The 72,089-nt window shown below is 36.2% G+C and overlaps 1 protein-coding gene and 1 pseudogene across 2 annotated transcripts in view; both read right to left on the reverse strand.

The window, feature by feature from the left end:
- Positions 1 to 25,552: 25,552 nt before the first annotated feature.
- On the reverse strand, positions 25,553 to 28,289 carry LOC143600498 (auxin-responsive protein IAA31-like). Its single transcript, XM_077078173.1, has 4 exons — positions 28,019 to 28,289; positions 26,813 to 27,015; positions 25,992 to 26,064; positions 25,553 to 25,879 (listed from the first exon to the last, which is right to left on the reverse strand). The coding sequence occupies exons 1-4, from the start codon at positions 28,222 to 28,224 to the stop codon at positions 25,828 to 25,830; spliced, it is 534 nt and encodes a 177-aa protein (XP_076934288.1). The 5' UTR covers positions 28,225 to 28,289; the 3' UTR covers positions 25,553 to 25,827.
- A 40,008-nt stretch (positions 28,290 to 68,297) lies between these two features.
- LOC143600499 (uncharacterized) overlaps positions 68,298 to 72,089 on the reverse strand; it is an 8,222-nt pseudogene continuing 4,430 nt past the window's right edge. Inside the window, exons 8-15 of the transcript XR_013147480.1 lie at positions 72,022 to 72,081; positions 71,245 to 71,343; positions 71,108 to 71,159; positions 70,316 to 70,440; positions 70,117 to 70,232; positions 69,821 to 69,970; positions 68,881 to 68,985; positions 68,298 to 68,785 (exon numbers count right to left, since the gene is read on the reverse strand). The product of XR_013147480.1 is annotated as an uncharacterized LOC143600499 (transcript). The remainder of the gene's footprint in view (positions 68,786 to 68,880; positions 68,986 to 69,820; positions 69,971 to 70,116; positions 70,233 to 70,315; positions 70,441 to 71,107; positions 71,160 to 71,244; positions 71,344 to 72,021; positions 72,082 to 72,089) is intronic.

Consider the following 72,089-nt stretch of genomic DNA (forward strand, 5'->3'; position numbering starts at 1 on the left):
ACTATGTGTTCTTGACTAGTTTGTGGTTGATTTGTAATAAAACCATAGGAATAATATTATTAGTCAAACGAATAAAAGTGTGCTGCTAACCTAGAAAGTTATAAGGTGATAGGTTATTGTTAGATCTTTGTTGGATAAGATTACTAGATTTAGTTCTTCGTAAGGAGTTCGTCTAGGTTTGATCAATTAACGTTGTCTAGTGAGTCAACTGAGTTTATTAAATTACCTTTGATTTCCGCGCTGTAAGGTAAGATTTCACTATAAAGGTACTCTTTCATAAATTAATTAGATAACCGTAAGGAAGTTTAATACATATAATTGGTGTGTCTTAAAACTTGTTAGAAACTCATAGGTGTCTTCTTGAAGGAGGGGTCCTGTTCGGGTTTTCTTTTAAGTGTCTATTATACGATCCCAGTTCCATAACTATTAATTTCCAACTATGTATAACTGAAACTTTGGGGATTCTAGCCTAGGTGGTTCATCATCATTTGAATTAGTCAAACTTGTTTGTCTTGTGTTTCATTAATTATCTTTTATTAATTAGTTTATTTTATTAGTTTAATATAATATAGTTAACCCCCCCCCCCTTTAATAATAATAAATAAATAGTCGTGTTAGTTAGTCGAGTCTAATTAATTAATTAATTAATATACGTAATTTAAAGAGTCTCGTGGGTTCGATATCCGGACTTACTTAGCTATACTAGAGTCGATCAGTTCACTTATCGGTCAGTAGTTTAGTCGAGTTTAAAGAGTCTAGAGTATTACTTAGTGTCTAGATTAGCGTAATTTAGTTAATAATTATTTGACTACTTTTAGCACATCAATAACTCATGACTGAGTATAACAGTCCAGATGTTTTAAAAAAAAATCAAACATTTTTCATTACATTACAGTGGTTAAGTTTTTGTAGACTTACGGGATGATTACTATTGGTATTGTAGGCTTTTGTATACATTACTTATTTATATCGTTACTTATTGGACAAAGAGTTAGCCAATTAGTAATATGACCACAGTAAAAAATACGGTCGAGTGACAAGTATCTTTGGTAATTTGTAAGCAGGCAAATGTAAGAACATCTGAATGTTGTACTGCAAAAATGTGTCATTTTCAAATGAATATACTCACCAGTATTCCGCGCTGATCAAATGTTTTTAAACATGTTCCAAGTAATTTATTGTGAAGAAATAGAAACAAGTGTTACAATGTCACTCCAACTTAAATAAGTGGCTTGTCACAAGAATAAATAAATATATTATTTTTGTAAATTATGGTTTATCCCTATAAAACTTATGTTTGTAAAAATATAGGTTTTATCCCCTGTTTATGAAATAAGGATCACGGTGTTATAAACTATGATGAATTTTCCTAATTATGGTCATGATGAAATTTCCCGCTGCAAAGTAATTTATTAAACATTGGTAGAGCTGCTCGTATTTGCGGCCCTCGTCTAGGGTAAGGGTCAGGGTTGTGACAAACCATCTCCGACATATCCACCCCTCGAAACATTAACGCTTCTTTGGTATGGATTCTATCAAGCTCCACCCTATTAACCTTAAAAGGCACCTAATTATTCAAAAATATTGATCATGTTTTTTAGAGTTTTAAATAGGGATAGAAGATAGATTGATAAACTAACTAGGACATATTTAACCAAAGTAACACGAACTACGAACGACAACATTTTAGCTTTCCAATTAGAGAGCGAATACCAAATGCCACAACCAGAACATAATATCAAATTAGCTAAATTGGTACAGGTATCGGTACGTGTCACACCCCGACCAAAGGCGGCGGAACATGTCGGGGTGCAACGATTGCTCATAAGCGCGTGACACTATTTAAAGCGACAATATTTATCAAACTCATTTCATTTCACAACATCGAAAATGTCACATAACCAAATATTCATAAGTCAAATACAACAAAATATAACAAAATATAGCAAAACAAATATTGTTCATTTTTGCTAATATCCTAACGGTATTTGTGACGTTTTCTTCACCGAACTCCAAAATCAACCTAGATGCAAACCTGTAACATTTCATAAAATAAAGTTTATCAACACAAAGGTTGGTGAGCAATTCATAAGTTTGAATAATAGACATATAGTATGAAAAGCCACAAAACTAGTATACAAGACCATAAATAATAGCTATAAACTTGGATAAATAGTTATGCTAACAAGTTAGCGACACCCAACTATAAGGGGTTGCCAAATAGTTTAGGATTTTATAGTTATCGTTAATTGCATTATGTTAACGACACCTTGCCATGAGGGGTTGCCAAATGGTCTAGGATTTATAGTTTCACCATCCAAAAGCGATAAACACATAGGCAAATAAGCATAGAACACCAAATCGAGCAATTATTCAAGTAAAGTATACAACAACGTTTGTGGTTTAAGACCCAAGTATAAAATATTTAGTTTAGATAAAATGAAATGTCACCCCCAAAATAAAAGATAGAAAATGGGGTATGAAGTTACTCACATTCAAGTAATAAACTTGAAAGTTTGATTATTTGGAGATTTGCCGGAAGACGAGTTAAAGTATGAAGCCTAAAATAAAAGAAGTCTTGGATTTAGAAAGGTTGCCTTGGAGATTTTTAAATAAAATAATTGTTGCAAAAAGGTAAACAATTTAAAGTTCAAGGTTTAAGATGTAACTATTTAAGAATTTATAATAATAACACTTTAAAAATGTGAGTTTGCTCAAAACCGGGTTAAAGTATCTAACCTTAATATTTACTTAACCAATGTTAAGTAATAAGGTGGGAAAAATGCTAAAATGCAAGTTCCATTGGGACAAAGAAACTAAAACGGGTTTTTAACGAGTGTTCGGGTTGTCGGTTCGGGTCTTGACAAATGGTCAAACCCAAAGTCAACTTTCCAAAATATTAATTGTCATGAGATAACTCATTTAAAATACAATAACACTTAACCAAGTATGTAGATCTATTGTTTATAACTAACAACGCACGTTAAGCGGGTGTTCGGTTTTGTCGGTCCAAACTATGTTATGAGATCAAGTTGGATCCAACAATTCCAAGTACTTAATATAATAATTAAATCAGTTTGTAAACTATTTTTAAAGAAATATACAAGTCTTGATAGCTAAAAACACACTTGTGTGTCTTAAGCGAGTAAAAGTCGGATTGGTTCGGTTTCCATCTCACAACAAGTTCATAGATGGATTCTACATACCCATATACCATATATCTTGTATAAAAATGTACAAATGAAAATATTTAAGTTCTACAAATAAAAAGGTCAACAACAAGTATTTTTAACAAAAGTTAGGTTTGGTTCGGTTTCCATCTCACAATGAGTTCATAGACGGATTCCACATACCCAAGACTTGTAAATGTGACTAACAAACTAAAATGAGCAGAAGTTAGGCATAAATTATATGTATAATAAGTTATGTGTGTGTATATATATAGAAAGAACACGAAGTCCTCAATGAAGCATTGCCTTATGACATTCGAAACTTAACCAACCGGAGTCGGTGAAGTAACAAATAAAGGAAACAAGGGGTGTGTATTATATATATGTTGTACCACCATATTCAAGAGTTAGTAATGTTAGATGAACAAGTTAGAATTAAAGATAAAACTCAATTTGACTTTTAAAAGTCAAACCTTCAAGAACATAAAGAAAATAACCTTAAAATCTTTGAATTTGAGAGAGAATTTGGAGTTGTAGCAGACATCAATGGATGGAAAGGGTGGTATATATATAGGGTAAGTTGAAATGGTCAATCATAGATGGTCTTGCATGAAAATTGGGTGTTTTGGTCACATGTTTACATAAAAATAACCAAAAAAACGTGCAGCTGCAGCTACTGCCTTCGCGCTACGCTACCGCCCCGTCGCGCCCCGCGAAGGGGTTATTTTCCAGATTTTTAAAAATGGCAGTTTTGTTCCCTGAAGTTCGTTTTAAGTGATTTTTAAGCGTTTTAAAGACCGAAATGAATGTTTTCAAGACCCAACAAGTGTAAAACAATATTGTAACATAAAATCCATCATTTTTAATATATCAAAGGTTTTGGTTTACAAAACGGGTCGGTTTACATCAATAAAGTTTACAAAACAACTACGAATCGAGGCCCGAAATTGACGAATGTCACAGTACGGTACCAGCATTCAGTAAACCATAATGCCACAACCATAACATAATACCAAATTAGCTATATTGGTACAGGTTACTGGTACGATACCTACGGGTTGGACCTATTTTTAGCCATTAACTTGATCAAATTGATACCTCATGTATATATATATACAGGATACAAACTCTTCTCACATTTCTCATTTTTATGATCCTTAGGATAACTCAACTATAAGATGGAACAAATAAAAGGGTTTGAATCAAATATAAATTAAATTAACATGCTAATTGTGAGAATCAAGTAGAGTAATTATATATACAAGTAGAGTGTATAATAATTATACACTCTACTTGTATATATAATTACTCTACTTGATTCTCACAATTAGCATGTTAATTTCATTTGTACGTTAACTTTCCCCCAAATAAAATAAGTAGATTTCCGTTGATATCAATAAGATGTTCAATAAGAAGATAGCAAATACCTTCTAGAAGAAATTATATACAAACACGTTAAACGCTAAATTATCTAACTATACTAATAAAAGAAAGGGAAAATTACCAAAATAGTCCAAAACAAGAGAGAGAAATTGAAAATAATCCAAAACTGTTCAAAATTCCAATTTTAGTCCATCAAAATTCATCTTCGTCCATACATTTGGAATCGTGCCGACAGATTTCGATAACCAGTGAAATAATGACACGTGTAATGGTGACGGCATTTTTAATTGAAATCTGTCTGTGCCGTTATTTTTAATCCAAATTCATCTCGTCAAAAACCATGGTTTTCCACTTACATGTGTTTGGCCCGTGATTTTTCTAAAGTCATCGAATTTCGCATTTTATTGAAATTCATCTCCCCAAATGCATTTCAGGTGAATTTAATCTCCTAAGATGAATTTCAAAAAAGCATGAAAAATCGATAATTTTCCAGTCAATTTAATCTCCTCAGATGATTTTCAAAAAAGTTTGAAAAAACCGATAATTTTCCAGTGAAATTCATCCCCCCCCCACCCACCTTCTTCTTCTTCTTTTCCCCAGCTCTTTCATATATCTTCACAACCTCCATCCTCCATCCTTTTTTGTTGAAACCGTTTTTGGGATCACGAGGTCAATGTCACATGTTAGAGCCGACAAGAAAGCATATCTTCATGGATGAACCTGAGGTGGTGTCTTCCGAGGTTGATATTAAACCACAAGAAATAAACAATGACGATGTTGACAAAGTTATTCAACACGATCTTGAGCCCGAGAAAAATGAAGACAAAGCAGACAAAGTTAACATACATAATTATCGGTTTTTTTAAAACTTTTTGAAAATCATCTGAGGAGACTAAATTCAATGGAAAATTATCGGTTTTTTCATACTTTTTGAAATTCATCTAGGGAGATTAAATTCAACTGAAATGCATCTAGGGAGATGAATTTCAATAAAACGCGAATATCATCTTTATTTGAAAACTCATGAACCAAACAAATTTAAGTGGAAAACCATAGTTTTTGAGGAGATGATTTTGGATTAAAAAATAACGAGGAAGACATATTTCAACTAAAATTTGTCGTCAATTTTACACATGTCATTAACGCATTGGTTACCGAAATCCGTCGACACGATTCCAAATGTATTAGCGGATATGAATTTGATGGCTTAAAATTGGAATTTTGAAAAGTTTTGGACTATTTCCAATTTCTCTCTCTTGTTTTGGACTATTTTGAGAAATTTCACTAAAAGAAAATAATGAGGATGATGTCACAATCTCACATTCATTCTGGGCATAATCTCTCTTCTCATTTATCATACTTTTCCATGGGGTATGGAGCAAAACCATTTTGACATATGGGTTAATTTCCTTTCTAATTCTCTATTCTCTCATCTTATCTTATTCATCATATATATCCAAAGGTCATAGGTCAAAATAATTTTGACAAATAGGTTATAATTTCCTTTTTTGAATTATCTAATTTCTCATATTATTTTTCCTACCTATCCATGGGTCATGAATCAAAACAATTTAGACAAATGAGTTATAATTTCCATTTTAACTCTCCAATCTCTCGTATCGATCATCATAACTATCCATGGATAATGAATGATCCCAATTTTGACAAATGTTGTATATTTTATTTTATTTTTACCTTTAAATTTATTCATTTCTTTAAAATAATAGACCTTATTTATTTTTATTGTTTGAAAAATCATGTTTAAAATAATAGACCTTATTTATATTAAAAAGCTAGTATTAAATAATTAAACTTGCTTTGATACTTAGTTATGTATTGATGGGACATTTTAACTTTGACGAACTCGTTTATAATTAAGTGTTCTGAGTGTCAACCAATTTAGAAAAAAAAAGGTAATATCCATCGCAAACTTGAATAAATTATTTTTCAAACAAACGAACAAAAGTGTTCCTATACGAAACAAATTAACAAATCATTTGTTTTTCAATCTCAAAAGCCTTTGAAATATGAAAGGTTGGTTGAAATAAGATGTTTATATATCCTTTATTAAAATCAAATATACAAGTACAAATTTCAATTATATATGTAATTTATATCACATAAATATAACTCACACATATGTAGGTAAATGATTATAATTCGAAAAAGACATATAAACAAATTAGTTTGATTGGTTTTTATGTAAGATACACATTTGTATTTAAGAAGTTTAAAATTTTTTATATATAAACCAAATAAAAAAGTTAAACAATTTAGGTTTGCTCATTTAATTCCCGTAATAATTTAAATTTATGTAATGAAATTATATGTTTTTTTTCCAAAGTTTAAAACCTATAAAAATCCAAGTAGTTTAAAAATAATTGTTTAACTAAAAAAATATGTCATTTTAGAACCTAAATATATTACATGTAATCTTTGTATCATCCCAAAAAAGCATCACATAAGACCGTTCGGGTTTATATCTGTGATATGATTAACATGTTTGTGTAATTTAACGCACAACCTTCTAACAATTCTGTTTAACAACATTAACAATAGGTACTATATCATTTGAGTTAGGGGCTGTTTGTTTATATCTAAATTGAACCATTTAGATGTAAATATCTGATTCATTCAGACTTCAGACTGTTTGGTTCCAAACAGAAAAACATCTGAATGGTTAAAATTAGGTCTGAATTATTCAGACTTGTTGTTGCTGCTGAATCAGACAGATAGGTTCATTCAGATCTGACTCATTCAGATCTGAATGAACCAAACAGCCCCTTATTTAGATGTGTCACGAAGATTTTATATAGCTTTTATAGAAGCCTATATACTTTTAGTATATACTCTTTATATAACGTATTTAATTATCTAATTGTTATTAATATTATTCTAGTGATAAAAACTGGTCAAATTATTCTCACACACGGCTTTTCCAACTATAATCGAATTCGTAAATAAAAACCATCAAAAAGTATTATATTTTACGTTTTTTCTTCTTTCCAATTCGCCTTTTTACCTTTTTTTCTTCTTTTCTCTTTTTGGCTTGTAGATAGAAAGAGACTTCCACTATTTAATGTTGCAAACCAAAAGTCTATATCAACGAACTGTAGGAAATATTGAATCACAATGCATGTCTAAGTCAATAATATTTATAATTTGTAATCTCATTTCTAGATCAGATAAAAGTGATTTATTCTAATAAAGAAATTAGAATATACACACACTGTATAAGATTAGGATTAGGATAACGTGAGAACCAATTACGAAATTAAGAACCAATATGGACCAATTATTTTCTATCGTACTTTTTTTAATGTGCCTATTTAGAAGAAAGTTATGATTCTGAACATGTTTCTGTTAATGTAAATGTATGTATATATGTATTTATTGTTGAAAATTAAATACTCCCTGCGTCTCATCATAAATGTCCATTTTTCCATTTTGGTTGTCTCAATTTAAATGTCATTTCTATACATATAAATTCAATTTCCAATTGTGCCCTTACTATTACGTATACTAGATGTTTCATTTTACAAAAATGGTTTTTAGCTATAATAGCTTAAAGAACATTATTGTTATTTTACAGCTCATAAAATAAAATGATCAAACATTTCTTAGTTTGTGTGTTTTGGGTTCCATGACACTTAAAATGGGACGGATGGAGTATTATATATGGTCGTCTCCGAGAATTTATTAAAATTTTGAGGCTCAGTTTAGGTAAAAAAAATGTCTCTAAAATCATGTTTTTATTTATGTGATGAAGAATAGACAATGTTACCAATTAAGTTGCATTTCTAAAACTCAATACCGACCAAAGAAACATAATAACAGTAGTAGTAGTAGTAGTAATAATAATAATAATAATAATAATAATAATAATAATAAACAAGTTATTAAAATGACTCATATAAAACATAAATATTTTTTTTCAAATAAAAATGCTAAACATGGGAATTAAAGTCATGTTTTTGTTATATAACCTAGCACTTTTTCCATTGCACCAAAGACTCTTTTTGTATGATTATATCTTAAAACGAAATCATTATATATATATATAACAATTATGGCCATCTCGAGAGAGTGGACATGAGTTTGTCGCACTCCTTCACTATTCCTATGGGCCAACCCTGGTATTATACATATGTAAGATAACACATATGTATGTAAAAGTTAAGAAATTATGTGATTGGAAATCATATTTGGATTTCTTTTGTAAATCTCACGATCACTTGACCAGGTTGGCGTTGAAAGCGGTTTTAGTTCAAAAGTAAGAAATCGCCTAATGTTGGGGATGAGAGTGACCCGATTTAGTTTAATTTTATCTATATATATATATTTATTTTTTTCATGTTATTTATTTATTTTAATTAATAAAATATTATTTTAATTTGAAAACAGTATAGTTAATTTGATTTTCTTAGAAAAAATAAAAATTTAAATTGGTGAAAGATGGACCGAGGTGAAAAGATGAACATTTTTGCGCTTAGGTTGGGATGAGATGATGGAAATCTGAAGTGTCGTTTGTGTGAAGGTGAGAATGTGTGAAAGATGAATTGGGATGAGATGATCACTCCCACTACACTAAGAAAAGCGTAATACATGAGTAATATCAGGCCTCTCATACCAACAAATATATCTCAAGTAGGTGTAATAGAACGATGTAGGAATCTTCTTGGGTGTTATACTATGACCGGCTCTAGTTGTACCCCCAGAATTAGAATTTGTAAATATCTAATATTCAAAATCAATACATGAGTTATTGACAAAGTGTAGGTGGCCTAGAAAAAAAATGGAACAACCATATTAACTGTTTAAAAATATACATACGTGTATGTTAAACTAGTTAGTAGTTAATAGTTATCATTTACTAAAAATCTTCCATAAGTTAAAATAAAAAATAAAAAATTAGTAACATTTTTGACTCTTAAATGTTTTAATAATATTTGAAACTACTTCAATACCCGAGTAAGTCTTTCTGAGAAGGGATTTCAACCGTCCATAATAGTTTTGACATTCTAGAACATTACTATTTTGACTCATATATAACACGCAAAGGCAAAACATAAATGTAAATGTCAAATTTGACTGTTCCTATAAAAAAGTTACACCAATTTTTTATTTGTATGTTTGTAATATACTTATATTTTGTTAGTTAAATTGTTTTACAAAACCCGATAATTTTAGTTAATGGGAATGTGGTACTGCTCTAGTTAAAGAAAAGTAGTTTTTTTAAATGTTTGATGTGCTTTTAATTGCAACAATGTAACGACATTTGTTACATCTGTGCGTAAGTATTATAATATTGTGTTTAATTTTTCAATTTTGATTCTCTTTTACAATGATTATCGACGCATTTGTGATTCAAATGCTACGTTCAGCTTTTCTGGTATGATTTACTCTTGCAATAAGTGTTTGCTACGCAATCACAATCTCCATGGTACCATTTTTCTAACTCATTATGATGACACGTCCAATGCTAGACATGTAAAAAAAATCTCACTAGGACAATAGAACTTGAATTGAATTGTACGTTAAATAGTGATTTGAGTTTCATGAATGAAGAAATTTTAAAACAAAATTGGACAAAGTTGAATGAGTCAAAAGGTCAAAGATACGTGATACCAAATAAATCAGTAACTTTAGACATATTTGTTACATAAGATTATATTAAAATATAAGCACCACAAAAGTCTATAAAATGAGACTCACATGTAAAAGTTTTTTTTTTAGTTTTTGATATTTTTTTTTCTTGTTTGAAAACTGTTCTAGATTTGACATGGCATATGCATATCCGTTATTTCATTTTCTTTAACTTTAATGACAATCTAATTTAGTCCTAATAATTATGCTATATCAATGTCTATCACGAGACACTAATCCACTATCTCCAACAAATGGTCACCTTAATTCTATCAACAAGTGACCCATTAAATAATTGTTCTTATCGTTCTCGTTATGGTTTGATCTTCACATGGCAAACAATTTGATTCACAGGTTCATTATGAGTATGATCGGATTGGATATTCGAATAAGTTCATGATATCTCTTGTTGTCAAGATTATAATCATTTATATCTTTGTGTTACCGCATATAAACATGATATCAATATACATAGTTATGTTATTAATAGAAAAATTCATGAAAAGACTGAACATTTTTTTAGAAAGAAATAGAGAGAGAGAGGGAGAGACAAGTCGTTTATTACAAATCAAGAAAATGTTAAGAATCTCAAGAACCACACAATTATCAAAAAATGTCCTTACTAAATCATCAATGGCTGAGATTATTTAATTGTGCAAATACAAAATGTCAACCACGATGTTAACAAAATTAGAATTTCATTTTACTAAACGGCGTTACCTTGTCAAGAGATTTCTAGTTATCTCCCACAATAAGTGTTTATAGACGTCATCATCTGAAGTTATATGGTGTCACTTTAATGCCATAGTGGACTAAAATCCAACAGGGTGGGGTTAACAGCTTAATGTGAATCCTAAAATGAGGGATTTCATCAAAAAAAAATCGAAAAGGAAAAATCAAATACAGATCGGGCATAATCAAGTTGTTAAAAAATTATACATATCGAAATTTTCAGATACGAATACACAAATTTAAGGTGAGTGATTGTCCACTTCTTAAGGATATGCGTAGTGAAGGGCTACAAAGCTGGGAAAGGGGTGGGGGTGGGGGTGGGGGGTGGAGGTTGAAATGTGGCCAAGAGGGGGTGATATGTAGCCCAGGGAACGGTATTGTAGCCCAAAAATCACCCCCACCCACCTATAGTTGCTCCCCACGTCAGCAGCTTCATCACACACACCGACGAAAAATATATGCCCCCTCCCACTTATCGCCGGGAGCAGGGAGGGTGTTCCTAAAAAAAATCACCCTTTACGCCCTATTTTGATGCCACATTACACTTTGTCTAAATGGTAAGTCCATCCCTGACTAGACATGACACATGTGTAATGTGAAAACTTATGTGAGGCCTTTTCTCTTAAGGTGTACATGTCTCTCTTTTTTTTTGTTTTTTTATTTCCTTTTTGTTTAAGAAATAAGACTCAAAATATAATAATATCTCATAGCAAGTATACTAGTGAGAAAAAACATGTTAATACCATGTATTATATATTTTATGTTTATTGCTTATAACCTAAGTAATAATCGTTAATTTTTTTAGACTAGTATCTATTACTAAACGGCATGTTTAATCATGATTGCGGTTCAAGATATTTATTCAGTTCATAAATTATTTATCAGTTCCCACCTTAACCCATTAAAATAAAACGAAAATCTTAGACAAAAAACTATGTATTATTATTTTGAATTCACTATTAAGTATGTTCAATAGGTTTCAAACGTAAGCGACCGCTACTAATATCACTCGATAATCCATCATAAACTAACTATCCACTAATCCACACTCTAACATAGTAACTTTCAACGGATGGATTTTAGATTACCATCGGTATCCACCTTCACCAACTGGCCTTCGACGAATGTAGGTGAAATTTTATTGGTTTTGTAATGCACTGAATGTTACCCATTTTACTTTTAAGTTTTAACTCATCTTTTTACACTTCCTAAAATATCATAACAATCTTTTAAAGAGAAATTAAATTTAAATATGAAATTAAAAAAGTTTAATCGCAAATGTAAGAAAAAAAAGGCATAGAAGAATCACTTGCATGTGAAAAGTATTCTATTATGAATTGAGGAAACCGCTTACAATTATCTTTTTGTAGTGGAGTTATAATGTGGGGCATATGATGATTTAATGGAATATGTTTTTTTTTACAATTCTTTTAATATATTTAATTAATAATAAAAGTTACTTACTTATTCAATATAGGTAGGGTTGTAAACGAATTAAACCAGACTGAACGAAACTTTATTCATGTTCGTTCGTTAAACTTTTGCTTGATAAATGGACGGTTCGTGTATACTCGATCGAACAAAATTCGTGTCCATGTCCGCCCATTAAGAAATTGAGTTTGTTCGTGTACGTTTGTTAATATTGTAAATGGACGCTAATGGAAAAATGAACACAAACAGACCATAATGGACAAACGAACACATAGACATTAATGGAGGCTAACAGACAAATGAACACTAACAAACACTAATGAACATTAATGAACAAACATACATAAACTACTCTAATAAACAAATGAATATAAACAATTACATATTAATTTCAAAAAGTATAATTATCACCGCACGTTCATGAACACTATTGAATGAACGCAGTCTCTATCCATGTTCATCTGTTAAGCTTACCAAATGAAATTTTTTTGTTCATGTCCGGTTCATTTATTAAACAGACAAATATAAACAAGTATCTCGCCGAACGAAAACGGGTATGATTGATTGATTGATCTTGCCGAACGAACATCCGGTTCATTTACAAACATCCAATGATGTTAACAAAAGCATATTAAAAAAGAAAATTTTGGTGTTACAGTTTCAACTTAAATTATTTAACTTGCTTTATTTCATTGTTATATTTAATTTTGCAATAAAAGTTCTATAATACTCGTATTAATTGTTTGGTGTTTAGAAATATAATAATTTTTACCAGGTTATAACATGTGAATACATAAGATGGAAACGATCCTTGTAAATCACAAACAATAATAAAGCTATGAAAAGTTACACGAGATAAATAATAAAAAACTACAATTATAATTAACATGTCAGTTCTTATTAATGAAACCATGTATTACATTTAAGAGAAAATTTTCAAAATAGTCCTTTTAAAAAGAGAGAATCTTCAAAATAGCCCGTCAAATTCAAAATTTTCAATATAACCCTCGAAATCCTTCTTCCACGTGACATTGGGAGATTCTCCATGAGTTTTCAAGAACCAATCATAATCTGACACATGCCAATGCTCCCCACCTACCACGCGAGTTTTCAGGTCAAATCCGTCTTACACGTTGGATTTCACATGAAAACTTACGTGATGAAAACAATCTTTAACGTGATGTTTCAAACGGTTTCTATCTTCAACGTGAGTTTTCAAAAAAGTTATTTTGGTTTTATTTGAAATTCATCTCCTAAGATGAATTTCATCTTTTGAAAAAGACAATCAATCATCTTCATCATCGTCATAATCCTCATCACCTTCATCATCTTTCCGGCCACCGTCACCGCTGTAACACCCCGACCAAAGGCGGATTATACATCGGGGCGCCACATATTGTTTCATTACTCGTGACACTATTGAGTGTCAATATTTAATAAATACATTCATTCGCGCACGCGCAAAGTAAACACAAGATAACATAAAGCAACATAATTCAATATATTATAAGGCAAAATATTCGAACAACAATAACTTGTCTTGATACATTTTAATCTAGGTCCAAAATAAAGAAAACTTCCTACGTGTCCACAAGCTCCAAAACAGCTACTGCAAACCTGAACATGTGTTAAAATAAAACGTCAAACACTTGCGTGTTGGTGAGAAATCAAGTTTAATACAATACATAGATAACAATAAATCTGCGCGCAACATGTGTATGTCTGGTTTTCAACAAGGGTGTAATCTGATCGGGACCAACTCTAAGATTCATAAGACTGCCAGTGCTCACAATTGAGCTCACAAACAAGACAAACTGTGCATGTGTAAACAAAAGAGAAAATCATAAACGATAGTTCTCCCGTGTTCATCTAATGGTACCATGAAAACTGCGGAATAGACCGACAAGACGGTTAATGATCCACACATACAAATAAACAGCCAAGTCTACGTCCTCAACACATGGGATACTGCGCGACTAAAGTTCATAAACAAGTTTAAGACTCTAAGTTTGTATGAACACATGAACATCCCAAAACATTAAAAGCAAAAAGGGATTAGGTACGAGATTACTCACTTGATAAACGATGCGGTGTAAGATAAAGCAAGAACCAACTTTAAACAAGCACAAGTTAACCTATAAATAAGATTATTGTTTTAATGATTGGTTTAAGTCTTGATTATAAGTTAGCATAATTAATAAGTAAATTATTATATATAATATATATAATACCGAAAATCAGGGCAGAGGAGAGGAGAAAACGGAGGCAAGAGAGGAAGACGGCAGAGAGAGCAAGGGGCAAGAGAACAGGAGAGATTAAGTGTTTTGTGTGTGTAGTGTTATGAAAATATTACTATTATTTATAGGAAAACCCTAGGGAACACAATCCCTAGAAAAAGGGGAAAAGATCTCAAAAAGTAAAAGATTCCAAAAGCAAAAGATATGGAAAGATATGGCAGCTGCAGAGGCAAGATAAAGCTGACAGGGAACAGTAAAAAGCATGGGCGGATCAGATAAAGGTACTGGTCAAGCATGGCAAAAGCAGATCTCCAAAGATAATGTCAGTCACTTTTTCTGCCAACCAATGGGGTTGGTGCGCATGCTGCGCCAAAAGTGGCTTTTCAGACATAAAGCAGATTAGGTCAACAGCTCAAAAGATAAGACAACACAAAAGCAACGGCTAGATTAAACAGAAGAAAACTCAAAGGGTTCAGCGCGAGAAGGCTAAGGCGCGAAGGCAGACACAGAAGGTCAAGAGAGCGCGAGCGCGAAGGCAGTCAGAAACAACCTTAACGCGTCGCGGAAAGAACTACATTTCTAAGCGCGTCGCGGGAAGAATCACATTTCTTAGCGCGCCGCGGGAGGAACTAGAATTCCTAGCGCGCCGCGGGAAGAACTATAATTCTTCGCGCGTCGAGGGATGAACTACGATTCTTAGCGCGCTGCGAGAAGAACTACAAATCCTTAGCGCGTCGCGGGAAGAACTACCGTTCTTAGCGCGCTGCGAGAAGAATTACAATTCTTAGCGCGCTGCGAGAAGAGTTCGTCTCGCGTATCGCTGAAACAGGTGGTCTTCACGCAGGATTCCTTGTAAGGGGTCTGCGCAGACAACCTTAGGCGGGAAGGAACAAAGGACAAGCAAAGAGTTAGAAGAAAAAGAGGGAAACAAGGCGTAAGGGCGGGACGGCGACAAGAGGGAAAAGAAGGCGGAAAGAGAGAAGGAGAGGGACGGGACGGCGGAAAGAAAGAGAAAGAAAGAGGCGGGAAGGAAAATATATTATTATTATTATTATTAAAAGTAAAATATAAGTATAAATAAATATTAAATCATAAAAGAAAGAGATCGGGTCAGAGAAACGGGTACCTGGGTCGGGTCGGATCGGGGCAGATGTCACAACCGCCACCGCCACCACGAACATCCACGATATTGTTGTTGCATGTGTTGTTCTTGAATCTCATGTAACGCTTGCACGGCTTGTCGGAGGTCGTTAAAGTGTACGAGTTGGGGTGGGTGACGGTGATGCTAGCGGCGGTGGAACATGAACCACTGGTGGTGGTGATAGTGGAGTGTTAAAGTTGTAAGGATGTGTGTATGGATAATACGTCAAAGGGTTGGAATATGTTGGTCGGAATTCTTGGGCAGTTGGGTTGTGTTCCATGGCTGGTCGGAATATGTCGCCAGCGGTGATGATGCCGGTGGCCGAAAAGATGATGAATGTGATAAATATGATGAAAAAGATGAAGATGTTTTGGGTATTTTCAAAAGTTCAAAAGTTGAAATTCATTTGAAATTCATATTAGGAGATGAATTTCAAATAAAACCAAAAACAACTTTTTTGAAAACCCACATGGAAGATAGAAACCGTTTGAAACATCACATTAAAGATTGTTCCATCAGGGTGGTTTTCATGCGAAATCCAACGTGTAAGACGGATTTGACTTGCAAACTCGCGTGGTAGATGGGGAGCATTGACATGTGTCAGATTATGATTGGTTCTTGAAAAATTACTGGGAATTTTCCAATGTCACGTGGAAGATGGATTTCGAGAATTATATTGTGAATTTCAAATTTAATGGGCTATTTTGGAAATTTTCCCTACATTTAATAATAATAAACGAAAAAGTTACAGTGATAACCTACATGTAACTAAAACACGTATTTGTATACTACATTTGATGCACTATTGATGCATTATTGGAATTCGCTAGGCAGCGGACCCCATTGTAGGGAATATTTGAGGAGTACTCGGCTTGTACTCGAACATGATAAATATAACATAAAACAATTATTGGATATTATATATATGTTAAGATAAACATAATTCACGTCAAAATAAGCATAATTCATTTGAAAAAAAAATATATTTCAAAAATTCATGTTTTGTTGTTATTTTTAATTTTTTACTAAAAAATAAAAAAATTGTGGCCGAGTTGACCTTGGAGGCCAAGTAATCCCGAGTAGTCCGACTTTGGACCGAGTTGGACCTTGGCGTGGAACGGTGGCCGAGTTAGAAAAAGACTGCAAGGTTGATGCCTGAGGACCTTGGAATCACCGATTCCAAGGCCTTGTAATCCGACTTTTACAACACTGATTATTGGTTACTTTACCTCTTTATAAAAAATAAAGATTTTGAGTGTCACTACTTCTAAGTTATAACTCTAGATAACTCAACATACAATTGATCATGTGTGAAAACAAATTGTTTAAAAAATAAACCAACACTTGATGGTGTTTGACATTAGCTTTTATTTTCTTTGTCAAATTTTAATTGATACATTCGATATAAATTTGACCAAACTCGGTTTGGAGTAAAAAAATTTCGACACGTAGATAAAAATAACGACGTTCATTGACCAAACTCGGTTTGGAGTAAAAAAAAATTTCAACACGTAGATAAAAAATAAGGACGTTTCACCGGTATATTCAGAATTTTGTAAAATTTAATATATTAAAAAATAAGTATATAATATAGAACATGTTTATATACATTATTACCTTGAATCAGTTAGAACGAAAACAAAGCTTCTGTCAAATTGCTAATGTTATTGTGCAGTGGAAATAAAATAAAGAATGACCGATCAGCTATCAATGCATATAAATTGATATAAATACCATTTAGTATTTAGAGTTTTGAGGCTGATTAACACACGTCGAGTAATAGTAACTTAAATGGCGTTTCATTGATATACGCATGCTGAAGAACATCACTATGTCCCTTGGTTAACCTACTTCGGGTTATTCGGGTCAACCCGAATATGGAGACTTCAACCCAATTACCAACCCAAATAGTTAATCTTGGGTTCGGGTTAGATGTTTAAACGGGTTGGATAGATTTGGGTCGGGTTATTCGGGTCTTGGGTCGCATAGGGTCGAGTTTCTTATTCGGGTACGGTTAAAAAACACACCCCTAGGTTGGAGTGTGACGGTGTCATCCCGGGTTACTATTATCGAGTTTGAGATTTATTTTCTGTGATTTACTAAACAAGTTACTGACATGTGACATGTCTATCTTAAGCACTCTGTAGTTTCCAAACTACAGAAACCCTAAAATGTGAAATGATTAAAAGTTTGACACCATATGTGAAAAAAGTAACCGTGAAAACATCAGTTATTGAAAAAAAAATGCTCTTAATAACTTGTAATATATAACACTAAAAAATATTACCCCGTAATATTTTCTTTACCTTTCATGCGTAAGTATTGCGTACATAGTCTTTCTATTTTTATTTTTTTTATTTTATAGTTTTCTATACCAATCACTATCACATTATTTTAATATACATAAAATTCCTTAGATTTTTTTGAATATTTTGTGTGGAACCGAAAAAAAGAAAAAAAGGTTGTTTTGACATTTCTCGGGTTTCTTGCGTTATCAACACACCGGAAGTCTGCAACATGTTCAAAGTAGCACCACACTATTTAGTTTAAAACAGACTTGGATAAGGTTGCTTTTTTCTCTTTCTTTTTCTTTTTTCAAATAACATATTAGTTGTTGTTTATTTTTTTATAAATTAAAAGATATATTTAATTTATAAAAGTAAAAAATTTAAAAGCTAGTTAATAAAAAGGTGTGGGTGGATTCGGTAAGAGAAGTGCATAAGACAAGTTTGCAGTCGTAGGCGTTCATCCGGGTTTCAACCTACTCTCACAAACACACACATGTATACATATATGTATGTATATATATTATGTGTGTATATTATATTATTCTAATAATTTTAAATGAGATTTGTGAAGGTTTGTTGTTGTAGAAAAAAATGAGGTTTTTAAAATAAATTTGAAGTTCGACGTGATGCTAATATAACAATTTTGTAAAGGTTTGTTGTGATGGATGCTATAACTATTGTAAGGTGAAGCATACTTAATAATATTCCTTTTTTTGAACGACCAACGAATCTTTTAAATGAGCTACTGGCTAAATTCACTGTGTCGGGATACACTTGTTTTTCGATCGGGACAAAACTCTCGTCTAAGGCCAACGCCCGTGAACACTCGCCTGAAGGCATGACAGTGCGGTGAGATAAAATCCGTTCAGTTCAAGGATCTAACTAGTGAAAGTTATCTACTCGTCTAGTTTCACATAATCGCCCTGATGTCTCTGAAAGTAAACGTTTTGTGCATGAATTAAACCTGAATCACCTGAAACACAAAGTCTCTTCTTCACCACTCTATCACTAACTCATTGGCTTAATAATATTCTATGAATTGCTGTTAATACAATAGTAATAATAATCTAAATAAAAAAAGTTTTTCTCAGTAATATTATAAATTTATAATCTTATTATAAACAGAATAATTGAATGACATTAAAGATTGAAAGTACAAATGTACATGGGAAGTACCAGAACAATGTGTGGGGGGCAACTGGCAAGTTAATGTATCACACGAATATTACACAATTTCCAATTTATCTCTCTGATAATATCGTATCGTCTTCATCTTCATCTTCATCGTACTCAATAAATCCCACCGATAATAAAGCTATGGTAGGGTTTGAGGAGGGTAAGATGTAGACAGCCTTACCTCTACCCCGAAGGAATAGAGAGGCTGCTTCCGGTGAGACCCCCGGCTAGATAGTAGTTTTGCATCAAGCATTGGACATAAGGCACATAACACTCAACCACCGGGACATCGGCCGATTGGTGCGTGTACCCTTGTCTTTCGGCTATCAGCACCACCACATGATGCATGATTAACCTTCCGCCACTTTTAACGTTATTTTCACGAGATTAGTAAAATAACGTCAAAATTAGTGCAATTTCACTTTTGCCCACCCGAGAGTTCACACATATATACATTATATGGCGCACCGCAAGCAGGGCGTTCATAATATCGTATTGTACGATAAAATAATTTATTATTGGTGTTGTCTTCTCTCATCAATTATTCTCTTTTTAGTTTGCAGTGGGTGTTGAATGTTGATATATACAGGCTTTGATATTATTACGTAACAAATGGGGCCACATTTCAAATACCAAATTTGCCCTCCATTTATTTGTTTTTTCCAATTTTACCCTTTCCTTCATACTCACATATCATCTATTTCCCTATCTATCCACATCCACTTGATACATGATGGCTACATAAGTGTTTAGAACACAATGTATCAAGATTTCTTTTACTAGTAATATATTCTTTAGGAGTTTTATCGGATATAAAAATAACACATAGAATGAATATGAAATACTATATAAATACATAACACGTAAAGGTAATACTGATATAATGTCTATGGTCCGTGTCTCCCCCACACATTTAACGAATCTCATCACCCATTTTCCCCATACATCCATATCTACATGGTCCATGATGGCTGCACAAGTGCTATAACACAATCTATCAATAATTTCTTTTGGTGTGACTTTTAGAAAATATATGATAAATTGGTGTTACGAGTGTCACATATGTAAACTAGACACAATATAACATATGATAACACATTTGGGTATATGGGTTCGTGATATACATCATGTTCGGTTTATTAAGCAAGTTAACTGGATCACATATTTACCCGAACCCGAACCCGAAGAGGCACCATGATCCGAACCACGAGTCTTGATTTTCTAGCATGAATGCGACCACGTTTATTTGTCATTTGTCATTACATTATCTCTTTTCTTTAATGTCATATTTTCTTTCAAGTCATGTAGTAGTGGTCAAGGTAGTTTCCTATATTTAGTGGCAGTTTATTTATCTTTTTAATATGTATCGAGGTATGTTTTTTTTTTGAATTGACAGATTAGTTTATGATGAAAAAATTATTGTGTCGATTTATCTCTTGAGAGTGAGTTAGATTAATATGTGTCTATGCTAGTTCAACCTTGGCAAGTTGGATGGTGTTCTTAGACCTGATTCTCTAATCGTAGTGGTGTATTTGTATCTTCGGTTAAAGATCGCAGCCATATTGTTTGTTTGTGTGGTGTATCTGTATCACGAACAAACCGTAGAACTATTTGTTTTTATATTCTATTTCAATTCCAACTCGTTACTAGTTTGCTATTAGTTCGCCCTTACCAAAACTATCTAGATAGAAGTAAGTCAAGTAACATGTAAGTCCAACTTTCAAATTTAAAGGGTATCCCAAACTTAGTGGCTTAAAGTTCTTCCTTTTCCTTGATTTACGTTTGGCTCAAGACTTACATATGTTTGTTCATCAATAGCATTCTATTATGGTTGTCTCATATATTGCCAAATAATGGATTTTCTAGTCGGAAGTGTAATTGGGGTTAATTATTTAAACATAACAACACGACCGGTTATGAAGTGAAAATCTATAGTTATGTAACAACTAACTCCTAGGTTTGTCATGAACTGATCACAAAATAAGAAGTGTGTGTATTGGATCAATTTCTTCGTCGATGAGACACCATATGGGGCTCATATATAGATGAACTCGATTAGATTGAAGATGAAGAAGCAACTTCGAGAGGCCTCAAAGCCCTAATAATATTTCAAAACTATACGAATTAGGAGGACTAAACTACTCTCGTGAGCATTACATATGACTAGACTTAATGGATGGATCTAATGTCCACCTATCAAAACGATGAAATGCGTGACGAGCAATATAGGAATGGATGTTTAGTGTAATTACTAAAACTAAATGACAAAAGATGTAATTTTTAGCATATATGGATGAAAAGTGTAGTGTTTCTTTTTTTTTTCCCAAATATAGTTTTAAAGAGTTTAATATTACTCTAACTATATATTTAGAGATTATATGTGTAATTAATTCTTTTAAATTTTCCTAGAGGAACAATGAATATCCTCAAGAGCAATATTTGTCCTTGCCATGTGCTTGGTGGTCATGCTCATTTGAGGCTATTCCAAGTGATTTACAATGCACCAACATTAATATATACAGGCATCATTCAACATGCTACTTTATTTATTTGGTTACTAATTAAAGAATTTAAAATATATATATATATATATATATATATATATATATATATATGATGAGTATTATTACAAACTCCTAAATTATTTAAGACTTTAAGAAACCCTTGAAAACTATCGTTTTTTATAAATTTTTTTGTATGTTAGTGTTATTTGAGTGCAGTTTTATCATTGTCTTTTATATATATTTACGAATACAATTTAAAAAAATTAGTTTTTATACATATCTATATTTTTTTTGCATATATGTAAATTTGTTAGTACTTAAATTTTACACATATGTAAACTTATGATTAATATATGTAATAAAAAATTTATATATAAAATATGATAAAACTACTCATAAATAATGATAATATATAAAAAAAATTAAAAAAATGTTTGGTTGTTAAGAGTTCCTAACTTTTTTAGAGTTTTTAAATGATATCAACCTTATATATATATATATATATATATATATATTGGGACGGTTTATTTTATTGTCTTTTTCTTTAAAATTATATATATATATATATATATATATATATATATATAAATTAGTATCGTCTAACTCTGATTTATTTTCACTCTTTTTATTTGATATATGACATACCTATCGATAAATCATATGAATCTTGGACTTTTATATAGAGACTTTTATCTACCAACATATCATTGGTGAATCTTGCAGCCTCTATCCCAAATCCTTCAGTTTCTCTTCAAGGTCACTTGAGTAAAACTCAATGACATTTACACTATTACTACAAGATTTTGATCTATTAATGGGTACTTTATTATAAGCTTATTGCAATGGAAAGAAAAATAAATTAATTTTAGAATATGATTCATTCAATACTATTCTACTCTATTAAACTATTAAAATAATAATTATTCAAATTGGTTCTCACTTCTCACTCTCGTAAACTTTATTATTACAAATTTTAAAAGACGTTCTTTTAGTAGGCCCTAACACAAAGGCCCATAGAAAGCCCGTTAAAGACTGGGCTTCAAATTAAGCAATGGAGGAGAAGATGTAAAGGTCGGAATTTGCAATATACTTAGGTGCTGTTTGTTTTTGAAGACAAAAATTGTCCGCAATCTGATTTCATCTGATTTAATGTTTGCAACTGAAGATGTGGTCTGAAGGTCTGCAATCTGAAAATATAATACTGTTTGTTTTACAAACTGGATATCGTCTGCATAAGCTGAAAAGTAATTACCTATCTATATATTACATTAGATAAAAGTCATTTAACGTTTGTAGACTGCTAAAACAATTGGTAGTGGTGTACGAACTACGGAAGTGGGTGGTGGTAGACAATTGTGGTAGGCGGTGAACGGTGGGTGGTGGTGATGGACGATTGTGGTGGTGGGTGGTGGACCGTGATGGTGGTCGACAATGGGTGGTGGTGGTGATGAACGGTGGTGGTGGGTGGTGGATTATGGTGGTGGTGGATGGTTGTGGTGGGTGGTGGTGGTGAGGTGGGCGGACGATGGGTGGTGGCGCTGGTGGTGGATGGTGGCGGGTGGCGGTGGATGGTGGTGGCGGGTGGTGATGGCGACAGACGGTGGGTGGTGGTGGTGGTGATGGACGGTGGTGGTGGGTGGTTAACGGTGGGTGGTGGTGGTGGTGGGCGGTGGTTGTAGCCGACGAGGGTGGTGGTGGGTGGTTAACGGTGGTGGTGGTGAGTGGTTGACGGTGGTGGTGGCGGACGGTGGGTGGTGGCGGCGGATGGTGGTGGTGGCGGCGGACGGTGGATGGTGGTGGTGGTGGCGGACGGTGGGTGGTGGTGGTGTTAGACATTGGGTGTTGGTACTTGGTATGATGTTAAGAAGTGTGAAGATGGTGAAAAAAATTTATTTTTTAAGACTATAAAAACAGTTTTCAGATCTTTTTTTTTAAAACAAACAGTCTTCAAGAGCTTATGTCTGCGCGCCCGTAGACATAGGCTCCTTGAAGACCTTATAAGCAAAAACATACACGACCTTAGTCACATTTAAAAAATAAAAAAGAGCCTTAACTATATTAAAAATAAAAAATAAAAACAAAATCCACGTCAATAATGCACATAACATAAAAAAAATAAAAGATTTTTTCGTAGAAACCAAAACAAAACATGTTAAACTCTTTAATTCAGTAATAATCGTGCAATGATTGAAAAGAGGATTAAGGGGCTTTATACCGCTAGACCATTGTTTGTTGTAACGCCACTTGATGACGTGGCTGACACGTGTCGCATAACGTCTCGCAAGAGGTTTATGACTATACATGGTCTAAGGACCAAAATAACCCAACATCCTTTTCGTTTTTCCCAAAACATCCTCATCTTTTATTAACAAATTTTAAGATTTTTATGTTACAGTCTAGTTGTCTCCACTTCACTCCACACATACTGCTTAATTCTCTCTATACATGTTATGAGTGAGGTGAGCGTAAAGTCACATAGGACCATGCCCACGGGAACACCGCCCTGTGTTCGGGTCTTGGATGGGTTGGTCGTGAGAGGAAAGAGTAACAAACAATAATGGTTAAACTTAGCAAACCGGCGATAACCTTCGCCTTCTTAATCTATACTATATATAATACATCAAACAAGGGCAAATTAAGACACCCATTTTTAAGTAATTTACAACACTTAAAGCACGGGGTACATATGTTAGTAAGGGTAAACATGTCTTTTAAACACAATCCATTTAACTTACAAGTTTGGTCCCTCATCTTTAATCATATTATGTTTTTAATTTAACTTGTAAACTAACTTCCCACCCACGAGTTTTAAACGACTATAGCCTTTCATACGTTAATATTTTTATAAACAAATTGCACCATAAAAATGAGCATTTTATTCTCTTTAATTTGGATATGATATTGTTGTAATTTTTTTTTCATTTTAAATAAATTAATATGTTACGTTTGGGTGTTCAATGTCGATTTTGATGGTTTTTAAGTTAAACTTGTGAGTCCAACCGTTAATACTGATTTTTTGTCGTCCAAAATCACACTCAACCATTGAAAGTTGAAACCGAATCGTTACTAACGGCATGGTTCCAGTTTGGTTTCACAGTTTAAACTTTAATAATAAATTTAGTTTAAAATAATTACTAATTTAAATGTACCATCAATTTTAACTAAAAACCAACATAATATGATAATTTTAGCCACATAAATGGTAAATATTAATGGAAGATCTAGGACGTGAAATAATAACAACAAATATTACAAAAAGAATCATATTGCAATTAGGTTAATTTGAAGTTGTATAGTCAAGTTATTTGTAATAAAAAGATTATGTTCAATTAAATTTTAACTATATGTAATATATATTACAAAACATATCTAATAGTTAATAGTAAAAAAGATTAAATTGCATTCAACATTTATAGTCTTTTCTGGTTTCATATGGCCGGTTGCCGATATAAAGCTCGAACCAACCGTTCACTACGTTTTGAAATTTTGAAACCGACCAATAAAACGGAAGTAAAAAAAGAAAAAGAAAAAGAAAAAAGAAGTCAAACCAATGACTGATTTAAACGATTTCAAGGTTTTAACCGAACCATAAACACTTATATTTGTACGTGATTAACAGGTTTAAACACCCACTGCATCGCGCGGGCACCCGTCTAGTTTTAATTAACAATCAATATATCCATAACCTCCACCCCACCACTTATTAAAATATATAAAAGAAAAATCAATTACAAAAAATAGCACACACTCACATTATCATAACACATCTACACCTTAATTAGGATGAATCCATTTATGTATATGTAACCTTACATTATCATATCATTTTTCACATTTTAAATTCTTTAAAATTTATCGGTACAAACTCATCCCAGGAGTTCATATCGACAAGATTAGACATAATATCTTATGAACAATCGAGCATTCATCGTAACTCGTTAAATAAAATAAAACAAAAAATAAAATGCTGAAACCATAAAATAAAATCTAAGCACTTTGACACGAAACTAGCCAAAACATTGTATTCATAAGTTATAAGACATAATTATATATTTCCTTCCACATATTCTTCTAGATCTAGCCCAAATTCAAGTAAAACCACCTTATCTTGTCAAGCCATCAAGAAGTATTTTTCAGTAATTTTAGACGCTTAACTGTCTCCGTAAAAGATCTGTAAATTTTTAAACAAAACATGTAAATAAACAGCTAATTGTAAACTAGTATTATAAATATTATGATGTAATTGTGTATTTCTAGATTAAAAAACTGAATTTCGTAAGTACCCCCAAGGCACGTCTCCGGCAAGCAACCAGTCACCTTCTTTGTCCTGATACATTAGTTTAACATCTTCTTTACCTGGCAAGTGATTATAAGCAATCGATAAATCTTAAGGATAATCATTTTATGGTTATATTTATCTTGTAATGTACAAACAATATATACTCAAGCAGCTCTTATAAAAATAAACAAACCAATATAACTTTACGTCATTTGCAGTTATAAAGTAAGAAGTACCATTGTAAACGTTGTGGGTGTGTATTAAACTCAAAAAACTAAACCGAAATAATTGATGGTTTGGTTATATATTTTCGTAAAGACCAAACTTTCGGTTGGTTTCTGTTTTGCATGCAACTGGAAGCGAAAAACAGAACCTGACACCTAGATTTTTCCATTTTATTTTAAACTAGGGATTTATAATAATTTAATATTTAATTTAACCCAAATAATTTTGCTAGAAAGTATAATAATCATTAAATTATTAACTAACAAATAAATAATAATAATAATAATAATAATAATAATAATAATAATAATAATAATAATAATTAGGACCATTTCATTATTTTTAGCCAACCTTTTTTACCATAATTCTCAATCCCAAATGATAAAACCGGAAAAATCGAAACCACCCAAACTCAAACCAAACGTTTTTTAAATACTCAAAACAAAAGTTTTAGTTTTTAGTTCGATTTTACACCAAAACTAACCCATACACAGCCCTAATATGCACCAACATAACAATATAATAAAAGTTGATCATTCTCGTGATTCATCTAATAATCACCAATTTTAACATTTTAAAAAATTATCAATATACACTTACACTTCCCAAACATGTTGGCTAAGGTGTGAACAAGTGTACGATAAGAGCGGTGTAGATTAAGGTTAATCTTCCTTGCAATGCCATCTCCTTCCATGTGAACCTTTACAAACATTGACTTTGGTTTTGTCCCTCCGACACAAAGCTTCTTCCTACTTTTGTTCACCGGCGGCCACCCGACCAGACTGGTTTCTTGTCCACTAAATCTAATGTTTGTAATCATTGTAACAGACAATGCATTTAATACGTTATATATGACTGACACGACAATGACTTCAATTCGTGCAAACAATTAACTTTTCTTTTTCTAGTTTTACTTCTAACCCTCATACTTTAAGTAATATACATCTTTTAACTCATGAAAGTTAGATTTTTCTCTAATAACTACATTAGATAACATTTCCATAAATAAAAAAATAAAAAATAAAAAATGAAATCCGTATGTTTTGTTGAAGACGGAGTTGTATTCAAAATACAGCACCGTGACACCGGATTCTGACCGAACATTAATGTTATCGATACGGGAATCAGTGAGTACAAGTCAACTTCCATGAGTTAAAAGATGTATATTACTTATTACCGTAAGTCCATAACAAACATATTTTTGGGCGTATTACAAACTTATTATCGGAGTCGTGACCTACGTACCGGTATTTGTATTTGTTATTGTGGTTTTTATCGATTTAAAACACATGTCGATATAACCTTGGGCATAATGGCATATCATGAATTTTTTTGGCTCTTTTTCCATTTGCTTTAGCTGAGTCAGTGCTGATATTGTAATGAACTGAACTGATACTGACAATATTCTTGTCGCATCAGGGATTCCAACTAGCTACTAGCAAATGGAGCAAGTTCTACCAAAAAACGGCCATAAAATTCGTGACCAGCCCATATTTGGTCGCCAACTTTGTGCCCGTCTAGTTTCAGACACAAAAATCGTATTTTTTTTAATAAACAACAGTCCAACACTCCCAATAATAGATATCGATAGCAAATGTATGAAAACAAATAAATAAATTATAAAATTAAAATACGGTCCCGTCTCAAACCGGTTGCAAGGTTTGAGACCGAAGTATAGGTAGCCGCAAATATATTAACCACAAATATATATTAATTTCTTCGATCTTTTGCATTAAATTATCGTCGTAAAGCCAGTTTTCTAGTAGTGTAATAATATACAAAAGAGTGAAAAAAAATGTAGCTTACTTGTGTTTTATGAACATAAACTTGGATTCAAACTCATTGGCATCATCGCCATTAACACAAGGCTTCTTCCTCTTCTTCAAAGGTTGCATGTTCAAGCACTCATACACATTATCCTTTGCTTCTACATTGCTATGGCTGTAGTTGTTGAGATCAAATTGTGAAAAACATGAAGATGAAGAGAGAGAAAGTGTCAGCTCAAGTTCCATTTTTGGCGACTTCAAATGAAGATTGATTTGTGTTTACTTTAAAAGGATTAATATATCAGCATGTTCTGTCATAACACTGTAGTTTCTCTCTCTTTATATATATTTATGGAAAAAATATATGTTACTTGAAACTGAAAAAATATGAATAAGTTTTAGCATGCCTTCAAATTAAAAATACAATTGAACATTTTTTTTCATGAGTTAAAAAAAATCCGAATTCAAAGCCGAATTATACATATCCCAAATTCTGAATCGGAATATCATCCGAATTAATTTAAATATTTGGACTCAGACAACTTAGAAAATTTCGCACATCTGAATTATCCTAAATATTTTTTTAATGTCGGATATTTAAGATAACTTTCAAATATCTCAGATAATTTTTGGTAGTCGGATGATTTTTAGATATTTCGGGTATCCAAAATATTTTTTTTTAGAATATACTTTTTATATTATTAATTAATAAACATCTTTTTTAGAATTCGGATATCCATTTTGATATCCAAATACGGATATGAAATTTTGCATATCTGAATTTCAGAGAGTAATTTGGATAGTAATATCAACTATTTGAAAATTTAGGTATCCGGTTTCGACCATAGGCCTTAGATAACATAAAATACGTATTTAGGAAGTACGAAACTTTAATAATATAAAACAATTAAACGATTAAGATTTGTCATTTATTCTTTTTCTGACAATAACATAGTGTGATATATGAGATCGTATCCTAAATTTAGAAACAAAGTTAAAATTCACTAATAACAAATCATAGTTATAAACGAAGATTTACATGCAATAAATTTTTTTCTAACATAAAAGTGCATTGTTTTAAAACTTTATTCAATTTGAATTAATGTTAAAATGTGTGAGAGAGAAAGTGGTGGGAGGGGAAAGACATTTGATTCACAGGAGTCATGCCATGCACCAACACCATTTAAGAGGTGTGTCTTCCATTTAATTATCATGATTTCTCTTGGTTTGAAGCCAGATATTGTTGTCTTTTGATTTATGGTTTTAAAATTAATTGTTATTAGTATTTAATATAATTATGCGTTTTTACTTTATTTCAGTTTCACATAGTATCAAAGTAACGAGTTGATGCATATGAGTGATGATGACACATGATGACACATGATGACACATGCTTCTATGAGTTCTAATAGTATTTGACATTTTTTGCTATTAATTTTATTTTGGTATGTCAAATTTGATGAAATCTTTTTATTTTAACGGTCAACAAACATAAAATGCATACGGTATGAGGTGACCCAATGGCTAAAAACCACCACCAACTGGTACAACCCAGTCGTGCGGAGCCCTTAAGCGCCTCTAAGTTATCTCCAGTTCTGGGTAATCCTAACCGCCTGAAGACCCATTGATGGTAAAACCCGGATGCCATCAGGATCGAACTGAATATCACAAAAATCTCAATATTCTTTCATTGAGCCACTTACGCCCCCCACACCAAGGTATTGTAAGTGAAATTGGACTTGGGTCCCATTTAAAAACCCAAATTCCTTACCATTATACCACATCGAAAAGGACACCAAATTTGTTGAGATCTAACATTCGTTTGAACTATATTAGTAATTACTAGGTTTTATACCCCGTATTACGAGGGTTGTGTTTCTTTTTCGTGTCTAATATTTATATTTTTTTGGATTATAATTTATTTATTGTAAGAATGTTAATAATTTGCTTAGGGTTTGATGATTAAAGGGTTTCACAAATAAATGAGATGCTATAACTCGTTTAAAATCTATGGGTTTGGTGAGATCCATGACCCACTTAAGGTTATAATGACCCACAAAGATCCCAATTTTCCTTCATTAAGCCACTGATATAATGAGATATTATAACCCGTTTAAGGTTATATGGGTTTGGTAAGACCTATACCAGTGAATTCGGGTTAAATGCATGAGAAATCTTCATTTACAAATAAACCAATTTGGTGACTTAAGAGAATGTAAGAAGCAACAAGACAACTTTTAAATGTTTCGTTTATATTTAAGACTAAGATTCTTAGTTCTATAGTTTTTCTTTTCTTTTCCTTTTTTTCTTTCATTTTCCTTTTTTTTGCATTCAACATGTATTGTAATTTATTTACATCCTCATATGTTGTTTTACATTATTCGTTTATAATATATATATATATATATATATATATATATATGAATTTTAATAATATTTATTGTAAGGAAGTTAATAATATACTTAAGATTTGTTGATAAAAGGGCTTCATAAATAAATAAGATGTTATACTGGTTTAAAAGCTATCTGAGTTTAGTGAGACCCATTACTCGCTTATTTTTTTTCTTTTACTATAAAATTGTTTCTTAATTATAAATAATATCTTTTTTTTAATATGGATATCAATTTTTTGTATATCCTTATTTTATAGGATTTTCATATAAAATATTTAATAAGATTAATTTTTAATATAATGAGATCTTATAACCCGTTTAAAGGCTATCTGGGTTTGATGAGACCTATACTTATAAGTTTAGGTCAAATGCATGAGAAGTCTTCATTTAAGAATAAAATAATCTGGTGGCTTGAGAGAATTTTGAGAACTTTCATTTAATAATAATAATAATAAGAGAAAATCATGATTTGCCTCACTGGGTAAAATCGGCGGGCTACTGTTGAAACCCTGAAAACTAAATTACGCTTGTTGTACCAATGTGTTTTTTATAATGGTGACATGAGCCCCTGGTTGAGTGTATTGAACCCCTGGTTTTAAATTGACCGTTAGGTTCAAGGGCACTTTAGCAATTAGATAAATAATAATAATAATAATAATAATAATAATAATAATAATAATAATAATAATAATAATAATAATAATAATAAAGCAGCTCATCACCATTATCTTCTCAACTCATTACCATACCCACCTTCTCAACCATACCCAAGTACGAACCCTTTTCAGAACTCCTACCACCAAACCCAAGCACATTTTAAGAACTCTCTCATCCCTCCTCCGTGGCCGTCCACCGGAAAACTTCCCACTACCAAACCCAAGCACGAACCACATATCATTGAAACCAAACATCATCCTCATCTAGATTTAAACCCTTAACCACATAGGTTTTATACAAGAATTTGAAAAAGAAAACCATAGATCTAAGGGATTAGAAGCTATGACGGCGAAGGCGACATATTAGAAAATATGAAGACGAGGACGGGGAAGTGGAGGTGGTGTGGCGACGGGAGAGGGATGCGGCGACGGAATGGTGATGACGACGGCGGTGACGGGTTGCGGGTGAAGAAGATGGGTGGTGGTGATGAAGATGAAGATATGGGTAGTGGGTATGTTGATTTCCGGCGGTGATGATTTTCCGGCAATGGGTTGCGGGTGAAGATGGGTGGTGGTTGTAAGGCCCCGTTACCGGTAGCCCTACTTTGGTGTTGGATTTACTCATAAACACAGTTCTTATTATCAGAGTTAATTAAAACATTCGTGAAACATTAAACTTTAACCATAATATGTTACACAACCTTCAAATCTTGTCTTATAAAACATTCATAGTCAATTAAATAAAACATACTCTTTAATACATCACAGCATTTCTTCGAGATGCCAGTATCTTCGATTCCATGCCATGTGTCTTCAATCACGCGAGCTGCCTCAACCTATTTGCCTGTGTGCATACTAAAAGTCAGCTATGCTGAGTGAGTTCTAGTTAATCACATCACTTACTTTACATACACATATACATGCCCGGAGGTACGCATTACATACTTAACTTGTCCATCATTCATCATACACAATCATAACTAACATTACGCTGTAAAGAGCATTCGCCCTACATACCTCGGATATTATTAGGGTCCGGTACCCTCCATCCTCAGATATTATTAGGGTCCGGTCTCCCTTCATCCTCGGATATTATTAGGATCCGGTCACCCTTCATCCTAGGATATTATTAGGGGTCCGGTCACCCTTCATCCTCGGATATTATTAGGGTCCAGTCACCCTTTCTTCCTTACCTTTATAACATACTTTTCTACATACATAACCGTAAGTTTCATACATACATACATACATCAATCATTCGTTGTCATACAATCATACTTATATCATCAAACGATTACCTATCAGTACATGCAATATCCGAAGATCGTTCATGTACCGACAAGAAAACATTCATACACTTCACATAATACATATATGGCATACACTTATCGCTTAGGATAAGTGTATAAACTAATCACATCGAGTATGCACACAGCCCCGAAAACATAACAAGGAATGGGGCTAGAAACTCACCTGAATGCGGTTACGTTCCCCGTTAATCATAATCCCTTTCTTGAGCTGTGCACGGCTAACTATATAATATTTACATGTATCAATTAACTATTACTACTCATATCGTATTTCTATCTTTATATAACCCACAACGAATGGGGGTCCGAGGGCAGCGCCCCTGGCAGCGGGGTTCTAGGGGCGGCAACCCCTAGTAGGGTCCAAGGGGCAGAGCCCCTGGCTGGAGTCGAGCTGCTAGGTCAGCTTGGAAAAATTTTATTTCCATTAACTGTCTTAACACATTTTCCATTAACATTTTAAATTATTTTCTAAATTGGGCTTATTTGTTTTAAATCAGATATGGGCTTTGTATTAAGCAGACTTATCTAAGTCAGGCCCAACTATCCACTAGTTGGCCCAATTGGGTTTGGGCCAAAGACCAAACAAAAACAGGGTGGCCGAGATCTCTAGACAAAGAACCCTTGCTGACCGAAAACATGGGTTGACCGAAAACCAGTGTTTGACCAAGAACATGGGTTGACCGAAAAAACGTGTTTGACCGAGAACATGGGTTGACCGGAAACCTTGGTTGACCGAGATCCCTCATGGCCGAGAACCCTTTGGTTTGACCGAGAACTCTCAGTTTTGGCCGAGAACCCTCAGGTCAGATGTTTTCAGCTCAACAGCCTGTTTTCTCGTTTCTTTCCTTAGTCTAGTTAGCTGCTACAGGTCCATATCAAGGATTTTAACCACTTTTCTCCATCATTCTCAATCGTTTAACCTCCCAACATCATCCTACTAGCAAGATTTACTCGTTTATAGCATAAAGCTTGGACCTTTATCATAAAAACGTTCTTTACGCTAGACCTAGGTTTTTCCTTCATGAACCGTATCTAGCCATGAGTATAATACGTCCATTTTTAATCATCAAGTTGTTAACTTTATGTTTTATCTAGACCCGATCTAGTCTATGTTCAAGTTTCATGGCTATCCGTTCATAAAAACGTAAGCTTTAAACGTAAAGAACATACCTTTTTGATGTTTCTAGGTTACGACTAGCTTTATATACTATCTTGGACTTGTTATCTTGCTTATATGATTGTAGATCCAATATCACAAAGCTTGGTTTTAGGTTCGGATGGTGGCCGACTGCTAAGGGAGGGGTATTAGGCTTAAGTGTGTGTTTTTTAAGGTGTAGAGAGAATAAGATGGAAAATATGGATGGAAATGGAAAGGATTAGGGTTTACAGGGTATTTATACTCCCTTAAGCCCATGGACCTAAGGCCCATCTTTCCTTTTTTAGTCCATGATTAATTCCATTTAATTAGCCTACTTATCTTTCCCTTTTACCATTTTACTTTTTACTTATTAACTCAAGTAACTTTTCCGTCATGACGAGTCAACATACATTATTATTATTCGAAATTTGGGATGTTACAGTGGTGATGAAGATGAAGATATGATTTGTGTTTGAATGATGATGTTAATTTATGTGTTTGTATAAGATTTATGGGTTTGTGTCTGTTAGGGTTTGATGACCGTCGTTTGAGTCATGCAAAAACCTAATTAACCTAAGTAGCTAGGATAAGTAAGGTATCGTATCCACCAGGAGTATGTGGTCAATGCAAATCATGTAACAAGTTAAATATTATGAAGTAATAAAGTGTACTGCTGATCACACAAGCAAATAAGAATGCGTTTTAATACTGATTAAACAACTTCAAAAATTCAAACAATTAACAAAAGCAAATCACACCCGGGGTTCAAGAATGCAAACAAACAGTAATCTCATGCAACCTAACAGATTAACTAATACTGATTAACGAGCTAAACCTTAGGCATCAACAATCGCTAACACACGACACTGGTTATCAAACAGTTCCTGCCAGTGTGACTCAACTAAGGGCAATTGTATGCTTCTTTGTATTCAACTAATCAAAACAACCCTATGAGCAATTATTATAGCAACCGGCAAACTAATCGTTCTGATCAACATAAACTTAAACCGACATAATGCACAACAATACTAAACATCAATACTCATAGATTAATCATCAACAGTTACAAAGTATGTGTTCTTAATACATGAGAAAACTAAAAGTAATACAAACTTTACATCCCGGATATGATTCGAGAAGACTAGCCGAGCATCGTCATCGATAGATATTCAATTATGATGAGAAAGGCCATTAGGATTGATCAAGATATAATTGGTAGCCCTAGAATTCACCCAAAATCGCCTAATAGCTGCTGCTGGTCGTCCCCCTTGATTAGGGTTCGGAATATAGAAGATATAGGTCAAAACCCGTTTTTTCACGTTTTTTAAGACCATTGCGTATTGTGATGGCCACAGACCCATTCCGTCGCATATCGCTACATAATAAAACCTCATATTTGGATTCCTCTCGTCGAGAAACCGAAAATTCATATATTATGGGTCTCGTAACTCATTTTCTAGCTCAAGATATGCTCGTTTTACTTCATGGTCGTATGTTGTCAACCCATCTTGTTCAGTTTTAGCATCGGCTTATGATTTCTCATCCACACTCTTCCCAAATCCTTGTAACACTTCCCAAGACATCAAATCATGCTTCGGTATTCCCGAGATATCATTCCATGCTCGTACAAGTCTCCAATTTAGCATCTTTAACGATCAATTACCTGAAATACAAAAGCACGTATGAAGTACCAAAGTTATAACAATATACTCAATAAAACTAGATAATTAATACATTAATATATATACAAAATACCCGACCATCAGGGTTCTTGATTTTCAGGGTTTTTGTTTTATGTGTTTGAATGTGGATGATGAAAATGAAGATGAAGGGTATAATGGTCATTTAACCAATTGTTAACATTGCAGGGAGCATTCTGATCATAATAAAAAAACATGTGGGTACAATAACCGAAATTTTTTTAGGGTATCAACGGTAGCCTGCCGATTTTACTCAGGGAGGCAAATCGTAATTTTCTCTAATAATAATAATAATAATAATAATCAAAATAGACAATATGATAAGGGGGAAGGAGCACACATCACTTCTTGATCACTTGAAAATTGAAATCCGCTAATCATACCTGACCATGTCATTTCATCACATGAACCCACTTCCGCCCATTTTTCACACGGGCACCCATCTCTTAGTGGGTGTTTGGGATTTCTTATTTTCATCAACTTATAACTTATAATTTTTTTGAAAAGTTAATAAGGTATATAAGGTGTTTGGCAAACCATAAGGCCTTCTAGATATTAACTTATGGAGAAGACAAAATAAAAGGGTTTTGAAAAATTAGGAATATGTAACTATTAACTTAATAGTTTTGATTTACCTATTACACCCCTCTAACCCTCCAAACCCATTGCACTTATTTAAAAAAGATTGTCCTTTTTAGTCATTTTGGTTTTCCTCAACACATTTTATAAGCTAATCCAAACATTGTTTTTAAAAAACTTCTTTTAAAAAATTTATGAGTTAATAAGTCTTTTTAACACAAAGTCCTTTTTCACTTAAATAAGCAATCCCAAACACACCCTAAATCGCTTGATCCCATTTTTTATTTCATATAATAAAATACACCAAAAAAACAAAATAAAATAAATTTAATACTACTCAGGAATGTTCAGATTTAAACTAACGATGTGTTCAACTAAATCAAATTGTAATCGAAAGTGTGTTTCTTGATAACAACTACCTCCAGGGCCGTCTTCGGAATTAATGCCTCGGGTGAGCTGAAATGAAAAGGTCCGTAGGCTCTAACGAGTAACGAAATAAAATGGCCCGCATGGCCGTTATCTCAAATGGGTTATGGGTAAAATAATTTTGGGCCTAATATCTAATAAAATAATTAAGATTTGTACCTATTTTATATAAAAAAAATTAAAAATATATCTATACTATAAATAATTCATGTGACATGAGCAAATCAAGACACACAATTTTTAAGTAATTTATAACATGTAAAGCATAAGGTACACCTTCTATAGCATGTAAAATAGGGACAAACTTGTCAATTAAAAAATACGCATAGAAATAGTTACAACATTGCCCCCTCAACTTTACTCAACTTTTATAAATTTAAAACATTGTTACAACTTTGAACCTTCATCTTTACCCATGTATTCCGTTTGATTTTAATTGTAACCAACTTCTCACCAACGATTTTTCAAAGGCTGTAACTTTATCATATGTTAATAACTTTTTAAAAAAAATTGCACCATAAAAATGAGCATTTTATTATCGTTAATTTGGGTATGGCATTGCTATAGTTTTTTTCAATTAAACAAATTAACATGCTACGTACGGGCGTTCACAAATCGGGTTTAACGGTTTCTTAGTTAAAATGTGAGCCAAAACGTTGGTTTGATTTTTTGTTATTGAAAACCAAAAATGAATCATCGAAAATCTAAACTGAATCGTTACTAATGGTTTCGTTTCACGCATTGAGCTTCAATAATAAGTTTACAGTCAGGTCCGGTTTTATATGGCCTATTTTTGGTATAAACCATAAACCGAATTGTTTGCTATGGTTTGAACACTCAGAAACCAGCTAATCAAAAGTGGTGATTGGTTTAAACATTTTCAAGGTTTCAAACGAACCATGAACATCCGTAATTGTTACATGATTACTAGGATTTTTGTTTCCCGCCGCATCGTGTGAGCACCCGTCTAGTAAAAAAAATATATAAAAAAATTTTGTGCCCCCAAAAATTAAGTGCTCCGGCCGGTTGTCTGAGTTGCCCGATCCAAGAGTCGGCACTGCCTACATCAGTAGTAAGGCCCATCATATTTTTGCAGCGGCGTAAGTATTACCGGTTGAGAGTTAACGAATTGAGTGAATTCGGTTAGTATCAGTTAGGCTCGTAACTACAACGACAATAAATACAAAAAAAGCAAACATGCAGAGTACTATGAACACTCGTCCAACTTAGGATAAAAAAAGACGTGCAGTCGATTATTAAAACCCGCATTTACGACTGCAAGTCAACTCGAATATGATCGGTATCAGGCTATGACATTGGGTTACGATCAATATAGTATGGGCACTAAATTATAAACATAAATGAGTAAGCCCCGGAAATATAACATAATGAAATTCTTGAACATAAATGTGACATTCGTCAATTTCGGGTTTCGTTTGTATTCGTTTTTGTATTCCTTTATCATGTAAACCGACCCATTTTGTAAACGAAATCTTATGATATAATCAAAATGATGGATTTTTTGTTACAATATTGTTTTACACTTGTTGGGTCTTGAAAACATCCTTTTTGGTCCTTAAAACTCCTTAAAAATGACTTAAACCAAACTTTTGGGGACTATTATTGTCATTTACCAAAAACATGTTTAACCATTTCAACAATCACATGCATCTTTACCCTATTTGTATGAACTATACTCTTACCATTATAAAAGCAAGGCTCCATACACCACTTTGGTTGTTCATCTTCTCCAAAATCTCTCTCAAAACCAAGTATTCATCTTCAACATTTTGCTATTTTGACTACTTAAGGTCAAACTAAAAGCTAACCTTGTTCTAACTAATTCTTATTACTTGAATATGGTGGTACAACATATATATAATACACACCCCTTGTTACCTTTGGTATTTACTTCTCCGACTCCAGTTGGTTAAGTTTCGGACCTCGTAAGGTAAGGCTTCATGGAGGACTTCGTGTTCTTGATATATATACACACACATAACTTGTTTGCACATACTAACCATGACTAACTTATACTCTTTTTAGTTTTTTTTTGTCATATTTATGAAGTTCCATGGTGGGAGCTTGTAGAGACTAACCTCGGTTTAACCGTAAATAGTCCAAACCGTGAACCGAACTTTTGCTTACTAGTTTTGTTAAAATAGTTGTTTAAACATGTTTAATGTTAGATTCGAGTTTCAAAAATCATTTTTACAAGTTCTTTGATATTAAGCATGTGGAATCTATCTATGAACTCGTTGGGAGATGGAAACCGAACCAAACTGAAACTTTTGCTTAAAAGACTTGTTGTTAACTTTTTAGTTGTAAAACTTAAATATTTTTCATTTATAAATTATTGTACAAGATCTATAATATTTGGGCATATGGAAACCATCAAGGAACATATTGAGAGATGGAAAACGAACCAATCCGATTTTTACTTGCTTAAGACACATAAGTGTGTTTTTAGCTATCAAGACTTGTATATTTCTCTAAAAATAGTTTACAAAATGATTTTAATTATTTTCTTAAGTACTTGGAAATGTTGGATCCAACTTGATCTCATAACATAGTTTGGACCGACAAAACCGAACACTCGTTTAACGTACGTTGTTAGTTCTAAAACAATAGATCTACATACTTGGTTAAGTCTTATAAAGTTTTATTGAGTTATCTCATAACATTCATTATTTTGGAAAGTTGACTTTGGGTTTGACCAATTATCAATACCCCGAACCAACAACCCGAACACTCGTTAAAGACCCGTTTTAGTATCTTTGTCCCAAAGGAACTTGCATTTAGCATTTTCTCACCTTATTACTTAACATAGGTTAAGTAAATATTAAGGTTAGATACTTTAACCCGGTTTCGAGCAAACTTACATTTTTAAAGGGTTATTATTATATATTCTTAAATAGTTACATTATAAACCTTGAACTTTAATAGTTTACCTTTTGCAATAATTATTTATTTAAAGATCTTCAAGACAACCTTTCTAAATCCAAGACTTATTTTTATTTAGGCTTCATACGTTAACTCGTCGTTCAGGCAAATCTCCAAATAATCAGTCTTTCAAGTTTATTACTTGAACGTGAGTAACTTCATACCCCGTTTTTTATCTTTTGTTTTGGGGTTGACATTTCATCTTATCTAAACTAAATGTTTTATACTTGGGTCTTAAACCACAAACGTTGTTGTATACTTTAGTTGAATAATTGCTCGATTTGGTGTTCTATGCTTATTTGCCTACGTGTTTATCGCTTTTGGATGGTGAAACTATAAATCCTAGACCATTTGGCAATGTGTCGTTAACGTAATGCAATTAACGATAACTATAAAATCCTAAACTATCTGGCATCGCATTATAGTTGGGTGTCGCTAACTTGTTAGCGATAACTATTTTATCCAAGTTTATAGCTGATGTGTGCTATGTAGCTTGTATAAAATATGATGGATTGGATATTTAGCTTTTGCACAAGATTGTGTTTTAAATTTATAAAAGTGATTTCTACAAAGACTAAACACACAAAAAATAGGAAAGTGTACTTATCGTATATGTAGAATAGTATTGTTAAGAACCAAGTATCGATCCGTGGACACAAATGTTTCTAATAATAAATCGTTGTTTTACTTCAATCGGAGGTTTTAATCATTTTGGGGTTAATTTTTGAACTTTTTATAAAATGTAAGTACTTATATATAATATATAGGTGACCAAGATAAGAAATTCTAAACGAGTTATTCAATTATGCGAAGGTTACCATCTAAGATCAAGAATCCACTCCATTTTAGCATTGATAATTAATATTTAAACATGTGATAAACTTGCCGTAGCAATATATGATAGATAGCTCCTTAAACCTTAAGTGAGCATCTTTGGCACTAAGGAGGTAACGTGCGCATTTTAAAGTCCACCCTTTCCTAATGTCACGCCACCTCAATGATGTCAATTTAAGTTGGCAAGTAGTTTCGTAAAGTAGAACGATTAGGATTGACTCCGATTTCTCAAATACCAATTCTAACAACTTTGGGTGGTTGTAGTTTAGTCACACAGCCTCCCCTTGGTTGATTTAAGTAGGTTATAATTACACATTCCGTTAACATATGATTTCTTTAGCTAATTTGATATCCTAAGCAAAGCCATTTTCGGATTACCAAGGTTTAGAAAAATACACCATAACTTATATCTCATCATTTCTAAGTACAATATAAGGATCCATGTTTCGATAATGTATCAAAGTATTTCTATCTTTCAAGAACATGAACGATCATGAACGATTGCCAATGGAATTGACAACCACCAACTTTGAATTAGTGATTTAAGATGGTGAAACATTTCTCGTTAAAAGATAATTGTAATATAACCATGTACTTTACTAGACTACATCACATGTCTTGATTAATTATCAAGTAAAACAAAGCTTCTTCACAGATTTTAGATGGTAAAAGGAGTTTAGCTCATAATGAGCATGATGATAAACATTAAGATGAATGATGATAACAAATACATGATTAAACTTGGAATGATCTAACCAAATGTAGATGAATCTTCCTTCTTAATGATGTTGATGATGGTTGATGGTGATGACCTCCAAGCCTTCAAAATCTTCACTAAACCTTCTATGTGAGTGTTAGTGTGTGTTTTTACAAGAGAGAATCAGATAGAAATCTTTTCAAGGCACATTGATGAATGTAACATGAGCCACTATTTATAGGCAATCTGGATGGTGAGGCACGACCCCGTGCAAGATGAGCACGACCCCGTGTATTTTTATGACATGTGCCAAATTTGTTTTGTCTTTTGTGTGAGGTGGCAACGGCCCCGTTGTTAGCAGGCACGGCCCTATGCTTTTTAGTGACATGTGCTAGATTTGTTTTGTCTTTTGTGTGAGGTGGCAACGGCCCCGTGGTTAACAGGCACGACCTCGTGCTTTTTAGTGACACGCGCTCAATTCTTCTTTGTCTTTTCTGCATTCCCGTCCACGGCCCCGTGCTTTTGACCTCAGATTTTGTCTTTTCTTGTTTCAGAAGCATGGGGGCATGTTTCTTGAGACACGGGGGCGTGTTTCTTTGCTTTCTTTGTGTTTTCTTCTTTTTTTCTTCGTCTTTTTGCTTGTTTCTTCGTTTGGGGTTTGGTTTCCCCTGAAATTATGTTTTATTATGATAAGTAGTCTTTTATGCTATGTTATAAGATAGAAATTGCAGTTTTTAGAGATTATTTGATGCCGAAAAGATGTATATTTATATGTACATCAATAGCTCTTATTTATTGTTTCGTATACTAGTTTGTGGCTTTTCTTACTATATACTATTGTTGCTCAAACTTATGAATTGCTCACCAACCTTTGTGTTGACAAACTTTATTTTATGAAATGTTACAGGTTTACATCTCGGCTGATTTGATGCTTGTGGAGAAAATGAATGTCAAGACCTTTAAGTTATTAGCAAAAATGAACAATATTTGAATTGCTATATTTTGTTATATTTTGTATTGACTATCTCTTGAATATTGTTATGTGACATTTTCGATTATGTGAAATGAAATAAGTTTGTTAAATATTGTCGCTTTAATTAGTGTCATGCGCTTATGGGCAATCGTTACACCTCAGCATGTTCCGCTGCCTTTGGTCGGGGTGTGACAATAAAGAAAACCACACTCGTTGCAACGACTAACTGGATGTGAATTCAGTGGTATCTACGATGTATCACATGCTAGATGGGGATTTTCATGATCACCATCACAAGCGAGATGAACGTTGGTTAACGATCTGTTGATAGTTGGATAAATAAATACATATTTTTTTTCATACATTTCTTCTACTCTACAACTCAACATTCTCTAAAAAAACATAATAGAATTAAATGGAGGGTTAAATGTCTTCCAACTCGTCAAATTCTACTCTTGAATTTTTTGGTATGGTGGCCGAAGCTATAAAAGAACTAGAAGATACAGGCTAATTAAAGAAAAAAAATGTGTGTTGTTATCGAGAAGGGGCTCAAAAAGTTATAATAAATGATTACTTTGTTGGTTACCCAAGGTACGATGCTGATGCTAGGACGTTTAGAGCAAGATTTTGTTTGCCAAAAGAATTATTTAAAAAATGTGTGAAATGTAGAAGTTAACTTTGAATGGTTTCAAGCAGGTTATGACGTGAAGAACACGATGAGTTTTGATACCTTGTTACTATATAAATTTTATTAGAACCTCCTCCTTTCAAAACAAAAGTCATATGTATATATATATATATATATATATATATATGGCTCATTTCTTTTTAAAATCCTTATGAGTTTTAAGAACTTCAGAACAAAATACTTGATTCTCCTTACTCCACATCATCTTCTAATTTAATATACATAAAGGTCTAATAGTCTTTTTCCTACCCTCCATCTTTTTCAAATTTTTATAATCCCTCTCATATCATTTTTGATTGATTGATGTAGTTATTGTGGAATTTTTTCCAACCCATTTCTTTGTCAAGGATCTTCACACGGGGGCACGTCTAATGCGGGGTGAGAACTACCTTGATGTCTACTATGCCAACTTTCCTTCCTCACCTCAAATAAATGCGGTCTCAACCACATCGCCGATTGATTGGCATCATAAACTTGGGCATCATTCCATTCGGATTCTCAAGAAAATAGCCAAATGCTTAGGGTTAAAGTTTAATCTTCTAAATTTTCATTGTACCTCGTGTTCGATTAATAAAAGTCACAAAGAGCCTTTTGGTATGAACTCATTTAATACTACCAAACCTCTACAACTAATCTATTCTGATGTTTGGGGTCCGGTGGAAAAGTCCATTGATGGCTTCACCTATTATGTGATTTTTGTTGATTTTCACACTAAGTATGTTTGGCTATATCCAATGAAACACAAATCTGATGTCTCAATATTATTCCCACAATTTAAATTGTTAGTAGAAAAATATTTTCAAACCCCATTAATTTCTCTTTTCACTGACAATGGTGGAGAATACATCGGTCTTACCTCCTACCTTCAATCTCAAGGCATATCACACTTCACCACTCCCCCGCATACCCCGGAGCAAAATGGCGTGGCCGAACACCGTCATCGTCACATTGTTGAGACCGGTTTAGCTCTTCTTCATTACGCTCAACTCCCTCTTTCGTTTTGGACACATGCTTTTCAAACCGCTGTTTACCTCATCAATCGTCTACCTACCCCAGTTCTAAATTTTCAAAGTCCATACTCTATCCTCTACGAGAGAGAACCAACTTACACCAAACTCAAACCATTTGGAAGTTTATGCTACCCATGGCTTCGCACGTATGCAAAATCCAAGCTTCATCCACGCTCGGAAAAGTGTGTATTCTTAGGCTACTCACCATCAAAATCAGCCTACAAATGTTATGATTACACCAACCGACGTTTATACCACTCAAAACATGTGGAGTTCATTGAGTCAAAATTTCCATTCAAATCTCCATTCAAGAATATGGGAATGATTACTTTGAAACGTTTAGTCCAGTTACCAAGCCTGTGACTATCCGTACCATCCTTGCCATTGCCTTATCTCAAAATTGGTCCATTCGACAACTCGATGTCAACAACGCCTTCTTACATGGCACCTTGCATGAAGAGGTTTAAATGATTCAACCCCCGCGGATATGTCAATCCGGATCTTCCACACTACCTTTGTCACCTACAGAAATCTCTCTATGGGCTCAAACAAGCACCGCGTGCATGGTATATTGAGCTTGCAAAGTTCCTCCTTGAACTTGGGTTTTCGAAAATCCTTTCTTTGTTCATCTACAATCGGGATGGCATTGTCTCGTACTTTTTGGTATGTGTTGATGATATTGTCTTGACCGGCAACAATGATACTTTTGTCCAACATACCATTCGTGCATTATCTGAAAAATTTTCTATTAAAGATCTCGGTATGCTACACCACTTCCTTGGTGTAGAAGTCATTTCCACTACCGATGGTTTGTTTTTATCTCAACATGCTCATGTGCAAAATCTCCTTACCAAGTTCAAAATGGATGGCGCTAAACCCGTTGCCACACCACTCAGTTCCCCTGAGTCTCTTTCTCCCGTTGATGGCTCATCTCAGATTGACCCTACACCATATCGTCAACTGGTGGGTTCTCTCCAATACCTTGCCTTCACTAGACCTGATGTCTCCTATGCTGTCAACAAGCTCTCACAATACATGCACTCCCCAACTCAACTTCATTGGCAAGCCTTAAAATGTGTTTTGCGCTATCTGAAAGGCACCATCCATCACGGTTTGTTTATTAACCATGGGTCTCCCATTAATTTAACCGCATTTAACGACTCTGACTGGGGTGGTATTGCAGATGGGGGGCGCTCCACAACTGCATACATCATCTATCTTGGCTCAAACGTTCTAGCCTGGCGCTCAGCGCGTCAAAAATCGGTTTCTCGATCTTCAACCGAGGCGGAGTATAAAGCATTAGCAAATGGAGCTGCCGAACTATCTTGGGTCCAGAACCTACTATTGGAACTTGGTCTATCACCAACTAAGCCTCCTACATTATTTTGTGACAATGCTAGAGCTACTTATCTATGTGACAATCCAGTATACCACTCGCGCATGAAACATGTGGAACTCGACTATCACTTTGTTCGGGAAAAGGTAGCTAATGGCTCATTAAAGGTTCTTCACATTCACTTAGCTGATCAACTTGCTGATATGTTAACTAAACCTCTTGGTCGGAGTCCGTTTCAACAACTACGGTCCAAGATCGGAGTCTCCGATGGATCCTCCATCTTGCGAGGGCATATTAAGGATATCAAGGATACCAATTCATAATTGTATATTCAATGTATATTTCCGTTTATATGATCAGTCTATATTTAGACAATAATTTCTAGTCAATAGGTTTCCATAGTCCTAGCCTTATTTCTCTCGTTTCCATTCTTGTCTCCTGTTATAGCTCTTGTAGCAGGCTATTTAAAGCCTTTGTATCTTTGTAATGAATCAAGCTTTTGCATAACATATTCTAACATTTATAGTGGACACCGGTGGTCGTTCACTTATCCTCTTTTCCCCTTCGACTTTGTAGCTCTGCTCCTTGGTCTTTGTTTCCTTCTCCTGCCTCCGGCGTTCCTCCCTCCGATGGAAGTGGTCCGAGTTTTCGACGCATCTGTTTCAAATTTCCAGATTAGGTAGTTACTGGATTTGTTTAAAAGATATCACAATTTGTTTTATATTTATGATGTATTACTTTTAAACTTGGATTTTCGATACGTAATTTGAATTTGGAACATTTTTTTTTCTTTTTTCTTTCTTTATCAATTTTTCGGATATCCGTTTTACTATCCGAGCAGATATTTGAAATTTTAGATAATAATTCAGATAGTAAAATCTACTGTCTGAAATGTTCGGATATCCGAAGTTTAGATATCCAAAACTCCGGATATCCGATTTTGAACACCCATACCTACTTTCGATACCCAAATTATTGTCAACATATTTGTTGTTGATCATAATTGCTACTGGTGGACTAATTATTGATTCAGTTAATATTGATGACTTATTGCAATCATGATTTGTCCTCATATAACTTTTCGCCAAACATGTGTATCCAAAGAAACTTCCGAAGGCTTTTCAACATCTAATCGAAATTTTTTTTCCATGCGATGGCCAAAGGCACTATCCCCGAAACTCCACCAAAGGGGCGAAGCCCATTCGGAAACCTCTAGTCATTAGACGTTGCATCCCTTTGACCACCATGTTTGTCAATGCCGGAATGAGTATAGAATTATATAAATTTACATTTTACATCTACTAACTTGTATCAATGTTTTTTTTATCTTAGTATTAGGTAATCCGATTTAACAAAAGTAACTTCATAACACTAAAATCAACAACATAATTACATGCAAAGAAGACTATTGACCTGATTTTGACATTATTTGAAATTAGGTTAGACATACGACTAAACATTTTTCATAAATAATCAAGGTTGCAAAAGTTGTTAGGCGCTCCCAGGGCGGTCGACTAGGGAGTTGCGAGTACTCGGTCTAGGCGGGGCGTAATCGGGGAGTACTCGGATATGGTATTTTATAAAGAAATTCATTTTTTGAAGATTATATATATGTCAAATATGAAAAGTTTACTAAATATTATACAAAATACAAATGAAAAATACAAAAACAATCAATAACATGTACATATTAGTTCAAGAACATGTCTTAGTTGATGAAAGATGTACCTCAATCGTACTTAAATAAGAGGTTTGCGAGTTAAGAACTTTGAATAGGATGATAACAATGGTGGTTGCGAGTTTAGAACATAAATTAGGTTGCATCTTAGCGTGAAAAGGAAAAAAAAACAGTGGTGGGCTCTTGGAGAAAATGAGTTTTTTAATAAAAGTCAAAATTTTGTTAAGACCGAGTTGGACCGCCTAGCCCGAGTAGAGGCGCCGAGGTCCGAGTTGGCCCTCCTAGGACCGAATTGGACCGCCTAGGGCTGATTCCGAGTTTTTTGACCTTGGAGAAGAAAAGCGGTGCAGTGAAGTGCCGAGAAGCGCCTAGGCGCCGAGTACTCGGCCGCCTAGGCCGAGTTTTACAACATTGTGCATAATGATAAATCTATACTATATATAATATACCATTGATGGGCAAATTAAGACGCTTTATTTAAGTAATTTACAACAAAATATGCATGAGGTACAACATTAATAAGGGGCACAAATGTCATTGTGACATCACATCTCACGTGTCTTCAAAATAATTGCAAGTTTCATCCCTTAAAATTACATAATTGGTCCTTGGTCTTTTACATATATATTATTTTATTTTCATTTTTAACCCAACTACCCCCACGGTTTTTAAACGGTCATAACGTTTTCGTACGTTAATATTTTTTAAAATAAATGGCATCATAAAAACGAGCATTTTATTATCTTTTATTTGAGTATCATATTGTTATATTTTTTGAAGTAAAAAAATTATGCAAAAGTGTATCCGGTTTTCTTTTGATGGTTTTTTAATTAAACAATGAGTCAATTTTACACGTTTTTTTGTCGTCAAAAACCAAAACTAAACCCAACTAAACCGAACCATTACCAACGACTAGGTTCTGATTTAATTTATACTTTGATAAAAAAAATTGAGTTTAAAAATTTAAAACAATAATTATTAATCTACATATACCTTCACTTCAAACTAATCATCAACTAATACATTATTAAGAGAATCATACAATGAACAAAAATAACTTTGGTCATATAAATAATAAACCTTATTAGAATAAATAAAAGACGAAATAATAACAAGAACAAAAATTATAAAAAACCACTGGAAATTTGGATAAATTAAAGTTGTAATAAACGAGTTTGCTCGTATTAAATAAAACTGTGGTTAACTATATTTTACCTATGTCTAATATATATTATATCTAATACTAAATAAGTAAATAATTAACATTTCAATATGTACGGCCACCTCTGGTTTCAACCATGAAACCAAACTGGTGAATGAAAAAATCTCACGGTTTTAAACGAAATAATGAACACCCAAACATTTGTTACATGATTATCAAAGTATGTGTTTCCAGTTTCCCGCTGTATCGCGCGGACACTTTTCTAGTATATAAAAGATGGTTGAAACTCCAAACTGCATATTTCTTATTCGAGAAGACGTGAATCCACGCTAACCCGGATTATGGCTAAACATATAAAAAAAAGTGTTAGAAATTAGGTTTATTGGATTTTAATAATTTTTATTGACTGGTATTGACCGATAATAATCCCTATTCATTTTATCGCCACTGGCGGTCCCAAAATTCAAAAAGTTGGCCCCCCCAGTGGTCCCCGTTAAAATGACTTAGTGACGTGATACTTTTCTCCGAATTTCAAACTAATTTTTTAGGGCTTTTGATAGAAAGGAGAATACGAATCGATTGATGTAAAACTTAACTCGAAACGGTGATCCAAACGTCTTGATTTTTGTTTCAATTCAATTAACAAAAATCAAGTCGTTTGGATCTCCGTTTTTAGTTAAGTTTTACATCAATCAATACGTATCCCCCTTCTGATCAACAACCCTAAAAAAATAGTTTGAAATTCAGAAAAAAGTATAACGCCGTTAAGTCTTTTTTAACGAGGGACCATTGAGGGCCAATTTTTTGAAATTTGGGACCGCCAACGATGATAAAATGAATATGAATTATTATCGGCCAATAACGGTCAACAGGAATTATTAAAATCTAATAAACCTAAAATTTATATGTGAAAAAACATTCAATGTTGAAATCAAAAATTGAAAAAAAAATAATTATACTATATATAATAGGAAAGCTAATGCTACAGTGCAGTTTCAAGTTTTGTAAATTTAGTCCCTTCACTTTTAATTTTTCTTAAATTAGTCCTCTCAAAGTTCTAAAGTTTTTTAATTGATTCCAAACATTATTTGTTTTTGTTAAACTTTGTTAATTTGCCTCCCCCCTCCAAAAAAAGTATTCATGGTTTTAATATGTTCTTTATTTTGTTATTATACAAGTATATTTAAATTACTGATCTTTTTAATGACCACCATATGAAGTTTTTTTTAGATCTTTTAGTATGCCGTTACGACATGTTTAATTCATCCATGTCGTGTCGTTAAAACGAACGTGCATTCACAGTAAAGTATATAAAGTATAATTTTTTTTTTTAGATTCTTTAGTACGCCGTTACGACATGTTTATTTCATCTATGTCGCGCTGTAAAAACGAATGTGCATTCACAATAAAGTATATAAGTTTCGTTATTTTAAAATTTTTTGAATGTCATTACGAAATGTTTACTTCATCTATGCCGCGCCGTTAAAACGAACGTGTATTCACAATAAGGTATATAAGTTCCATTGACCAAGTTTTTTTATAGTTAGATAAACATTTTTTTTATCGAAGTGATAGTCGTTATGATGTGTTTGTATATATGCATTTTAAAACTCGAGGCCACTACCAAGTTCCTCACGTAACGCGCGATAGGAACATACTAGTTATAATAAAAATATACATGTATCCAAATAAAAAGGTTGAAAAGTCAGAGTGTTGGGCGGTAGAAGTAGGTTCGACATAATTGTACTTGAAAGAAAGCTTCCTTCAAAACTCTGTTGTCTTTTTAATCCGACCACTTCCCTACTACTCTTTTGTCTCCTCATTTGTGAAGTTTTGTCATTTGCCGTTTAAAAATATAATTATGTAGTTTTGTCATGTGTGTGGTGTGTGAGAATTTATTTAATGTGTTTTTTTTTGTTTTTTTTTCGAACGGTGACTTTCTCAGTTAAGGGTAATCACAACTTCTACTTAGAGAATTTATTTAATGTGTTTTTTTTAATAAAGCAGTTATTTTGAAAAGATTATTTAGAAATTCATTTAATAATTATCACGTCACATTTAAACACCGTGAATTAAAAACCACTTATTTTTGTGATTTCTAAATTTTATGTCTACTCAAATGATTTAAATCTCATAAATTGGTACCTATTTAAAAGTCAAAGGTCAGTCATGTTAGTGTTAAATCAACTCAAATGGTTTAAATTTTATAAGTTTGTATCTTATTCTGGCGTTGGTACGCCAACTCTGATTTGCCCATGTTTTTTTACTTCTCCATTGTATTACACTCTCGTTCCTTTGGTTTCCATTCAAAGCTTCCATAACACATCTTTAAGCTCCGTATAAGCGCGCTTAAGTACCTAACACCTACAATTACAAAATATCTCTAAGTAATCGTGTTTGATATGTAAAAACAATTAATACACATGATATTAAATATTCAAAACACATCTTTTTACCTCCTCATCAATCATCAAGGAAAAACTCACCACTGTGAAAAGTGTTATGAGCCATATTAGTTCATCACGGGACCAAGTTAGCAGCCTGTTCAAGGAGCTCATTAAGAGAGCATGCTTCTTGTGTCGTGAAGGAAAAGTCATACCGAATATAGGGCGCAAGAGATAGAAAGAACGGGATAGAAAAGATTGTTAAGCTAATTGAGTGTTCCTCACATCTATTGTTCTTCTATATTCTCCCATCTACTTCTATAGATTATTAAATCAAGTTTTAACATCTCTTGAATTCATCTTAAGTTCTATTAGTCTATATTGAATCACTTGAGAAGACCCTATTGAGTCAGGTTTAGAATCTGAGACCATAAGATCTAATCTTTAACTATCGTCCCCGTCTTATTAGACCAGAAGGCCAGTTGCAATTGATTACGAAGTAAAGTGGTGGTGAAACTTGTTTACATTTGATTATGCTTATCCTTGACAAAATCAAAATACTAGTATTTTTAATAATCTACTATAAAAGAAATTTTACCACATTTTTCTTTTCAAAAAATTATTGATCCCAAAAACACATTCAAAGTGAACTAACTATATATCTACCACAAGAGGGTGTTATTCGACAAAAAAATCTAATCTTATATTTACTATTGAGATTTACTGTCTGGTATTAAATTTTGGATAACTGACAGTTGTGCCCCTAATCCCAGACAACTATGGGACTTATTAGACAATAGGAAACAAAAAACTGAAACACTTTCAAATCAATCACTTGTCCTTACTATTTGGGACATTTTGAGCTACATGCTACTCTATTCGGACTTTTTTTTTAACGGCAAATTAGGATCACTCACGGATCACTGGAGTATCATCGTGTCACCAGCAGAACCACGCGATCATATCCATCTTCACTAGGCAATAATGCCTAACCACCAATTCAGAAGGAAACCCAATAAATTTTAGGAAAACCCCCTTGTGGGATTCGAACCCAGGACCTTATGGTCCCTAAACCTTATCCCACCACCAAGATGCCACTAGGCTATAAAATTTAGCAAAAAATGCAAAACAATAAAGGAGATTCTAGAGACACCCTACACCCTCTTATACAGGGGTGTTCAAAACTCGTATCCGAATTATCCGTATCCGAACTATCCGAATCCTGGATATCCGAAAACTCGGATTCAGATATTAATTTTCAGATTTTTCGGATATCCGAATTATCCGGTATTTTAATTTTAATATTATTTTATTTTATATTATACATACTAAGTGAAGAAACACTAAGTGAACCCTGGGCAGATTATAGATAATCTGGGGTTTAAGTAATGTTTCCCACGAGGATGAGGTCCAGCAGAGAAGGTTGTTCTTCAGGGGACCTGCAAAACAGACACCGTAAGCTCGTCACTGAGAAGGGGGGGGGGGGTTCCTCCTTGTGACCACCCTCCGGCGTGAGAATCAGACTAGATTGCTCTGAATATAAGTGTATATTAAGAGATTGCTAGATAAGATTGAGATATCAGATGATGTCCTTACCATTCCAAGGTGTTGAAGTATTTATAGCCGAAGGTAGGTTTCCTAGAAGGTACAGCCGGCTGAATAGTATTCCTGTTCTACCAACAGTGGACTACGCACAGGCCATGCTGGTTGGTGGATAGGCTACGGCCAACAGTAACAAGGTCGGCTGTATACTGTTCCTTTACTGCCGGCTACGCACTGTTCCACCAACTGTAGGCTGCGCACGTCTCATCGTAAGGGTTGGTGAGTAGGCAGCGGCTAATAGTGACAAACAGTACTAGAGGGTGCTCCTCCTCGTATTGTTGTCGGTGAGCTGTCACCCTGTGATTGGTTCATGGGCTGCTCTGGTCAAATTGTCTGTTCCGCCCATACCTTAGCAGGTATAGTACGAAAGACCTTCCAGAAGCATACGGACTGGCTCATTTAGGCGGGAGTATTCCCGTCTTGCTCATTCCTTCATGTGACTACTGAAGTAGCGAGTGCCTTGTGCGTGTAGCCTTGCTGTTAGTGCGGGTAGCCTTCCCTGATGGCTTGTATCCGCAGCTGCGGGAACAGGCGGGGTACTTCACCATTGGGAGGCTTTCCCTGCGGGTACAGCTGGCGTACTGCGCGTAAGGTTCTCTGAGCATGGTGGGTCCTGCTGGAGCAGTTGGTCATGGCGCAGACGTCCCTATTCAAGGTGAGTCTTGCGGGTCCAACTGGGCTCTGCTGGGACCTACCTCTTCAAGTCCCCCCAGTCCAATGTTCTTCTCATGAATTATTAATAAGTGAGGTGAACTTTTGGACTTAAGCAAAGGGTTTTGAAAAGGGTTTTTTAAGGTTTTCCATGGGGATTCTTCCCGTGGAAGTCCTTGTCACTTGCAGAAATTCCCGAGTTTCCTGCTTGATCTTTGGGTATGATGCGGGTAAGTCTGTAACCTCCTCGCAAGTCAGGAGCGTTGAGTCCCACTTGTGTGGATTCTCCATGAGGTTTTGGTAGTTTTGGACATAGTGATCAATTATGTTAAAACCACCAATTCCATCCTGGAGCTTCAAACAACGTGGTTCTCGACGTTCCCGCTAGGCGGGGATGTTATTTCCGTTTCCGCTTTCATTGCCCAGAAGATCGTTTTTGGTTTCTATTTCCAGCGGAGCGCTAGGTATGTGAAGGGTTTTGCCTTAACACTGTACCCGCGCTCGTCTTACGGTTACTTTACTCCCAAGGTATTCCTGGCGTCAATTCCCTGCGGGTGCTAAGTATGTGAAGGGTTTTGCCTTAACACTGTACCCGCATCCGTCTTACGGTTACTTGGTTGCCAAGGTAAGGGGTATTTTCCCGCTTACTTTTGAATCTTTTTGAATTTTGAATTTTGAAATTCGAAGAGTTGGTGGAAGGATAAGAACAGTCCAAACCTCTGAAACGTCGTGCGACGGTTTCTTCTGACTGTGTCAGGACGTGCAGGAAGTTATGGTGACGTGACAGTACATGGTCATTCCAGACGCTTTTTCAGGCGCGTGGGCGCGATTTTTCGGGCGCGTGGCCGCGAAATTAATGGTATGCGTCCTGTCAACAGCTGTTGCCAGCTTGCTTTTTGCCACGTGTCATAGTTTCATTGCACCTTCGTTTTCTCTCTCTTCCGCATTAATTTCATCGCATTAATTGCGATTAGTATATAAAGGGGGAGAGGGTTCTTTGGAATCCACACTTTCACTATTCTCTTCATCTTCTTTGCGATTTCCGGCGAATACTCACCTTTTCAGGCAAGCATTCTCCCGAAATCGTTTTCTTCTTCTTTTACAAGATGTCTCGTGATCTCGAATCTACAGCTGATGACAAGAGTACTGCTGGCGAGTGCCAGTGTGCTCTGCCTGGCGATCTGTATCGGTACGTCGTCAGGAAGTTCATGCTCGAGTCTCTCGAGTCTGAGTTTCCTGAACCCCATCAGACGGTGTACGATGCCCCCAGAGGCAAGATCGGGGTTTATGCTGCATTCTTTGTTTATGGGAATCTTAGGTTCCCATTGACAAAGTTTGTTTACCGTGTCCTTGAGAGGCACGGTGTTCATTTGACCGAGTTGCACCCCATGGCGATCGCCAAGATTCGCCATTTCGAGTGGGTGTGCCGGATTTTGGGCATTGAGCCCTATGTTGACCGCCTGATGACCTTCTACACTTGGAGGTGCATCCAGGGGTGGTACACGTTGATAACCCGGATCAAGGGTTTGAAGATTTGCGCAACCGAGCGCAGTCTTCGCGCGTGGAAGCGGGAGTTCTTCTACATCTCCGCTCGCGCCATCCCCCTTGCCATGAAGTTTAAGAATGGGCAAGTACTTCCCAGCCTTCACGCCTCCAACTACGAGGAGGCGGAATGGTTTTCGAAGATATCCCGAGTCCAATCTCCGGTTTACCGGTTTGCGGAGTCCGGGATGGTGATGCTGGGGATGAGCCGGGTGTGGAAGGCTGCGGATGCGCATAAGATCCCAATCGTCCTCGAATACGGTTCGAACTCTGTTCCTTACGGTATGCTCTTTCTTTTTGTTAATTTAGAATCTCTTCTAACTTCTTTCCTGTTTATTTTAGAGGGGAACGACTTGCAGTCGCTCTTGAACCCGCGGGAGGCTGACGGTCCCGCTCGGATGGGTACTCGCGCTCTAGACGAGAACGAGTTGCCCATCCTAGAACAAACGGCGGATCGGTTAGTGGAGGTCTATCCGCTAGGCCATGAGATCCTTAGCGCCCGTCGGCCAGGTAAGGCGCTATTCGACCCTCGACCCCTCAATCGTATGTTCTGATGAGGAATCCGCAGATGGTCCTCCGTTGGTGCGGAAGAAGAAGGCTGCCGGCGGGAAGGAGAAGGAGAAGGTGGCCTCCACTGCCGATCCGGCGCCTCGGTCTGATTCGGAGACCGAGAGCGAAGAGGTGGCGGGGAATCCCGGTGGTGATAAGACCACCGCTCCGGTGGCTGCAACTGTCACCTCCGGAGAGCCCAAGAAGACGACGGTAACCGGCGCAAAGAGGCCGGCTCCATCGGGTTCGTCCCCGCCTCTCCGTACCTTTAGGCTCAAGAAAACCCGTAAGTACAAACTTCCTTTAGCTTTTATCTTCATAGCTTAATATCATTTAACACTTATCTTCTTTGTGCAGGCGTGGATGTTGACGCATTCCAGGGTGGAGCGCAGAGGAGTACCTCTCCGCCCATGACGGTAGGCTTGGTCAGCCTACCTGAGGCGACGACCCAGGCGCCTGCGCCTGCCCCCGCTGGTTCAGTTGCTCACTCCTTTGAGCCGACTGTTCCAGCCGAGTTGACGTCACCGCCGGCTGTGAGTGCCATTTTTACGGCATCTTTCACCGAGCCGGCAGTTACTTTTGCTGCGGATTCCGCGGCGGCGACCGCGGCGGCTGCTACCATGCCCCCGTCATCGGCAACGACGGTCGATCCATCAGGTACGCATGGGGCTTCACGCCAATCTCTGCCACCTTCCCATCTGCCTGACCTCTTGGATGGATTTCCCTTGGGTTCAGGTGATGGGTTCGGCGGCTATCGGCCTGTTATTGACCCTACAGGTGCGTAGGGTTCTTTTGGCCCTTTTCATATTATTATTTTTTTTATATCATCTTTTCCTAACTGCTTTATGTTTTTGCAGTGTCGGATTCCAATGAAGTGTATGTTCCACGATGGAACATTCGCCGAGGAACAACCCTTCGAACCCCTGTGGAGTGCGTGGAATGGGCTCGTCACGCTGCTCCCTGTGGTGCGTTGGGGGAAGCCATGGCTAGCTACCAGGAGGGTAGGCTAACCAATGAGCTTCGGGTTCTCCTGGCCCGGATGCAGCCGCGCGTCGAGCTGCTTTGTCATGAAAACGACAAGTTAAAAGTAGCTCGCCTTAAAGAAGTGGCTCAGGCGCGGGCTGTCAGGGAGGAGAACCAAAGGCTTTCCGCATTGGCCGCGGAAAAGGAGAAGGCCTTCAAGGCCCTCGAGGTTGAAGTTCAGGCTCGACTCGAGGCCCGTTCCAAGGCTGCCCAAGCTGTTAATGAACAGCTTCGGCTGGCTAAGGAAACTGCGAGGAACGCAACCGAGGGGCCACCAAGGCTGAAGCCGTTGCTGAGCCTCTACGCGTGGAGAATGAAGAGCTTAAAGCCAAATTAGAGGCTCTCCAGCAGGCTCATGATGCCTTGGCGATGGAAGACACCAAAAAGCTCCAGGAGATCTTGGACCAGAGGGGGGTGCTTGACCATACTGAGCGGAAGTTAAAGGGCGTCGAAGAGGCTGCTGCAAAGGAAGTGTTGCTTGCCAACCTCAACAAGAGTGAAGCCGAACGCGCCCGTAACGAAGCTCAAGCTGCCCTCCAAGAAGCTCTGGTTGCCAAGGAATGGCTTCTTCGAGAAGCGTTGTCTCAGGTAAGCTTTCATGTCTTTACGCTTTTCTTTGTAAATAGAAAGGATTCTGATACTTGTATATTTTCTTGTAGGTTGTGCATCGGGTCTTCTCAGAGACATCTTATGACGATGCTATGAGCGCAGCCCTCAACGCTTCTCATGAGGATGGGGAAAAGGCCGGCTTCCTGCTTGGTCTAGGGTTCGTTGAGAAAGGCATCCCGCCTTCCAACTTCCCTTTGTACAATGTTGATACTGAAGCTGTTTACGACCAAGCAGTGAATCAGTATGCCGCCTTCCCGCATCCGGTGGTGGAGAAGGTGAACGAAGTCGCTGCTGCTGATGATGGGCTTGCTATCCTTAAAGCTTTCCTTGAACCACCACGCTCTACTGATGGAGCGGGTCCAAGTGGAAGTGGTCCTGAAGCTTGATTCTGAAAATCCCTTTCCACCACTAGCGTAGATTTTTGCTTTTGTATAGCTCTTTGTAATATTTGAATTTTGATGAAATAAAGACTGTGTTTGTTCTTTGCCTTGTTTATTTTACGCATGTTTTGATCTTACTTAGCAATTTCTTTAGTACTTAGATAAGTTAACTTTTTAACGTGGTAAATTATAAGTTTGTTTCGCTTCCTCTTTCATGATTGTGCGGGTATGACCGTCACTTACACTTAGTAGGATGGCTTAACTTTACTTATATCTGACCTGCGTGGAAGTTTTCCTCATCTTTTCCTTTGAAATTTTCTAAGTGTTCATAATAAGTTAACCTTTGAACGTGGTAGATGATAGGTTGAAGTTTTGCTTCCTTGTTCGTGATTGTGCGGGTAAGACCGTCACTTGCACTTACAAGGATGGCTAAACTTTACTTACATCTGACCTGCGTGTAGGTTTTCCTTAAAACTTTAAGATTTTTAGCGTTGTGTTTATGCGGGTTTTGCCGCCTTCCACACGTAACGACTTACTTCTTCCCCCATTTATGCGGTGAATACCGGCACATCAGTGTGGGAAGTTCATAAGGTAAGACTATCAACACATTGTGAAAGGAGAATCATTTCCATTAGAAGTGGCTCTAGGCCTTTTCTTTATAAGTTTGGAATTGATCTACATATAACATTTGTGTAATTGAGCTCCATTCCATGTTCTTGGGATGGGAGTGCCATCGAGCCTTTCGAGCCGGTATGCGCCCTTTCCCAGGACTTCTTTGATGATGTATGGCCCTTCCCAGACCGGGGCCAACTTTCCTAGGCGTTCTTGGTTCGAAGCCTCGTTGTTACGCAGTATGTAGTCTCCTACTTTGAAGTTGCAGAGTTTTACCCGCGTGTTGTAGTACTTTTGCATTTGTCGCTTGTAGTTCTCTTCACGCACTGCGGCTAAGTCTCTGCGTTCCTCGGTTAGCATAAGGTCCAACCGTCTTTCAGCATCATTGTCTTCTGGCTGAATCAAGACCCTTGGTGAGGGTAAACCAATTTCGACCGGGACCATGGCTTCCGTGCCATAAGTGAGGCTGAACGGGGTTTCTCCCGTACTGGCCTTCTTCAGCGTTCTGTTTGCCCAAAGGACGTGCGAAAGCTCGTCCACCCAGCCGGATCTGTGTTACAAGAGTCTTTTCTTTATGCCTTCGACGATGCTCTTGTTTGCTCTTTCCACCTCACCATTACCTTGCGGGTGTGCCACTGAGGTAAAGTTGTGGGTGATTTGAAGTTCTTTCAGCCACTGTTGTAGCTTCTTGTCAGCAAAGTTGGTGCCGTTATCGCTCACCAAATTCTGTGGAAGTCCAAAACGACAAATAATAAATTCCCAAATAAATTTTTTGATATGTTTCGCGGTTGTTTGGGCTAAGGGTTTTGCTTCTATCCACTTGGTGAAGTAGTCGATGGCTACCACTAGGAACTGAACATTTCCTGCTGCTGTAGGAAATGGGCCTGTCACATCGATGGCCCACTTCTGAAATGGCCATGAAGAGGTGACTGGAACAAGTTCATTCTTCGGGCGGTGCGTGTTGGGTGCGTAGAGCTGGCAAGACCTACATTTTCTGATGTATGCCAGCGCATCCGTATGCATCCCCGGCCAGAAGTATCCCGCATTGTTTAGCTTAGCTACAACAGCGCCGGGACCTGCGTGTATTCCACAGATGCCTTCATGTACTTCCCTTAGGAGGTAGTCAGCATCTTGGTTGTCCACGCATCTCAAAAGTGGGCCAAGAAAGTTACGCCTGTAAAGAATGTCATCGATGAGTTGATAATTCAGTGCTTTACAGCGTAGTTTTCTTGCCTGTGCTTTTGACTCTGGCAGTGTACCTGTCGCAAGGTATTTTATTATTGGTGTCATCCACGTTTCCGTGCCGGTTTGGATGACACAAATTTCCTTGTGCGGGACCGAAGGTGTCTCGAGGAGTTCAATGCGGATATCCTTTCCTAAGTGGGTGAAGGCTAATGATGCAAGCTTGCTTAACGCATCCGCAGATTTGTTTTCACTTCGCTTGACGTGTATTACTTTGCAGTCGTTGAAATCGCGCATAAGGGATTTTGCTTGTGCGAGGTACAGGGCCATTGTGTCGTTCACGGCCGTGTACGTCCCGTTGATTTGATTGGCTACTAACATGGAATCCACGTGGGCTTCCAAGTTTTTCACTCCCATCTTACGCGCAATTCTCAGCCCAGCCAAGAATGCCTCATACTCGGCTTCGTTATTCGTACTTGGAAAATCCAGTCGAATAGCGTAAGTGTATTCTTGGCCTGCTGGGTTGGTTAGTTTTAGCCCTGCGCCTGAACCCTCGTTACTGGCTGCTCCATCAGTGTAGAGTCGCCAGACATCATTGATGTCTTGTGCTGGAGAGGGTTGAGCCTCTTCCTGGCACTCTTTTTCCCGCGATGCAGGCACTTCTGCAATAAAGTCGGCCAGAACCTGGCCCTTTATGGCTGGTCTTGGCTTATACTTTATCGCGTATTCCCCCAACTCAATTGCCCATTTGGCTAGGCGTCCCGATAACTCGGGTTTGCCTAGAACGTTTGCAAGTTTGAAGTTAGAGAGAATGGTAATTGGGTGACCCTGGAAATATCGTCTTAACCTGCGTGAAGCGTGTATAAGTGCCAAGACTAATTTTTCGAGGGTAGAGTACCGGGTTTCTACGTCTGTTAGGATACGGCTGACATAATAGATTGGCATCTGGATGCCTTTTCGCTCTATTAGCAGGACTGCCCCGGTTGCTCTATCTGTTGCGGAAAGGTATAGGATTAACTCCTCTCCCGCTTTTGGTGCTGTGAGCGTTGGGAGTTCGATCAAGCGTGACCGAATCTCCTGAAAAGCTGCTTCCGCTTCTGGTGTCCAGCGGAAGTGCGTTTTCTTTAAACAGTTTCTCAACGTTGACACGAAGGGAAACGACTTATCCGCGTGGTTTGCCAAAAAGCGATTCATTGCCACTAGTCGTCCATTCAGTGTCTGAGCCTGTTTGATGGTAGTAGGGGATTCCATTTTGATAATGGCTTCGACCTTTTCAGGGTTCACTCTGAAGCCATCTTTTGTAACAATGACTCCTAAGAACTTCCCTTCTTCCATTCCAAAGGCACACTTGCTCGGGTTGAGCTTCATGTTTATCTTCCTGAGCGTGTTGAAAGTTTCTTCGATGTCTTTCAACATCGCTTCTGGGTCAGGGCTTTTGATGACCAAGTCATCCATGTAGACTTCCAAGTTCCTCCCAATTTGGGAATGAAACTCTTTGTCCATCAGGCGTTGGTATGTGGACCCGGCATTCTTAAGTCCGAATGGCATCATTTGATAACAAAATGTGCCATCGGGCGTCCGAAAAAGCGGTTTTGTCCTGATCATCAACGGCCATGTGGATTTGATGGTACCCCTTATACGCGTCCAGGAAGCATTTAAGGCGGAACGGTGCCAACGAATCCACCTTAAGATCAATTTCAGGTAACGGATAACAATCTTTGGGGCATGCTTTGTTCAAATCCTTGAAATCTATGCACATGCGCCATTGTTTGTCATTCTTCGGTACCATAACGGGATTTGCAACCCAAGTTTGATATCTACTAACGCGCACGATGCCTGCGTCAAGGAGTTCCTTGACTTGGGTTCTACACGCGTTAGTTTGTTCTGGCCCCATTACTCTGCGCTTTTGTACGATCGGCGTAACAGCCGGATCGCATTTGAGCTTATGCTCTGCCTTACTTCGGGGTACACCAGTCATGTCAGCTGGTGTCCACGCGAAGATGTCAGCGTTTTTTTGTAATAAACGCTTGAGTAAGGTGCGTGTGGGATCAACAATTGTTGGGCCAATGGTGACGGCCTGGTCAGGGTACTTGCCGTTGAAGGCCCATCTTTCTGGTTCGGTGATGGTTGGTTTAGTCATCTTTGGTTTGGGTTTAGATGAGACAGATGCGATGCATACCTGGGGAATGCCGGTGATCATCGCTACACCCTCAGCTGTTGGCCATCCCATCATGCCATGGACTGAGGATACCACGGCGTTGAATCTTGCCATCCCGTCTCTCCCGAAGAGGATGTCGTATGTGTGGTGTGGCTTCCTCATCACGACAAAGTCCACATCTTCTGTGCGGGAGTGTTTCCCATCCGTAAGAGTGACGGGGAAAGATAGGATACCCAGGGGGGTGTTTGTGCTGCCGTCAAACCCTTCCATCGAGGCGCAGATCGTTTCCAGGCGTTCTTTGTCTTCGTCATCTAGCTTGTCGAAGAACTGCCTGTACATTACCGTTGACGAGGCTCCGTTGTCAGCAAGAGTGCGAGAAGTGATGTAGTGCCCCAGCTGGCTTTTGATGACGATAGGGCCTTCTTTGCTGGGTCCTCCTGGCACTCGCGGGAAGCGCACTTCAGCTTCCTTCCACGCACATGGTTCTGTCGTTCGCCTCTTTCTTCCTCTGATCTTACCATGAACCATGTTGATGCTGATGTCAACGGGCTTTCGTCCGTTGCCTCGGTACCGGTTGTCGTTCCTTCCTCCCTTCTTGATTGACGCCACCAGGTGTGCCAGTCTTCCATCCTTGACGAATGCTTCAATAATATCCTTCAAGGATGTACACTCTTCCGTACTATGGCCTTTTGTCCCGTGGAAGTCACAGGATTTACTCTGATCCGCATTAGGTCGCTGCCGGATCATTGGAGCTTTTGGCCATGGTAGCTTTTCAGTGGCAAATATCTCCGTGACGCTTTTGGTGAGTGGCGTCCACCGGTGCTTTTGGCTTGAAGGGTGTGTGTGATTTCTTCCGCCAACAAGAGGGTGAGAGCTGGATGAGGTGTCAAAGTTTACCCTTGACTGCCAGATACCTAGCTTCCTCTTTTTGTTCTGCCGGGCGATCCGAACATTGTTCTCTCTTGTCCTCTGCGTGTAGAGGTGTGTACTCTGGGGAAGATCCCTTCCCAGTTGCTTCTCCGTCTCGGCAAAGCGCTTTGCCGCCGTCATGATGGCATCCCATGTTGATGGCATGCCATCCTTACCCGTTAATGTGCGGATAAGCTCTGGGTATTCGGCGCCTTGGATGAAAGCGGCGCGAACAAGATCTTCACTTATGTTGCCGAGACTTAGCTTTTTGGAGTTGAAGCGGGTGATGAAGTCTAGTAAAGATTCATCCTCCTCTCTCACGCAGTTGAGGATTGTCCACTGTTCTTCAGTATATTTCCTCTGTTGGCTGAAGTGCTGGCTGAACTTGTTCTGAAAGTCCGCCCAGTCATATATGTGGTGGACCGGTAAACGATCGAACCATGCCCTGGCCGCTCCAACCAGAGTCATCTGGAACATATACGTGGGTTCCGTCCAGTTACTGACGGTTGCCCCCGCAATGAATCTGTTCAAGTGGTCGTCTGGGTCGGATAGACCATCATAAGTGCCAATGTTGGACATTTGTTTGACACTTCTCGGGGCGATTGCTTCCTCAATGTCCCTTGCGAACTTTGACTTTCCTGGATTTGTAGCAGTCGGCCTAAAGGTTTTGGAGAAGTCACGCGGGTTTCTCTCCGCATTCGTGGGTTTAAAAGCTTCCCCAAAATTCCTTTTCGGCTGAAAGTCCGTTTCCTTACGCTTCCCTTTCGCCTTATGGCGAGGGTTTGCGTCGGTATCGGATTCTTCCCTCTCATCGTCTGAGTACTCGCACTCGCTGTTCATATTGAGATGTTGGCGAGTACTGCCGAATTCGTCAGCCTGTTGAACTGAACGCAAGCGTTCATCCAATTCAGCTTGGAACTCTCTCTGACGTGCTTCGGCCACGCCTTCACTTGATCTAGTGTTTGGCGAGGGACCCTCGTTCGTTTTTCCAACTGGGCATCGGTGAACCCCAGTGGAATATTTACTGCACTTGCCCCGGCTTGGGTAGTCGGGGTAGTGTTCGTAAGATTTGTATAACCGCCGGTGTTCCCCCCAGTTGCTGGGGTTGTGGTTACCGGGGTTTCTTGGTCGGTTACTGGCCTTAGGACCGGAGTAACGTTAACCATTTCTTCAGAAATTTTGAAAAAACTAAATTAGTTCTAGCTTTTATGCACGGATGGCGCCAATGAAGAAACACTAAGTGAACCCTGGGCAGATTATAGATAATCTGGGGTTTAAGTAATGTTTCCCACGAGGATGAGGTCCAGCAGAGAAGGTTGTTCTTCAGGGGACCTGCAAAACAGACACCGTAAGCTCGTCACTGAGAAGGGGGGGGGGGGTTCCTCCTTGTAACCACCCTCCGGCGTGAGAATCAGACTAGATTGCTCTGAATATAAGTGTATATTAAGAGATTGCTAGATAAGATTGAGATATCAGATGATGTCCTTACCATTCAAAGGTGTTGGAGTATTTATAGCCGAAGGTAGGTTTCCTAGAAGGTACAGCCGGCTGAATAGTATTCCTCTTCTACCAACAGTGGACTACGCACAGGCCATGCTGGTTGGTGGATAGGCTACGGCCAACAGTAACAAGGTCGGCTGTATACTGTTTCTTTACTGCCGGCTACGCACTGTTCCACCAACTGTAGGCTGCGCACGTCTCATCGTAAGGGTTGGTGAGTAGGCAGCGGCTAATAGTGACAAACAGTACTAGAGGGTGCTCCTCCTCGTATTGTTGTCGGTGAGCTGTCACCCTGTGATTGGTTCATGGGCTGCTCTGGTCAAATTGTCTGTTCCGCCCATACCTTAGCAGGTATAGTACGAAAGACCTTCTAGAAGCATACGGACTGGCTCATTTAGGCGGGAGTATTCCCGTCTTGCTCATTCCTTCATGTGACTACTGAAGTAGCGAGTGCCTTGTGCGTGTAGCCTTGCTGTTAGTGCGGGTAGCCTTCCCTGATGGCTTGTATCCGCAGCTGCGGGAACAGGCGAGGTACTTCACCATTGGGAGGCTTTCCCTGCGGGTACAGCTGGCGTACTGCGCGTAAGGTTCTCTGAGCATGGTGGGTCCTGCTGGAGCAGTTGGTCATTGCACAGACGTCCCTATTCAAGGTGAGTCTTGCGGGTCCAACTGGGCTCTGCTGGGACCTACCTCTTCACTAAGTAATAACAAAAAAAACTCATACAACAAACAGCGCAGCTCCTCAGTCTCCTCTTTCTCTCACATCACACTAACCATCGGTCATAACACCGCAAATTTTTCGACGGCACTAGCAGATCCACCGTCACCAACCATCGCATAACAAGCAGAGTCACGGCGGCACCAGCAAGTCCTGCACCACCGGTCCATCGTTGCCAGCCATCACATAACACAACCCATCGCCATCCACCATCGTCCAGTCAGCCACCGTCGCGTCGCCGTCACAGCCGCCCTTTTAGGTTTGTTAATTACTTTGTTAAACAAATTATTGGATAAACTTGTAATTTGGTTGGATGTTTGGTTTGTTGGATTTAAAAACTTGTTAGTTGTTTGTTGTAAGTTTGATTTGTTGGATTTGGAAATTTGAATTTAACATGATGTATGGTTTTTATTATTAAAGGTTTTTTTTTTCGGATATTCGGATATCCGGGGTTCGGATATCCAAATTTTCGGATATCCGAAGTTTCGGATCGGGATTCGGATAGTGATTTTCACTATTCGAAAGGTTCGGATATCCGGTTTTGAACAACCCTACTCTTATATGTCCCGTTTAGGACTATACATGGGGGTCCTATATGCCCCGTTTAGGTCTATACGGGGCGTGTAGAAAGGTGTGCATAATAGGACCCAATAATAAATACTTAGATTAAATTTAAGAAATACTTGATTAGAAAAAGGGTTAAATGATAATATATTAATATTTAATATACTAGGCAAAACGTTATTTTTACCGGCTCCTCGCTGTCGTGCCGTTTGGCGGGTGTGAGGGTCGGGTTTTATCCGGTGAATCCCTCAATAGGTGGACCGCTAGGGGCTCTGTCCATCCGGACTAGTGGCCGGCTCGGGTTACCTTTAGCCAATGGGGGGCACGTACGGAATACCCGGCGTTACTTAGTTGGCCGTTCAAAAAAAAAAACAAGATGGTTTGCTCATTGTCGATTTTAGCCTAAAACCGCAATCTTCTTAGTTTAAACAAAATGTGTCATCACTTGATTGGTTGCTCAACCGCGTCATTCTTAATTGCTAAAAGCGTTATGTAGGCAAAAATGATTTAACCAAAGCCGCTCTTAAATCTAGTATAATGGTTTTAACTAATTGCATTTATTTCCCAGTTTTTTTCTTTTTACTTAATTAATATTTTATTATTACATAATAATACAAATAATAAAACTATACAATAAAATAATAGAATATTTTAATAAAATAAAGGATACAAGCACATAAGATAAAAATAAAGGATACTTGAAATAAGTTTGATTGTTGAATCCCAACTTATTAACCAACAAATAGTTTTTTTTGTATAACCATTTTTATTTAACACTGGATTGTTTTATTTAGTTTTCATATAAAAAAACTTATTTACAAAATAGTACAGTTATATAATCGTACTCTCATTGTTGCTCTCATCATCGTCGTCACCAATTATATAGTGTGTTTGAAGACTAAAATGTGTGTCCTTAAGAAAATAATCTTTCATATGTCTTTCAATAAAATAATCTTTTCACCAACCAACTATGAGCCTCTCAGCCTCCACATGATCACGTTCTAGTGGCGGTTGTCATCTAAGCAGTTTCAGTTGTGACGTTTGGCCGTGCTCAACTAAAAGTTTTATCTCCATTTAAACAACTTCGATTATCATTGCCTCTTCCACCTTCCAAGAATATAAATCGTTGTGTAGTTCATCATTTATTTTATAAAATATAAAATAATTATAAAGCGAATTATAAGAGTGCATGAATGAAAATGTGTGAATGTTTATTAAATATAGACAAAATTTATAAATTTACTGAACTATGGGCTTGGCGACAAATACTTAACTCCAAAACTTTTATATTGTGTAATGGTGCTTGTCTAGATTTTTGGAATCCATATCATCATTTTAACGCTTTATTTCTCACCACTACGTCTAGTCTAACAAAGCATTAGGGCAAGAAGGCGTATGAGGTAAATGGTAATCAGGTATAGTACCTGAAAAAGCAACACCGTTGTCGTTGCCTTTTTCTCCATTTCGGATACCACATTTAGTAGACAAATACCCGATGTAAATATGAACATTGGAGAGGGATTTTGACTCTTAGGGGCATTGGTAATTTTTTTAAAAATCTACTTAATCTTCAACGATTTTACGTACACAACTCAAAATACACACAAATTCTATACCAATCTTCAACCAAAATTGTGCCAGCGACCTTTAACCATGGAAGGAGATATGTGCATTGATGACTTGCTCAACTATTGTTGTAGTCTGAGATGGAGTTTGTTGATGAAAAGACAAGTCCTTTCGGTGATTCTTACAAGTTGTTGGTGCATTTGAAAAGCAAGGAATGATGGCATTTGTAATTAGTGAACAACTCATCCAGTCATCCTAGTCGAATTGTGTGAGAAATTGAGGGTTCGAGTTTCTAGTGGGTTAAGCGTCTAGCCAAAATTCAACCATAAAGTGGAAGGATTGATGTAACTTTAATTGCGGACGCTTTTGGTGGTGAAGTCTAGCCGCTTTCTAGACAGGCACTATTTCAACTAATTTCATAGTTAAAAAAAAAAGGAAAAGAAAGGAAACAAGTGTGTAAAAGGACCAATTGGCCGAATATGTTTACGGGTTATAAGTAGATGCAAAACTATATTTATCAGCTTATTTCTCTCTGAAAATAAATAATTAAACTAAACAAACTGAAACTATTAATTCAACCTATTTTCCTCACAAATAATTAGATAAACAACCTTAGACACCCTTGTAACTTAATTGTTGCTAAGTGATCACAACAAGCAGATATAGTTTTAATACACATGTCAAATACCTCCTTTAGAGGTATATCTGTCAATAATCCAGAGAAAAATACTCAACACTACTTACAAGTAAATAAGTCAAAATTACGACCTCTGCCTACGAGTACTTCCCAGCAAATAAGAAATGAAGTATCTTATTTATGTATCACCACACATGATATAAACAGTAGCTTATCAAAGGAAAATGCTACGAATCTACAATTTATAGAAATGCACCTTTTATGTGTGGGGAATAATATACCAAAAACCAAATGTTTATACATCCTTTTTAAGACCGTTTGCGTCACCTGGGTCAGGATAGGCAGCCCGCGGCTGCCCCCTTACACGTCACTTGTGTCAGAGTGACGTTTATCATTAAGGTTATAACAAATCAAAAAGCAACCACCGTTATTATGGTCTTTATATATATGAGTTGCGTTATTATCCAACTAAACTTCGTAATTTTAAACATATACTGTATAATTATCATATAATTTACACAATTGCGTAACCGTGTAATTTTCGTGCATAATTATGGTGCAGACGAATTTACAGCTCGCCTGGTTACATGTGTCGTGTGTTGATGGCTTGTATCTTTTGTCCTAAAACCACTTAATACAATGACTCGACTCGTACAAATGTACATCATTTGGTTAGAAGCATTTTTCAACCAACTTTTTTTCTAAATTATAATGTATTTTCAAATCCTTATAGATTTATTTAAACACTAACTTAGCCATAATTTTCTACTATAAAATGAGAACACAATCCATTATCATCACTTGAGTCAATGCTCAATGGGCCTAAAGACTACTAGAATGATATTCCTTTACAACCGCTAGTGACTAGTTCATTAGTTCACCTAAGAAAAGATACTTCATAAGAGCTGTTAAAAGCCTTGTAATTAAAGAGTGTCAAATTTTTACATTTAAACAAAAGAAAACATTTAACGCTTAGATGTCACAATTCTCGTTGTAAAGAAATATGTGTTATTGTCGCTTTTAAACATAGAACCATACCATTAGTGCATGGCGCCTTGGATACTGTATTTTCGGTTAAAGGCCAAGACTACATAAATGCCAATTTTAAGGCTAAAACGCACCAGTTGCGGCATAAAGTCACCTTGGCTACTATATTTTCAATTTAAAGGCCAAGACTACACAAATGTCAATTTTGAGGCTAAAAACGGCCAGCTACTGTTTAAATTCTATGTATGTAGCATCTCTTGGTTACGTTACACATCTAAAAATAATTATTTTCATTTTCTAGTATCCTAAATGAAGTCACTAATGTTTCTAACTTCAACACAGTTAACATCTAAAAAGTAAATCACCGAAAACATATACCCATAGGTTTTATACACTAATAATACGCTATAAGGGATAACCAAAGCTGATAGACATCTCCCGACCCGGGTTGGGTCGAATATTCGTGGTGACGTTTATCGGCTTTGGTTTATGAAATTGGTCAACATAGTCACAAGTTTACCCGCGCCCGAACCCGAAGACCCGCCATGATCTGATTAAATGTTGCTACCTTTATTTCCTTTTTTTTTAGTTACACCAAACTCAACTTTCTTAATGTTTCTTTTTCATTTAATTATTAGTCCATGTTCTCATGATGAGTTAATAATTTGCTAGTGTTTTATGTTCTAGTTAATAGTCCCACATAATTAGGACTTGTGGGTTAGTGGGTAGTAGTTTTTGTCTTTATTTTCTATACGTATCCAAATGTTAGAAATAAGAAGCAGAAGTTGATGAATGAAAGTTTTTCTTGGTTAATTTTATCTCAATGGATTTTGAGTAAGATTGATTTTGTCTATGCTAGCTCGATTTTGGCATCTCGAGTGGTGATCTTAGACACGGTTTCTTATCCGGAGTGGTGTGTCTGTATCTTCGGTTGGTTATCGCAGCCCCTCGGTTTGGTTCGGTGGTGTGTCTGTATCCGAAAACAAGCCGTTGTTCTATCCATTTAAATTTAGTTTCAATTCCTACCCGTTACCGGTGATTTTGCTATCAAAAGCCTTGACATGTTTCCTGTAATCATTTCTTTTACCTACTAAAGACAAAAATACCCGACTCCGCATATTTTTAAGTAAACAAGTCAAGATCAAAATTACCGTCTCTACTTACAAAACACTTCTATATTTTCCGAAGATAAGAAACGAAGCATGCATCATAACACGCAAATATAAACTTAGATTTACTAAGATTATAAGCAAGATAACCTTTTTTTCAATACAAGATCTAGCATGCGGAAAACAAACATTTATGCATCACTATAAAAATATAATATGCTTACCGACGGGATTTTACTTATAACCTTTTACCTTTCTTCACAGGAATCATGTTTCACAACACCTCATCATCTTGCTGGTAATACATGGAGGAATAATCTTCAATGGGTAGCGAAGGCGGTGTTCCTGGCGGAATCGAGGCGGCACCGTTCTCACCAGCACACACACATAACGCCTCGGCATCACGAATAACGGGATCGAGATCGATTTGACCGCTTAACTCGTTGATGAATTTCAAAAGGGTATCGAAGTCCATTTGCTCTCCCATTATTTTTGCTCGGTATCGTTTTAGGATGGCGATACATATGTAAAGATGAAGATGCTCACTAGGATAGTGAGTCCATAGAACCTCCCATAGTGTTAGTGTTTTTTTTGTATTCAAACTCCCTGTGATAAAAAAAATCAACATGACCGATTATAATTAGCATGTAATTCCTATTTTTTTAACGAGATAGTTTTGAAGTGAATAAAAATAGACTTGCCTTTTGAATTGAATGAGCAACCAGCGGAAACAGAAGAAATAGTTCAAGCAGTCGTTCTGTTTAAAGTAATTGTCTAACGGGCTGTCGAGTAGTTCTACTAACTATCAGTATCAAATAAGAAAAAAACATGTTACAAATCATATATATCAATCCAAATGTCATTCACATAAACGTTAAAGATGGATAATTAGTCAGTATAAAAAATGAGGTTTAAGTGTTCCTTGTAGAGGTTGGTTGTATATCACTTAAGTTTCAATAATTTAGCGGTTTATGCTTTATAACCTTTTATGGCTTGTTAAGAATGTTATTTTAATTTGAACGATTAAATGCTTATGTTAAACAAGTTTATATAAGGGTTATTGTTGAATAAAACCAACAAACTAACCAAGTTTTCAACCTTTTAGTGGTTTAGACATACAACATATTTCGTAGTTGTTATGCCAACTTAAACTATAGAATTTTGATAGTTATTATATTTATTTGTGTGTGTGAAGTTATGATATTTATTTGTATGTGTGAAGTCCACATAAGCATTTAACAGGTTCAACAGGTCAAAATGACACTTTCAGTATGTAAAAAAATGTTAACCATAACCACTGCAAAAAGTATATATAAATAATATAAAAAATAAGGGACTAAGCTGCTAAAATACTGAAAGTTGCTAATTACTATGAAAACAGATCACGCGCCGACCCACAAACAGTCTTTTTCTCTTTTAAAAACTTTGTATGGATAATTATTGTGAAAAAGATGATGACTACAGTTTTACAATGATAAACCTTTTGTTATATTTTGTTACCCAAATCGGTCCACTAACCCAAAAGTGGGTCGAATATGCCACCTCTAGCTTCATGTTTTGACAAACAAAGCATGTGACTTGCAATTTACATGTGCTAACAAGAAACACACATAGTGGGAGAGAGAGAGAGAGATGACCTTGGAGAGTGCAAAGAGTTGAGAGTGCATGCCACTCTGATCACGGTTAAAATTTGGCCCAAGTCGTTCCAATAGCGAAACAAAACACCAGAATGCTTCTGATTCATCTTTCATGATGAATAATATTGGAGAGAGGAAATCACTCATGCCCTAATAGAATTATTAAATCTTTACGTCTCAAACAAGTCAAACAAAAGATCTTAAAAGAAAACAGTTTAAATGTCACCCAAAGAATATATTTAATTCAAAAAACCTTCAGAATCATTTTATTCAAAAGGACAATGGTAGAGTATTACCTGGCAGTAACAAGGTCGAAGTTGTAGAATGAGTAAGTCAACAATATGTCATGCATAAGGCGCACATTCGGATTTTCATCTCCCTCATAAAACGACAGTGATCTGTCAGTCCTTACCTTCAAAAATTATATAGACATTCAACTATCAATAAAATGACCCACATTGTGAGTAAGTTAAAATACTATGGTCTTACTCATACCACATCTTTCTCGATTAGACCCTTCCTTTCTCTGAATTTTGTAAATCTTTTCGCCTGTTCTGGAGAAATACTCCGCAGGAACAAATTGGAAAAACTAAAACATAATAGCAATATCATATGTACCCCTACGAACTTGGAAAATAGCATACACACCCATGCAAAACAAAAATTATCAGATATGTCCTTACAAAGTAGTTAATATAACAAAAATACATAACTCATTGAAAACAATGTAATAAATGACAAACTTATCCTTATTCTTCTAAAACTTTACAATCTCATGTATGCCCGTCTTTAACTGCAATTTTTTTTTATTTACCCAGTTTTAGAACTTTTTTTAACCATTTTAATTTTTACCCATAAAGGCATACACAATAATCAATCAAAATATTAGATTGCTTATCGTTCAATTATCATGCAATTATACTTGGTTCGACTATCATGCAATTATACTCGGTTTGATTATCGAATTCGAGTTCGATTATCTGAGTTGAACATACAGATTTGATTGTTCCATTATCCGCCATCGATGGAACAAAAGAGAGAGACAACGATTCGACTCGCTTGCTTATCGCCAATGTCGATCAAGTTCCAAATAAAGATACAGCTTAAACAAATATAATGGAAATGGATAGAATGACCATTAAGTAAAAAATCATTAAAGTTGGGCATATAATTTTCAAGTTTGTAAAGGGTATATATGAAATTAATCCTAAAATATAATATTCCTTCATAAAACATTTATATAAAAGTTAATCAGATACCTTCCATTGGTTTTTTATTGTTTCATACTCTCTGCATATGTAGAGTCATATGAATAATATCCCAATAAAAATGGCCAAACCTGAAAATTATCATCAGAAAGGTTTAGTTTTACTATGCAAATGAAAATAGTGTATAAAAAACCAATACTACCACAATAAACAAACCTCCTTCCTCAAGTCATGCTCAACTCCCCCGTAGAATATTCTCTTTTTCAAAGCGTTTGAATCTACAATACGGCCTTCAGAATCCAAAAAGGTTGACCACTGCATAAAAAAGTCTTAGCAGTCAACGACCAAGTACAAAGGGATTTATAATGGGACAGACTATAAAAACACCACTGAGTCGCTGACATACTATGACAATTACAAGTCGTATGAAATGAGGAAAAGGTTATATGTTATTATATGAGCCCGTTTTAAGGTGGTGTGCAAAAGTTATATGGGCCCAATGACTTTAACTGATTTATGTGACGGTGGTGTGTTCTGCAGAAGCTATACGGGCCGTATGAAATGTGGTAAAGGTTATATAGCCCGTACACAAGCCCGTTTTAAGGTGATATAAATAACGGCCCGTATGACTTTACTAGAAGCTGACCGATTTTACAGTGGCATGTTTTGCAAAAAGCTATATTACCTGCATGATATGTGAGGGTGGTGTATGTATAGATAGATGCACATACAAATATCATTTATCGAAAACATTATACTTTTTTTAATTGTAAGAAGTGTTTTGAACAGCAAAATTCGCTTCTTACAACAAACAAAGTGAGAAAATAAAAAGATATTTACAACCATTTAACAGTATTCTCATAAAGTGTCCAAATAAGGAAAAAGTCATACTTTTCTATAGAGAACCGTTATATTGAAAACTGATTGTGGATGTTTAATCGTGATGCAGTATATAATGATTTTCCATGAGCATGTACAAAAAGTATGCCTTACCTCTTGACGCGCTAATGGATGTTGTCGAGGCTGTCCCCATACCAGTGATAACTTATCAAACTACCCAA

Source organism: Bidens hawaiensis, unplaced genomic scaffold (genome assembly GCF_021521415.1).
Source record: "Bidens hawaiensis isolate Kalapana, Puna unplaced genomic scaffold, B.hawaiensis_p1.1 tig00054173_1, whole genome shotgun sequence".
Classification (NCBI taxonomy): Eukaryota; Viridiplantae; Streptophyta; class Magnoliopsida; order Asterales; family Asteraceae; genus Bidens; species Bidens hawaiensis.

Coding starts and splice junctions, on each gene's coding strand:
- LOC143600498 (XM_077078173.1), bottom strand. CDS start 28,224: ATGGAACTTGAGCTGACACTTTCTCTCTCTTCATCTTCATGTTTTTCA. Junction 26,065..26,812: donor AGCCAACATGTTTGGGAAGT/GTAAGTGTATAT, acceptor ATCACTTGCCAG/GTAAAGAAGATGTTAAACTA. Junction 25,880..25,991: donor GCCGGAGACGTGCCTTGGGG/GTACTTACGAAA, acceptor AAAAATTTACAG/ATCTTTTACGGAGACAGTTA.